Source organism: Pelophylax lessonae (assembly GCF_965119305.1).
Source record: "Pelophylax lessonae genome assembly, chromosome: 5".
Classification (NCBI taxonomy): domain Eukaryota; kingdom Metazoa; phylum Chordata; class Amphibia; order Anura; family Ranidae; genus Pelophylax; species Pelophylax lessonae.
In genome coordinates this window covers 547,567,223-547,639,311 of record NC_138772.1, presented here as the reverse complement: position 1 = coordinate 547,639,311, position 72,089 = coordinate 547,567,223, and the positions used below count along the sequence as shown (strand labels likewise).

At 44.6% G+C, this 72,089-nt stretch overlaps 1 protein-coding gene across 1 annotated transcript; it reads right to left on the bottom strand.

Annotated features, from left to right (window-relative positions):
- Positions 1-35,758: 35,758 nt before the first annotated feature.
- On the bottom strand, positions 35,759-70,963 carry LOC309556589 (uncharacterized protein; the record flags this gene model as incomplete). The annotated part of the gene is made up of 2 exons (XM_082259029.1): positions 35,759-35,770; positions 70,379-70,963. The coding sequence occupies 2 exons, from the start codon at positions 70,961-70,963 to the stop codon at positions 35,759-35,761; spliced, it is 597 nt and encodes a 198-aa protein (XP_082115155.1).
- Positions 70,964-72,089: the final 1,126 nt, after the last annotated feature.

Sequence of the window (72,089 nt, the reverse complement as noted above, 5' to 3'; positions counted from 1 at the left end):
GGAATACTAGTCAGTACCAGTGTGCAAAAGTGTATTTGCTTTGGAAGAATAAATCACCTCCAACGTTGGGTGTCCTATGTGTGGATGTTGGTGCCTTATGTAAAGCCATTAGAATAGTTTTTTACATTTTATAATAGGGTGCCTCGAGACCATCATTTTAGAGGGTGCCTTCAATTGCCTATAATTACATTGCCTATAATTTTAAGAGTGCATTGACTGAAAAAAGGCTGAGAAACACAGATCTATAACATCATTCAAACATAAGGAGATTGGGGGGCCCATGTGCGGAGTGGACCTAGATGGTGGGGTTCTAGACCAGACCAGCTCCGCTCTAGCCACAGCTATTCTCATCATAACCCCTCAACATCTTTACCCCTATACACCTCAACCCTCAGGGTTGAGACATGGGGCAAACCGACAAATCCAAGTCAAGCTGTAGCAGGACCAAAAGTTTTAACACAGGACCAAGATGGCAACAGCTCCACCCATTGGTGAGACTACAAGACACTTGCAGGGTGAGTTCAAAGACGCCTCCTTTCCCCAGGGCTCTACAAACATGAGGAAATTATATTAGCTTAACCACTTAAGCCCCGGAGGATTTGGCTGCTCAAAGACCAGGGCCTATTTTGCGATTCGGCACTGCGTGACTTTAAGGGACAATTGCGCGGTCGTGCGACGCTGTACCCAAATTAAATTGACATCCTTTTTTCCCCACAAACAGAGCTTTCTTTTGGTGGTATTTGATCACCTGTGCGATTTTTACTTTTTGCGCTATAAACAAAAAAAGAGCGACAATTTAGAAAAAATAACAATATTTTTCAAATTTTTTTATATGAAATTCCCCAAAAAAAATGTAAAATTGTAAATTTTTTAACATTTTAGGCCAATTTGTTTTCTGCTACATATTTTTGGTGAAAAAAATCGCAATAAGCGTATTTTGATTGGTTTACGCAAAAGTTATTGCGTTTACTAACAACGGGAAAGATTTATGTCATTTTTATTTTTTTTAAACTAGTAATGGCGGCGATCTGTGTTTTTTTTCTTGCGGGACTGCAAATTTTGCGGCGCACAGATCGGACCCTTGACTTCCATTTTTGACACTTTTGGGGGTACCAGTGACATTACTACAGTAATCAGTGCTATACATATGCACTGTGACTGTAAAAATGACACTGGCAGGGAAGGGGTTAACTTTATTAGTGATCAAGGGGTTAAGTGTGTCCCTAGGGGCGTGCTTCTAACTGTCAAGGGGCGTGGCTTTTGATGTAACCACAGAGACATACGATCCTACATAGCAGGATTGCATAGTCTCTGCAGTTACATCAGGGAGAATGACAGGCGGCTTTGTTTACATCAGCCGCCTGCCTTTCTCCCTCTACAGCGGGAGATCACGAGTGGCCGGCGGACATCGGAGCCGCCGGTCACTCGCGCGGTGATGGCAGTGAACAGGCGTGGGCGGGAGCGCGCCTACGGTGGCGCGCGCTCGCCCCCTATTGGCTCGCGGGCAAGTGACGTACCGATACGTCACTTTGCCCAGGAGGGGCTGACCGCCGCAGAATATGTACTTGCGGCGGTCGGTAAGTGGTTAAAGCAGCTAGAGTGCCCAAGACCCCAGTGCTTCAAGATCGAAGCGCTATTCACTTAAAGTGGAATTAAACTGTATGTGAACACCACAAGCCAAAAACACAATTAAATTAAATTATTATTCAAAGCAAACTCCCCCATCCATCCATGTCTCCATGCTTTATTTTACTGAGAAATCACTACAAATAACACCCCCCCCCCCCCCCAGCATTTCTAGCTGCTGCCATCTTGAGTAGGGGCAGATGATTCATGTAACATTTCCTTCCTTGAATCCATCTGCCCTTAGCTCAGGCATGTAGGCAGGAAGGTGAACTTAGCTAAGAAAAACCCCTCCTCGCCTCCTTCCATGAATGGAGTTAAAAACTGCCAATTAGGAAGCACTATGCCTGTAACCAGCTCTAAATGGCCTCCGAAAAAACTTTCAGAGGATCAGTAAAGACTGTCGCCCATGCGAATGAGCACTTAATCTGCAGCTTTAATTAAAATATTTGCTCTGTAGGTGCAGTGTGGTGTGGCAGGCAGTAAAAACACAGAGTCCCTGTTTCCAAAAATGTTGTTTTGAAACAGAAGGAAGCTCACCCATCCAGGGCCACATAGCGAAATGACAGCGGTCAGAAGACCCAGGGATGCCGACAGCATCTTCCACGAGGAGTCAAGTGATGCCCAGCCGGTCCGACCCAAATGGGAAGCTTCCTGAAGAGGGTAGATGTAGTCCCTGCTCTCTCCCTACTACATCGGAACCTTTCCCTATAACTATCATTGTCCCTGGCAGAAGGGGGTCCTGTCCCAGGGGTGTAACTACAGGGGTTGCAGGGGTTGCAATTGCAACCGGGCCCCATGCTCCAGGGGGCCTGTGCAGCTCCCCTGTACACGTAGATAGGAGGGGCGGCGGGGGCAGCATGTAGAGAAATCACTGTCCCCCTTTTTCCTCCTGTAGCTGCAGGAGGAAAATGGAGGAGATTGGTTCCTCTGTATGCTGCCCCCGCCACTCCTGCTATCCAGTTCCCTTGTGTTCTGCTGTCTCTGGGCCCCTGTGTTCTCCCCTTGCCCACCCCCCCCCCCCACTGTGCCCCCTCCCCTCTCCTGCCGGCTGCTGCAGGGGATGTGTCACAATAGAAAACCAGGAAGGGGTCAGTAGCTCCTTCCTTTTCTGAATGGACAGAGTCATAGTCAGTGACATTGTAAAAAAATAAAATAAAATGATAAAAAATATACAATTAAAATACCAAAAAATAAAAACTGCTGACACCAGTGGGTGAACTTCCAGGATCGCAAAGGTCACACTTGCAACCGGGCCCTGGCATTCCACCAACATGGGGAGGCCCCAAGATGGCAGGAAGGGGGCCCACTGCAGAACTTGTGAAAGGGTCCCGCTGCGGGACCGTAATAAAGGGCCCTGGAACGAGAGTAAATAGCCCCAGGATCAGTGGGAAGAGCCCCAGGCTTGAAGGGAAGGGCCTCGGCCAGGAGTCCGGAGGGGGCCCTTTATGGTTTCTTGCACTTGGGTCCGGAAGGTTCTAGTTACGCCTCTGTCCTGTCCCTAACCTGTCCAGCACCCAAAACTCAGGGGTCAGAGTCTTATCTCCTTGGTGACCATATAACTTATATATAAGGTGACAAGGTGACACTGCTGCACTGGTACATGATCTGACATTGCCGGGTAGGGGTTGCCCCCGTCGGCCCGCTCCCAGTGTGAATATACACAGCAGTTGCTGATCTGTGGGTACTGTGGACTCAATGTCCGCCCATACCTGCTAATCATTCAGTACAGAAGCAGAACGGTGGACTGCTTATATAAACAAGGCAGATTGTCTGTTCTGTCAGCAGGGAAGGCATGGGTCCTGTGTTCCTGCAAAGCAATGGCACTGAAATGCACAAAAATAAAATGAATAAAAAATAAATAAAACATTTCAAAAACTGTGTTGATATACACAGAGCCAACTAAATGTCACCCAGGTAGGGTTGACCTCTACATCTGAACAGGCTCATATAGAAATGGGCTGAATGTTTCCTCCAGCCTCAGACACATTTACCTTCCATCCTATTCCTGTGCTTTGACAAAGAGTCTTCGTTTTGTCATTCTACCCAAGGACATTTGCCGTGTTCCTCTGCCAAGTGTTGGTCAACCTCTCCGCTGTCTGAGGATTACACATCAGCCAAAAATACCACAAGCTGCATCTGGGCCCTGAGGTTGGATGTTCCGGCCAGAGTCTTAGAGGAGACATCTGCTTCTATCTGACGTATTTCTGGTGCCCAGCAAGATGGGCTGGCCAGACATCAGTGTATGCCATGTCCTCTCTGTGCTGGCTGCTGCATACAGACTCAGCGAGGAGTGCAGACAGACCCCACAAAAACACAGAAGCCCATTCACAAAAATAATTTTTCCTTTCTGAACATGGCATATATCAGTGGTTCTCAGTGCCGGGACAAGGTCAAACTGCACCCACCTTCCCTTAGGGTTAGAGTCAAGGCGCCCCCCCCATCCCTGCAATAAACCATTGTGCCCAGGGCAAACGTCCCTCCTGCCCACCCCTTGTCCCAACCCTGGTGGTTCTCAACCGATGGGGCGTAGCCCACTGCCAGGCCATGGCATCAATTCCCCCAGGTCTCCAGCCAGCTGCAGATCCCTTAACTTCCTACAGTGCCTCCCAGGTCCTATAGTCACCCTCAACCTCCCTTAGTGCCCCACAGTGCCCACCAGTGGGCTCTTAGTCTTCACAGTTTCCCCAATCTGCTGCAGAGGCTCCAGCCCTCCATAGTGTCCCCAACCGCCAACAGTATCCCACAGGGTCCTCCAACCTCCTAAAATTCCTCCCAGCTCCCATAGTGGCCCTCAACCAACCTTAGTGGCCCACAGTGCCCTCAGCCTTCACTGTTTCCCCCAACCTGCTGCAAAGTCTCCAGCCCTTTATAGTGCCACCAACCTCCAACAGTGTCCCACAGTGTCCTCCAACATCCCACACTGCTCCCCAGCTCCTATAGTACCCCTCAACCTTGTTTAGTGGCCCACAATGCTCAAGGGATCCCTCAGCCTTCACCCCCCCCCCTCCCATCCTGCTGCAGATCCTCTAGCCCCACCATAGTGCCCCCAACCTCCAACAGTGTTCCACAATGTCCTCCAACCTCCCGCAGTACTTCCCAGCTCCCAATGAGCCCCTCAATCCCCATTAGTAGCCATAAGTGCCACCAGAGAGCCCTTAGCCTCCACAAAGCCCCCAAACCTGCTAAAGATCCTCAGGTCCTCCATTGTGCCTCCAACCTCCAATAGTGTCCCACAGTATCCTCCAACATTCCACAGTGCTCCCCAGCTCCCATAGTGCCCTTCAACTTCGCTTAGTGGCCCAGAGTGCCCCAGAGAACCCTCATCCTTCATAGTCTCCTCTCCCCTATCCTTCTGCATATTTTTCAGCCCCTTTATAGTGCCCCAACCTACAACAGTGTCTCACATGGTCCTCCAACCTCCCACAGCCCCCCCCCCCCCATTTCCTATAGTGGCACCCAACCTCCTAACCTACAGTGCCCCAGAGAGACCTTAGTCTCCACAGTTCCCCCTAACCAGCTGCAGGGCCTCCAGCCCTCTATAGTGCCCCTTATTGTCCTCCAACCTCCAACAGTGCCCCCCCTGCCCTCTCCAGAAACCTCATACCCAAAACAGTGACACTCTGCCTCATCCAGAGTCTTCCTGCATTTCAGTACATGTTTTGCATCCCCATGATTGTGAGTATAAACTTTTTTTTTCTACTGTTAGGGCACGGAGGGTGTAGGAAGAATTTACCATGCCCTGGTCTCAAAAATGTTAAGAACCCCTGCTATACATGATTATTGTGATCCATGCCGTTTCTTTATTTTTGTTGTAGGCTTTATCTCCCCCACTACTGCTGAAGCTGGCACCATCTTTGTTGTCTTTTAGTTTTTCCTTCCCATACTCCTGCTTCTATCCCCAAAGTGTGTAATTTAGAAAACTCGTGCATGCGCAGACCAAAGCATTTCAAAGCGCAGATCAAAGGTTTCAGGAAGAGGAGAAATGTGGGATTGAGCGCCTTGCTGAGGATGGAGGGTGACATAAATACAGCAAAGCGCTCTGCAGATGGTGGCATGGCCAAATGCCGGGAATGAGCCTTTAAGTGCGCTCATGTTGATGACATCACAAAAATCGAATTTCAGCGATAGCTCTGCAATGAGAAGGATGTGATTGGTCAGGATGCAATCTAGCTGTAATACCAGCTTGTTAATTATATTAGGGTAAAAATTAGATTTTTATTTCTTTAAATACACTAAATACACTATTTTATTTTAAACAATTACTTTATTTAAAAACATTTTTTTTTAAAATATATTTAACCACTTAAGCCCCGGAGGATTTGGCTGCTAAACGACCAGGGGGTATTTTGCGATTCGGCACTGCGTGACTTTAACGGACAATTGCGCGGTCGTGCGACGCTGTACCTAAACGAATTTGGCGTCCTTTTTTTCCCACAAACAGAGCTTTCTTTTGGTGGTATTTGATCACCTGTGCGATTTTTTGATCACGCGCTATAAACAAAAAAAGAGCGTAAATTTTGCAAAAATAACAATATTTTTCCCTTTTTTTTATATGAAATTCCCCCCAAAAAAAATTTAAAAATCAAAATTTTTAACATTTTCGGCCAATTTGTTTTATGCTACCTATGTTTGGTAAAAAAAATCGCAAAAAGCGTATTTTGATTGGTTTGCGCAAAAGTTATTGCGTTTACTAACTAAGGGAAAGATTTTTGTCATTTTTGTTGGTTTTTTTTTTAACGCGTAATGGCGGCGATCTGCGATTTTTTTTGCGGGACTGCGACATTGCGGCGGACAGATCGGACCCTTGACTGACATTTTTGACACTTTTGGGGTTACCAGTGACATTTCTACAGTAATCAGTGCTATATATATGCACTGTTACTGTAAAAATACACTGGTAGTGAAGGGGTTAACTTTATTTGAGAGGGAGGGGCTGTGTGTGTCCCTAGGGGCGTGATTCTAACTGTGATTGGCTGTGGCTTCAGCTGTATGCAGAGTGATCAACGGATCTACATAGTAGATCCATATGATCATCTCTCATAAAGAGGGGAGAATGACAGGCAGCTTGTTTACACAAGCTGCCTGACTTTCTCCCTCTCCCCCGCCGATCGCAGAGTGGCCGGCGGACATCGGGTCCGCCGGTCACACGCGCGGGGGGGTCCGTGACCACGCGGGAGCGCGCCTCCGGCGGCGCGCGCTCGCTCCCTAGACCCTCACAAGCTAGTGAGGGGCTGACCGCCGCCGTAGATAGTCGTGCGGCGGTCGGCAAGTGGTTAACCAGCTCCCGCCTACCGTATAGACAAATGACGATGGTCGGGATGCTCTCTTATTCTGGGACGATGTCATATTGCGCTGTCCCACTCTCACCACGATTGCGCGCCCTAGGACACTGCGCATCCCTGATCTCGGTAAAGAGCCAATGATTGGACGCAGCTGATCATGTGATCAGCAGCGTCCAATCACATGTAAAGAAGGAAATACAGATTTTTGGCTTTCCTCTTTTCACAATGAAAGAGTGTGAGGAGAGGAGAGCCGATCAGCGGCATTTCCTCATGGGGAGACCTGCACAGATAATCAGTGCAGCCCCAACAGTGCCCAGCAGAGATGCCAATCAGTGCCCATCAGTGCCGCCCATTAGTACTCATCAGTGCCATCTATCAGTGCTGCCAATCAGTGCCCATCAGTGCCACCTATCCGTGTCACCTATCAGTGCCCATCAGTTCTGCATATCAGTTCCTCATCAGTGCCACCTCATCAGTGCTCTTCAGAGCCCTCTCATAAGTGCCCATCAATGCAGCCTCTTCAGTGCCCTATCAGTGCAGCCTATCAGTGCCCATCAGTGCCGCCTATCAGTGCTGCTAATCAGTGCCACCTATCAGTGCCCTTAAGTGCTGCCTATCAGTGACCATCAGTTCTGCATATTAGTGCTTCATCAGTGCCACCTCATCAGTGTTCTTCAAAGCCGTCTCATAAGTGCCCATCAATGCAGCTGCATCAGTGCCCATCAATGCAGCCGCATCAGTGCCCATCAGCGTAGCCCATTAGTGCTCATCAGTGCCACCTATAAGTGCTGCCAATCAGTACCACCTATCAGTGCCCCCTATCAGTGCCCATCAGCAGAGTTGTATAAAGTACTCGAAACTCATACTTGAGTAGAAGTGGAAGTGCTCAATCAAAAAGTGACTTGAGTAGAAGTACTAAAGTATTCAACATTTTTTGTACTTAAGTATTGCAAGTCGTTTTTTTTTTAAACTTTGCTACTCAAGTACTGAAAGTAAAAGTACAAGTACTGTGTTATGTAGTTATTAAAGAAAGAAGTCAAAAGTTTGAACATCATTTTTTTTTTTTATTATTTCAAATGATTAACCTAAAGGACAATCACAATTTGTTTGCTTCATATTTTCTTTTTAGTGGAAAAGATTTGGTATAGCAGCTTTTATTTATACATACAGTAGCATTTATTTTGGTATGCGCTGATAATACACATGTTTTGAGCTTCATGAAACTTCCATCTACTGTTCTTGTTCTGTCTCAGCATCGATTGTACCTGTGACCCTCTTGTAGATACCCAGTCTGTAAGTGTGTGCAGCAGGTTGAATGATGGCTTTAACAGATAGTTTACTCAATGAATAAAGACTCCAGAGGTGTTCTCCAATGCTTCTTTATGCTTCAAGTTAGCAAAGGCATAAACATAGAGGCTTTTCCATAGGTAAATTTACAATGAAGTTACACAGCTTCCACACTCTGCAGTCTCCTCATAACAACTAAACAAAATGGCAGTTACAGCAGGAAAATGGAGATGGGAGAAACCATCTAGCCAGAAACAGCAGGGGTGCTAGGAAGATACCAATATCATAGCATAACGTAACATGTAATAACAACTGCTAGACAGTTAAAGCTGCGTGGCAGCACACTCCCCGCCTGGTATCGTGAGATACCACTACACAATTATTTTCCATAAACATACAATTAACATTGCATACAGTAGAATGCTATGTAGCCCTCTCCTCTAAGCTAACTATGCTAGAGATCTAAGTGACTCCTTCACATAACACTGAATCAGAATTTTTGGAAACAGGCATAATTAGGACTGTCTCAGTGACTGGTCTCAGGAAGGTTTTTGGGCTCCCGTCCTTTACAATCCTGACTTCCACACTTCGGACCTTTCCATCATCACTAGCAATGGCCTTTGAAATAACTCCAACTGGCCACTGGATCCGATTGGTTTGCTTTTCTTTTAGAAGAACCAGGTCTCCTTCCTTTAAGTTAGGCTTCTGGGTATGCAACTTTTTATGTCCTTGAAGAAGTGTGAGGTATTCCCTCCTCCATCTGTCCCAGAAACAATCTGCAAGGTATTTAGCATATCTCCATTGACGTTTATATATGTCCTTTTCCTCAAAGATGCTCTTTGGCGCTGGGATCTGTCCAATTTTCCAGCTCAATAATGCAGCTGGAGTTAAAACAGTTGGACATTCTGGGTCTGTGGATACAGCTGTCAGCGGTCTTGAGTTGATTATTGCTGCGACCTCAGCAAGGAATGTAGTAAGTACTTCATGGGTAAGACGTGAAGAACTCACATCAAGCAACATAGAATCCAGTATGCGCCTTGCCATCCCAATCATACGTTCCCATGCTCCGCCCATGTGTGAAGCGTGTGGTGGGTTGAATTTCCACTGGTTTGCAGTGGCGGAGAAGGTGGCCCTTGGAGGTGGCTCTGTCTGAGAAGCTCGCTCCCGCAGGGGTTTGTTAATGCTCTGGGACGCTCTCTCGCTATAATTGAACTGGTTGGTCAGTTTTCTCTCCTTCTTGTTCCTGGATGGTATTTCCTCACCTTTTGTCCATTCTTCACTAGCCTGAGCGTCAGACTTCCCATCTGTATCTTTGTCTCCTGGCTCTGTGGAGTCGTTGGTCTGAGTCTCTTCAATGACACCCAACTTCGCCATCTGTCGCCGCGCTTTATCAGAGTCTTCGTTTAACATGTTTCCATCCAGGGAGAAGTGTACGGCCAGCTGGTCCACGATGCTAATGGGTTTGTAGGCCAGTTCCTTAAAATTGTACCTCACAATGTTCTGGGGGGCATGAGGGTTGTTTGCAGTCAGGATACGAGTGAATTCCTCCTTAAGTTCAGCCTCGCTGAGTTCCAGCTGGTCCGGAGGCTTAACCAGAGTCTTGGCCTGCATCCATTCATCAGCTCCATTCCCCATAACTGTGGAGTCATCTTCATCCTCCAAATTTCTTCTTGAGCAGATGTTGGAACTCAATGCTACAACTTCAGGCCGGATTTCCGGATCAGTATCTGGATCCTCCAGGTGGAAATCGATATCTTCTTCTGAGTTTGTAGAAGACTGGTCCATTAAAAACTTGGGTTCTGAAAACCAAATGGTTTGTGTAAGGACAAATGCTGGCACTAAAATCTTCTGCATGAATGCTAGAAAGTGCTCTCGCTTCTCAGGTTTGTTACGGAGAGTTTTCTTCAGTGCAGCAAATCTGGTTAAAGCTTGTTCTCGATTGTTAGGGAGAGTAAGCCTTGGTACTCGGAAGGGTACTGGAGCTACCCAATTGTTGGAATTGTCCTTGAAGAACTCTTCATCCGTAATCTTAATGAGCTCCTTGTCTTCGACTGAAGGAGCAATCTTGTTGTCATCACAAGTAGTCTGGTACACTGAATCACCAAAGTCCTTTTGAGAAGTGAGCTTGCAGTTAATGCTTTGGAGTGCTTGATATGGAACTTCGTTCTTAAAATCAAGTCTTTCCTTCACATAATAGTGCGATGGACATTTCATCAATTGACAGGTAACATTAGTTTTGTAGGAAGCTACATCCAAGAGCTTGTGAGATTGGTCTAAGCAGACTTCTCCTATTATCACCCATCCAAGATCGAGTTTCTGGGCCTGAGGAGCATCATCTGGACCGTTACATAACTCTCTTATTTTATGAACTCTAGGAATGTCTCTCCCTAGTAGAATCAAAATCTTAACATCCTTGTTAAGTGGTGGAATGTAGTTAGCAATGTGACTCAAATGAGGGTGATGAAGTGCAACCTCTGGTGTGGGGATTTCTTCTCTGTTGTTCGGTAGCTGATCACATTCGATTAGAGTTGGAAGAGGAAACTCTGTGTCCTCATATTCTGATGCAACTACGAAGCCATGGGCTCTTCTTCCAGAAGTATTGACCTTTCCTGCACATGTCTGCAAGGTATAGGACCAGGTCTCTCCTTGAATGTTGAATAGGTCAAAGAATTCTGTACTGGCCAATGAGCGATTGCTCTGATCATCGAGTATGGCATACATTTTTATGGATTTTTGTGGACATCCTTCAGGAAAAACTCTTACAAGACATATCTTGCTACAAGACTTGCTATGAAGCCCTTCTCCACATACCTCTGTACACCTTGTGGTTACGGGGTCGGCATATTGCTCAGTTCTCTCCCCGCCATCATCTGATGTAGTCTTGGGGTTTCTGCCGAGTGAAGGTTTCCTTTTGAACAGATCTGAATGAAGAGCGTCCACATGTTTGTCACTGTTGCAGAGAGAACATCTGATGGCGATCTTACAGTCTCTAGCTAAATGATCGGAGGATGCACAACACTTAAAACAGATATTATGCTCTTTGAGAAATGACTTGCGTTCTTCAATAGGCTTGTCCTTAAATGCACGACATTTGGAGAGAGAGTGTGGCGCATTATGAATAGGACACTGTTGATTAAGATTGCTAGCTTTGATGTCTGTAGCTAAGACGTTGGATGCTATCGCGGTCTTCCCCACTGCAATAGGATGCCTTAAATCCTTGAATTTACTGTTGGTGGCAATACCCCTTGAAGTACTTAAAGGAATGGTGGTTGTATCTGGATAGAAGAAGCTTGGGTCATTCTTGGATCTTGCAACCTTCCGCACGAACTCTGAAAAATAAGAAAAGGGAGGGAAGGAAACACGATGCTCATACTTATACTTTGATCCTACACTAGTCCACTTTCCCTGAAGATAACTAGGCAACTTTGCTACAATAGGATTTACGCCCTGAGCAGTGTCTAAATAGCTAAGACCTGGTAAACTAGGATCTAACTTAGCAATTTCAAGTTCTTGAAGGAGGTCACCTAACTCTCTAAGCTTATGATTGTCCTTAACAGAGATTTTAGGAAAGTTGTTTAGTCTCTGGAATAAGGCAGATTCAATGACTTCGGGGCTCCCATAGTCTTGTTCTAGACGTTCCCAGGCAGCATCAAGGCCTGCTTTAAAGTTATAAATGTAGACAGATTTAAGTCTCTTTACTTGTTCTGAAGATTGACGCCCCAACCACTTTATTAGTAAGTCAAGTTCTGCTTGAGGATCAATGTCCAAGTTCTTGGTTACCGCCTTAAATGTAGATCTCCAACTCCTGTAGTTCTCTGGGCGGTCATCAAATCCAGACAGTCCAGTTGTAATCAACTCTCGTCGAATCATATACTTGCTGAACTCTGCAATGTCAGTGCTTTCAGTTTTTATAGCCACAGGGTCTACTGATGATGTGCCGTCTTGGACCATGGTTGGTATCTGATGTTGGCTGGTAGGTAGAGAGAAAGGTGTTGCAGATGGGTTTAATTTAGGTAAATGTCTGTCGACTGAAGGTCTCTGAGCATTTGAAGTCAAAGAGAGCTGTATCAAAGGGGGTATAGAGTTCATTCTGTAGTCTTCTGCTGTGCCCTTGTAATCTCTATGCACATAGGGTTGTGGTGGCACATGAGCTGCGTAGGTTGATTCACTTGATTTTGTGACGTGCGGTAGTTGTGGAGGGTCTCTGTTAGTAGGTGTGTCTAGTTGACCAGCTTGCTTTGGCGACACATTGCCTTCTGATCCACTTGCTTGATGATTATGAGAAGAATCTCCAACTGTAGGTGGGACTGTATTGTCGTGGTTCTGAGTTAAGACAAACTGTAGGGTCCTTTCCACAGGGTCTTGAAAAGCAGCCAAGCTGGTACAATCTGCTCCTTCTTCTTCCAATAGGGCTTGTTCCAAGACAGATAACTCTACTAAAGCTACTTCCTTTTCTCTATTCTTCTGAAGAATTTCTAGCTGAGCCTCTGTTTCTGCTTGTATTCTTGCCTGAATGCGTTTAGCTTCTGCTTCCTTGCATTTAGCTTCTGCTTCCTTGCATTTAGCTTCTTCTTCCTTGCATTTAGCTTCTGCCTTGATGGCTGCTTCTTTTTCAGAGCAGGCGGCTTGAATCTTGAAAACTGCAACCTTTTGGCGAGCTTTGAGTATTTGGTCGCTCAGTATTGACCTTATAGAGCAGGACCGCAATGACTTAGAAGAAGATTTATGATATGAGCGGGCAGACCTAGAAGATTTTCCTGAGTGTCTTGAAGAAGCAGAGTTACAGGATGTAGTCTCATATAGCTGTGCCAATCTCCCTTCTATCTGTGCCTTTGCTTCAAGATATGTACTATGCCTCTGCTGGTCATTAGAAGTAAAGTCCTTTAATTCCAATGCAGCTTCCTCTATGTTGGAATGTGACAATAGGGAATAGTACTTCTCAGAAAGTCTTTTATAATTCTCAAATGCCTTCTTAACCCTTGAGAGAGCAGTGTTCAATTGCTCAGAATTGTTGCTAGTTACATTAGTGGCTGTTATACAACTTAAAGTCTTTTCCCATAATGCAGTCAGGTTACTAGAGGTTTCTTCCTTACTTGCTTCATAAACCTCCCTTGCCTTCAAGGATGGATGAGGGGCTCTGACAGGACGAGAAGAATGAAGTAAGGAGTCTGCTTTATCTTGACTAAATGCAGGTAACTCTGTGAGATCTCTGTCAGACATAATAAGTACTGTATTTCTGGTGTCTTGTTAGAAATCTGCCAGAGCTCAGCTCTGTAAGTAGTAACTTCTGTTAGTAAGCAGGCTGGCTGAGGTATTTGTTGTTACAATAGTGGCTAGTGCTGGAACTAGTTCAAACTGGATCACCTCAGAAGGCTGTAACAGTAATGAAGCAGTAATAGGTGGCTGGTTTCATATGCAGAGTAATGCTTCTGGTGACACACAGGCAAGTGTGGTACTTACAGTTCTGAAGCTGTATATTACCATGGACATTTACTTCAAGTACTTTTTGGAACTGTACTCTCTGAAGCTGTGTATTCCTGTAAATTTACTTTTTGAAGCTGTGTACTCCTGTAAATTTACTGTTCTGTCTCAGCATCGATTGTACCTGTGACCCTCTTGTAGATACCCAGTCTGTAAGTGTGTGCAGCAGGTTGAATGATGGCTTTAACAGATAGTTTACTCAATGAATAAAGACTCCAGAGGTGTTCTCCAATGCTTCTTTATGCTTCAAGTTAGCAAAGGCATAAACATAGAGGCTTTTCCATAGGTAAATTTACAATGAAGTTACACAGCTTCCACACTCTGCAGTCTCCTCATAACAACTAAACAAAATGGCAGTTACAGCAGGAAAATGGAGATGGGAGAAACCATCTAGCCAGAAACAGCAGGGGTGCTAGGAAGATACCAATATCATAGCATAACGTAACATGTAATAACAACTGCTAGACAGTTAAAGCTGCGTGGCAGCACAGTTCTGGCAGTGGTAATTTTTATAATAGTAACGAGTAACTATGCAGCACAAAAAAAAATATCGGAGTAGAAGTATTGAAATCATTGAAAAAATGTAGTGAAGTAAAAGTGGAAGTAGGAGAAAAAAATTCTACTCCAGGAAAGTACAGATACCGCCTTTCAGTACTTAAGTACAGTAGTGAAGTAGTTCTACTTAGTTACTATACATCTCTGTCAGTTCTGCATATTAGTCCCTCATCAGTGCTCTTCAGAGCCGTCTCATAAGTGCCCATCAATGCAGCCGCATCAGTGCCCATCAGTGTAGCCTATCAGTGCCCATCAATGCAGCCTCATCAGTGCCCATCAGTGCAGCCTATCAGTGCCAATCAATGCAGCCTCATCAGTGCCCATCAGTGCAGCCTCATTAGTGCACATTAGTAAGGAGGAAAAATTACTTATTTACAACATTTTCTAATTGAAACTTAGAAAACTTTTTTTTCAACATTTTTAGTTTTTAAGCAAAAAAATCTACATTTGTTTGTTTTTTAGCAAAAAATAAAAAAAAAAAATGTGGTAATTAAATACCACCAAAAAAAAGCTCTATTTGTCTACAAAAAGAAAATGATACAAATTTCATTTGGGTACAGCTTTGCATGACCACGCAATTGTCATTCAAAGTGCAACGGCGCTGAAAGCTGAAAATTGGCCTGGGCAGGAAGGGGGTGAAAGTGCCCGGTATTGAAGTAGTTAAATAAACTTATGGATGTATTTATAATAAATTCACATAATTTAGGCAACGCTAAAAAAATTTTCTTTTTTTTTTTTTTTTTCTTTTTCTTCTCTTTTATTTATTTAAATGGATTACTAATTAAAATACTTGGATTTCGTATTTCTGTTTTCGGAAGAAAATATTAACTGCATTCGAAAGTTAGTAGAGCATAAGCTTTATAAATGTGCTGTCTGTATTTCTGACCTAAAATGTCACAGATTAATTGTTTGTTTTTGAGTTTTTCTTTTCCTTTTCTTCAATAAATAAAAAATATATTAAACAAAAAAAATAAAATAAATAAATTCACATAGCTATTCATTCCTCAATAAATGTTCAAAAATCAAATGTTCTCAGATTATATTCTCTACATATCAAATGTGTGAATGAGGAAAATACTGGATGGTGGCCACTAGATGGTGCCTACTATGATAGGAAATACAGTAAGTATTGTACTCAGCTCCATCTAATGGCCACAATGCGGAGAATTATTCCAATTCACACATTCGATCTGCAGAGAATATAGCTGGAAAACATTGGATTTTGCATAGAATTAATCTATATGCAGATGGCTTAGGAAATAGAACGGTTTAGCATAGATATACCCCTTAGTAAAAGCCCCTGATCTGTTTTAAAAAAATAATAATAATACATAAATAAAAAATAAATAAATAAATAAAAAATAAATAAATAAATAAAACAAGAAAAAAAAAATAAATAAATAAATAAAAGCCCCTGATCTATGATAATTCAGCAAATATTTGATAAAACCCATGCTACTGAACATATATATATATATATATTTTTTTTTGGGGTAATTAAATAACCACTATCGTGAACAATATTATATTCTGTATGTAATAATACGATTCTGTATATTAATCGCTTTTTTTTTTTTTGTTTTTAGTGTTGCCTAAATTATATTTTTCTACACTTTTAACTTCAGAGCAAGCTGTCCAGCAAAAGCAACTGAACTCGGGAGAAACTAAAACACTGCCTGGGGGGAAATGACCTTTAGGGCTGAGCCAAATTTAAAGTTCTCATTTCCATGAAATACTGGCAAAAATCAAGAGATTTCTTAAAAAAAAATTTTTTTTTTCATTTATGAAGTCAATGTGAAAGGTGAATTTAATGTGTTTTTGGTGGTTTTTAAATGGGAAAAATGGCTCCCTGCAGGTTAAAGGAGATCATTTCAACTATCCTAGACCTGATCTTCTGCAAAAAAAGTTTCATCAGCTTCATTGCTTTATGCTTTTTTTCACATAAAAAAAAAAAAAAACAGACAGTAAAAGTTGAACAAAAATCAAGATGAAATACTCAAAAAAGGAAAATGACGTATACACATACAAAGAACAGCCATCTGAAATAAACATAACTAACTTAAAGTGGCTTTCCAGCCTCACCCCCCCCCCCCCCCCTCCAAAAATTAAAAGTCAGCAGCTACATACACTGTACACATACTGTAGCTGCTGACTTTTAATATTAGGACACTTACCTGTCCTGGAGTCCAGCGATGTAGGCACCACAGCCGATGTTTCCATCGGCTGTCGGTTGCTGCTGCTGCCATTGCTGGTGAGGGAACCCAGCAGTGAAGCCTTGCGGCTTCACGGACGGGTCCCTAATGCGCATGTGCGTAGCAAAAATTCGATTTTTTTTTTTTTATTGGCTGCGTTATATAGCAGAAAGAAAAAATAATATATATATATATATATATATATATATATATATATACATATATATATATATATATATATACACATATATATATACATATATATATATATATATATATATATATACTGTATATAAATTAATATATATAGATATATTTTTTTTTAATCAAAATTGAGGCTGTTTTCTGTTTATAGCTCAACAAAAAAAAAAAAAAATCGCAGAGGTGATCAAATACCGCCAAAAGAAAACTCTATTTATGGGGGAAAGACATACCTGAAGGATTCCTGGTGATGAGAAGTAAAAAGTCCCCACCGCTAACCTACTGAGTGCAGGTTAAAGACAAGGACAGATCGCAGGCCTCCCCCAGCATGGATGGTGTAAACTGTGTCCGAGCAGAAGCCAGTTCCATGCCCCCACTGGAGACTCTCCTCCCCCTGGCCAGCCCCGACCAAGCTGTTCCAGATCCCCCCAACCGCCCCCTGCTGGCCAGGTTGGCAACCTGGATTCGGCCAGTGCGTAGAGAGTACCTGGAGCAGAGCTTCAGCCTGGAAAGGGGAGGCAGTAGGAGGCCAGGAAAAGGGAGAGTGGGAGGGGGCAGAGTTGCTGGATTATGGGCCTCTGGTTTGTACTTGAACCCTGGGCCAAAAGTTACCAGTCAGCCCCTGCTTACCACCCATATTTGATTGTTTGCTTCAGCTGCACTATCAGAGACTGAAATGCTCCAGGAAAGCTCTTTTCATACTGAGCTAATCAAAATGATCACAGCTGAAAATCAAATGGCTTTTTGTGCCATTGATAAGGTGATTGGCTTCACCTGATTGAGTTTACAAGTCATTTTCAGGAAGGGGGGGGGGGGGGTAATCCTTTTTCCAACCCAGTGATTCTGTTTTTTAATTAAAAAAAAGAATATAAAAAGAAACTCTGACATGTTGGTGTTATAAGTGGCACTGCGTAAATACAGCTGGATAAAACAAAAACAGTATCTGTCTTCATTTCTGGCAAATGTGATTATTTTAAAGGGGGGGGGGTCCTTTTCTATACCTGCTGTAATTTACCATAAAATACAATACGATAGAATGACAGGAAAAAGGGTATTCTGTATTAGGAGCTGTCACCCATAAAAAAAGAAAAAAAAAAAAGATAAATGTCAATAATATTTAAAAATAAAAATATAAAATCAATAGCAGCCCATTGAAAAGTTGCACATCACATTTCTGTTGTGGTTATTATTATTATTATTATCTTCATCAATAATTGCATTCAGACTGGAATGGTTCTCTTTGTGTTTATGAGGACGATGAGCCCTCGCTCGCTTTTCTTATGATGATTTTGTTTCGGTCCGCACTTACAAAATAGCAAATCACACAAAGCCGTTTTCAAAATGCAATACAAAAAAAGCATTGCTGGAGATAAATGTCTGCGAGGAAGATTTGTATTCATATGATCCGAAATTGAATTGGGGAAAAACTTGTAATACTTTATCTCTCAATACAAACGTAAAGCGATTGGAAACGATCGCCTTGGAATACAACCCATTCAATTTATAATCAGCCACTTCTGGACCGGAAGATTTTTCCCCTTAACCGCTTTACCCCTGCTCACATTGGTGCTACTGCAGCAATGGGGTTCGTTATCGTCCAGCGACGTAGACCTACGTCGCTGGACTCCGCCCCTTGTGGGCGGCGCGCGCGCGCCGCCGGAGGCTCGCTCCCGTAGTGTTCAGTCACAGCGGGAGTCGGGCTAGGGGAGGAGCGGCGGCGATCGCCGCTGCTCTTCCCCGATCGTCGGGGAATCTAGTTTGGAGATCCGCCCGCTTGTGTAAACAGAGCGGGCGGATCTCCTAAGTGACAAGGAGTGACAGATTGCAGAACATCCGATCTGTCCCTGTGTCACTCAGTCACCTCCCCCCACACACGTCAGTAAGCACCAGGCCTACATTAACCCCTCCCTCTCCAATAAAATTAACCCCTTCCCTGCCAGTGTCATCTTTACAGTAACAGTGCATATATATAGCACTGATTACTGTAGTAATGTCACTGGTACCCCCAAAAGTGTCAAAAATGTCAGTCAAGGGTCCGATCTGTCCGCCGCAATGTCGCAGTCCCGCTAAAAATCGCAGATCACCGCCATTACTAGTAAAAAAAATAAACAATAAAAATGACAAAAATCTTTCCCGTAGTTTGTAGACGCGATAACTTTTGCGCAAACCAATCAAAATACGTTTATTGCAATTTTTTTATCAAAAATATGTAGCAGAAAACAAATTGGCCAAAAATGTAAAAAAATCTAGATTTTTACATTTTTTTGGGGGGAATTTCATATAAAAAAATGTTAAAAATATTGTTATTTTTTCAAAATTGTCGCTCTTTTTTTGTTTATAGCGCAAAAAGTAAAAATCGCACAGATGATCAAATACCACCAAAAGAAAGCTCTGTTTGTGGGAAGAAAAGGACGTAAATTTCGTTTGGGTACGGCGTCGCACGACAGCGCAATTGTCAGTTAAAGTCGCACAGCGCCGAATCGCAAAAAGTGGCCCAGACGTAAGACAGCAAAATCCTCCGGTGGTAAAGTGGTTAATGACCAGGCCATTTTATGCGATTTGGCACTGCGTTACTTTGTGCGATGATGCATCTAAATAAAATTTACGTCCTTTTTTTCCCACAAACAGAGCTTTCTTTTGGTGGTATTTGATCACCTGTGCAATTTTTATTTTTTGCGCTATAAACAAAAAAAGAGCGACAATTCTGAAAATAATAACAATATTTTTCACTTTCTGCTATATAACATTCCCAATAAAAAAAAAATAAAAAATCTAATTTTTTCATAATTTTAGGCCAATATGTATTCTGCTATATATATTTGTTAAAAAAAAATCCCAATAATTCCATATTGATTGGTTTGCACAAAAGTTATCGCGTCTACAAACTATGAAATATTTTTTAGGAATTTTTATTTATTTATTTTTTTTTTACTAGTGATGGCGGGATCAGCGATTTTTAGCAAGACTGCGACATTGCGGCAGACAGATCGGACATCTCGTGCGACGCTGTACCCAAATAAAATTGATGTCCTTTTTTTCCCCCACAAATAGAGCTTTCTTTTGGTGGTATTTGTGGGGTGCGATTTTTTTTTTTTTTTTGCACTATAAACGAAAAAAGAGCAACAATTCCGAAAAAAAAAAAACAATATTTTTCACATTCTGCTATATAATATTCCCAATAAAAAATAAAAAAATCTAATTTTTTCATAATTTTAGGCCAATTTGTATTCTGCTACATATTTTTGTTAAAAAAAAAAAAAAACGCAATAAGCATATTTTGATTGGTTTGCGCAAAAGTCATCGCATCTACAAATTAGGGGAAAGATTTATGTCATTTTATTTATTTATTTATTTATTTTTACTAGTAATGGCGGCGATCTGCGATTTTTAGCAGGACTGCGACATTATTTGCGTACAGATCGGACACCTAACTGACATTTTCGACACTTTGGGGGGGGGGGGGGACCAGTGACATTACTACAGTAATCAGTGCTAAAAAAAAAGCACTGTCACTGTACTAATGACACTGGCAGGGAAGGGGTTAACACCAGGGGGGATCAAGGGTTAAGTGTGAGCCTAGGGGGGTGTTTTCTAACTGTGAGGGGGAGGGGCTTGTAATATGAACACAGAGACCCGTGTCCCTAAATAGAAGGCTCACAGGAGCTCTGTGTTGATTCCTGAGAGAACAACGGTCTGCTGTGTTTACAATGTCAGACCGCCATTCTCTCTTCATGGGGAGCGATCGCAGGTGCCCGCGCCTTGGCTTTCCAGCTGTTGGGCGGGCATGGAGGCGCGTCTTCAGGCGGCGTGCACTTTCATGAGCGCCCCCGCGAACCACCGTACAGATACGCCATCTGCGGGAACCTGCTGACCTGCTGCCGGCGGCTGGTCGGCAAGTTGTTAACTGCTGACAAAGTCACGAGGGTTGATTTATTAAAGACAAATAGACTGCACCTTGCAAAGTGCAGTTGCTCCAGAGCTTAGTAAATGAGGGGAAGCTCAGCTGACTTCCATCATCCAATCATGTGCAAGCAAAAATGCCGTTTTTTTTTTTTTTTTTGGGAAATGGGTATTATTTGCAATGTGAAGCTTCACCTCATTTACTAAGCTCTGGAGCAACCGATCTTGCAGAGTGCGCAGTCGATTGGTCTTTAGTAAATCCCCTTGACCCGTGTATTGGAAATTGTTCGATCAGCACAACAAATGGCGTCCTCTGATTTTACGCACTGTATGCCCATTTGTACGACCGGCCATCCAGGACTGGGATGGCGTTTCTGGCAGGCGTTCCCCTATCACCCTCTTGTTTGCCTGTCGCCTTCACAGCTGTTTAGAGTGTCAGTGTTTGTGTGTCAGACGCTCTCTCCCCCCCACGCGGGGTTAATCAGGGAACGCAGCACGGTGAGCGCACAACCTTATTTTCCTCGCATCACCTATATCACCTTCCTGTCACTGTTGCTTGGCAACTTGCGATGTGGCTGCCTCGTCGCAGCACCAAATTACCAGGTGTCAACATAAACATGCAGACATCTGACCCCCCGGGGGAGGGGGGGGGACACCCAGCGCTGGAATACATAGTGGAACTCCACTGCCACTATGGGGCTGATTTACTAAAGGCAAATACACTGTGCACTCTGCAAAGGGCAGTTGCACGCTGCAAGGGCAGTTGCTCCAGAGCTTAGTAAATGAAGGGGAGCTCTGCTGACTTTTATCAGCCAATCACATGCAAGCAAAAATGCTGTTTTTTTAAAAAAAATTTTCCTTGCACATGATTGGATATTCTTTGCAAAGTGAAGCTTAGGGGTGGATTTAGTAAAGGTAACTAGACTGTGCACTTTGCAAAGGGCAGTTGGAGCTTAGCAAATGAAGGGGAGCTCTGCTGACTTTTATCAGCCAATAACATGCAAGCAAAAAATGCTGTTTTTTTTTATTTTTCTTGCACATGATTGGATAGTTTTTTTGCAAAGTGCATGTGAAAAATAAATCAGCGCAGGTTTGCACTCCCCTAATGGATGAGAGATACTCTCTTAGGGGTTGATTTACTAAAGGCAAAGGGCAGTTGCCCCAGAGCTTAGTAAATGAAGGGGAGCTCTGCTGACTTCCATCATCCAATCACATGCAAGCAAAAATGCTGTTTTTTAATGTTTTCTTGCACATGATTGGATATTCTTTGCAAAGTGCAAGTGAAAAATAAATCAGCGCAGGTTTGCCTTCCCCTAATTGATGGGAGATACTCTCTTAGGGGCCGATTTACTAAAGGCAAATAGACTGTGCACTTTGCAAAGGGCAGTTGCTCCAGAGCTTAGTAAATGAATGGGAGCTCTGCTGACTTCCATCATCCAATCACACACAAGCAAAAATGCTGTTTTTTTTTTTTTTCTTTTCCTTGCACATGATTGGATATTCTTTGCAAAGTGAAGCTTTACCTTATTTACTAAGCTCTGGAGCAACCGCACTTGCAAAGTGCAAGTGGAAAAATAGATTAGCGCAGATTTGCACCCCTCCCAATTGATGAGAGATACTCTCTTAGGGGCCGATTTACTAAAGACAAATAGACTGTGCACTTTGCAAAGGGCAGTTGAACGCTGCAAGGCTAGTTGCTCCAGAGCTTAGTAAATGAAGAGGAGCTCTGCTGACTTAGATCATCCAATCACATGCAAGCAAAAATGCTGTTTTTTGTTTATTTTCCCTGCACATGATTTGATATTCTTTACAAAGTAAAGCTTTACCTTATTTACTAAGCTCTGGAGCAACTGTAAAGTGCACAGTCTATTTGTCTTTAGTAAATCAATGCCTATGTGTATGTCGGAGGATCAGGAAAGTGACGATCCTTCCCAGGGGAGAAGTAACAATTTTTCCTGATTACAAAATGCCAAAATATCTCCCTCGTCCACTCCTGGAAATATCCATTCCTCCGGATTTATGTCATTTATTTTTATTTATTTATTTCAGGTTCTTATATAGCGCTGTCAATTTACGCAGCGCTTTACATATACATTGTACATTCACATCAGTCCCTGCCCACAAGGAGCTTACAATCTAAGGTCCCTAACCCATATTGATACATACACATGCCAGGGCCAATTTAGAGAGGAGCCGATTAACCTACCAGCATGTCTTTGGAGTGTGGGAGGAAACCAGAGTACCCGGAGGAAACCCACACAGGCACAGGGAGAACATGCAAAGTCCAGGCAGGTAGTGCCGTGGTTTGGATTCAAACCAGTGGCCCTTTTTGCTGCTAGGCGAATGTGGTGACCACTACACCACTGTGCCGCCCTGTAATGGGAGGAAAGCGAAGAGGCCCGCAGGAAGGGGGGGCGTGTTGAGGCTTTGTAGATGTTTTATTTTTGTAGGACTATAAAATTAAAATTTTAAAAACTTAGTTTTTTTTTTTAACCACTTGCCGACTTCGTAACGTACATTTACTGGGGCAGGTTGGCTCTATTGTGCAAAATCACATACCTGTACGTCATTTCATGCAATAGCCACTAGGTGGCGCGCGCATGCCGCCAGAGACCCGATCGCAACGCTGATTGGAGAGAAGGGGAGCCAATCAGCGGGTCCAGCAGACCCGATATTCGCTGTCTACGCGGGATCGTTCCCAAGAGAGTCAGAATAGGGGTCTGCCTATGTAAACAAGGTAGATCGCCATTCTGACAGGGGAGAAGATGGAGATCGTGTGTTCCTGCTAAGCAGGAACACGGATATTTGTCTTCTCCCAGTCAGAGCAACCCTCCCTCACACAGTCAGAAAGCACCTCCTAGGGACACATTTAACCCTTTGATCGTCCCTGATGTTCACCCATTCCTTGCCAGTGTCATTAGTACAGTGACAGTGCATTTTTTTTTTTGCACTGATCACTGTATTGGTGTCACTATTCCCCAAAAAAGTGTCAGTTAGGTGTCGGATTTATCCACCGCAATGTCACAGTCCCGCTAGAAGTCGCTGATCGCCGCCAGTACTAGTAATAAAAAAAAATAAATAAAAAAATCCATAAAAATTGACCATAGCTTGTAGACACAATAACTTTTGTGCAAATCAATCAATGTACGCTTATTAGGTTTTTCTTTTTTTTTTTTTACCAAAAATATGTATGAAGAATACATATTGGCGTAAACTGATGAAGAAATTAGATTTTTTATATTTTTTTATTGGATGTTTTATAGCAGAAAGTAAAACATATTGTTTTGTTTTTTGTTTTTTTCAAAATTGTTGGTCTATTTTGGTTTATAGCACAAAAAAGGCAGAGAGAGGTAAAAATGGCACAAGTAAATGGAGTCCTTTGGCAGAAATGACGGATAGATATGGACAGTGGTTAAGGAATGACACCAAGACTATTATAGGTTGGACTAAAAACAGACCAGATCCAATCTCAAAAGAAGGAGTTTATGATGTAGCAACTTGGATCAGAGTTGCTACATCATAACTGACAGAGTTAGACAAGGGAATTAAATGTGTACAATTTTGGAAAGCATGAAACGTGATGGAATTCTGACTACTAATGAGCCTGTGAGGAGTTTTCTAACACATATTACTGATGGGCCCAGTAAGAAAGATTTAGACAAGGCAATGCAAGTGTTATCTAAATGTTTAATAAATTGAAAGATAAGTGAACAAAATCTGTCAGGTTGTTAAAGCGGAGTTCCGGCCTCGGGGGTCAATTTTAGCTAAAAATACCCCTTGGGACAGTCAGGGCTAGTACATTCCACAATGGATAGCCTCTGAACTGTCCCGGGTCGCACTTACCTGTAAGAAGAAATGCTTACCTTGAAAAGTTCTTCTCCAGCGCTGCCATCTCAGGTGTGGGCAGCTGACGCCGCAGCTTCCCTCTTCGTGTCCTCTTCCGTGACGTCGGAGTCCCACAATGCACTGCACCGGCCCCACTCGTCACTTCCGGTGCAGGCGCGGCATCCCTGCACAGCTTCCGGGCATGCCCAGAAGCTGTATAGCAGCGAATGCCGCGGTTGCACCGGAAGTGACGAGCGGGGCCGGTGCAGGCGCATTGACTCCTAGGAGCGATGACGTTCAGCTCCCAGAAGTCATCGCAAACCGGAACTGAAGGCGCGGGCCGCGGCCACAGACGGAGGAAGTGGAAGGAAGGTGAGTATATTTTCTTCTATAATAAGGTAAGTGACCAGAAAAAAAAAATCGGCATATCCATTTTTTTTTCAGGTGGCACTCAGCAAGCGGATGGCCCAAAATCAATTTTTTTCGATTTTGAGGCCGGAACTCCGCTTTAAGTTACAATTATCCGAGGACAATGTAAGTTATAGGCAGAGTAAAAAGGGCAAAAAGAAAAAAAGAAGAGAATGAGACAGGTAAAGTAGAGATAGGGGCTAGCGAGGATGAGCCAAAATGAGATAAAGACCCCTCCTCCATCTAAAAGGTTATCCCTAGTCTGCCCCTCCATATTCATGCCTCCTACAGCACCTTTTCACCCAGATCCACATCCTCGTCCTCCTACAAGTTATCAGACACACCAAGAACCTCCATACAGGGAAGTTATATGAGACTTAGAGAGTATAGCTGCCCTGGATGAAAATGAAGCTGTACTTAGGGATGAGCTTCGAGTCCGAGTCGAGGCTAAGTTCGACTCGAACATCGGTCGTTCGCTCGATTGTTGAATGAAAAACAAATGTGCTTCTTCACGGGAAATTCGAGTTTCCCATAATGCGCTGCACGTGCGCCACGTGTGCAGCGCATTATGTGATTGGCTAAAGCATGCACCCTGACCTCATGCTTTGGCCAATCAAATGATCTCTGTCATGATTGGACTAAAGGCAGGCTGCTTTTATCCAATCATGGCTCAGGGGCCAAGTACGCGCCCCACACTACATAAAAGGGCTGCTCGCACAGCCACAGCGTGTAGTGTCATTGTGCGGGCGTTCAGACAGGGACAGGCATGTGATTGAGGCAGGGACCGAGTCGTTTTTTTGAAGTCAGACAGTGCAGAGAGACATTTCTAGCAGTGTAGGGAGGGCCAAGGTTCCTGTGTGAGAGATAGATTGATTTCTTTACATCAGATACCAGTACCAGTATTGTTTGCCAGTTTCTGCAACATTCTAAAATCTTTATAGACATCACTACAAATATCAGCCACAGTAACCTTTGCGCTCAGTTGTGTTTTTTTCTATAGGGGTCACGTAGCTGTGGGAATAAGGATCACTGCAGAGATCAGCCACAGTAACCTTTGCGCTCAGTTGTGGTTTTTTTAATAGGGGTTTCAAATTTGCATGGAATTCTCACCAGCAGGTCCCATTCCTGCACCAAGCAAAAGTAACTGTGAGGGGTTACGGTGTTCATGCACCACATACAGCAAAGGCCCAATTTTTGGCACTTGTATAGCACATGTGTAGCACCCTTGTCTTAATGCAAGGTTGCTGTTAAATTTAGTTTGCTGAGCCTTAACTAGCTTGGCTGTAATTATTCTGTGGTCATTGAGCTTCCCTTCTTAATCTAGGTTTGACTGCGTTTCTCCCTTCCGTCAGCAGGTGGCACTGTAGCCTCTGACACTAGTGTGAGAATTACAGTTAAACAAACTGTTAATGTCCATGTGTCTCTTAGCCAATCACAGTGTCACTACGGCATTGTGGGAGATCTTATTTAAGAGGGGAGAGGTCCAATAATCGCTCTCTTCCCGCCCGGACCCCCTTGGGGGAGGGTGTGTGCTGCTGTGTGCTGCTGACTAGGCCTGAAGCCTGAGGCCTGGTCAGATACCTGGGATTCTGCTGAGGAGAGCCAGCGACCCACATGGGAAAGATCATCCACAGACATCCAGTAACCTGTGTGAGTAACCTGCTTGTTTCTTATGGAGGACAGCTGTCCAGACAGTACAGACCACAGAAAGGGATTGTGTCTAGTGGAGAGAAGATGTCTCCCAGATCAATCTGAAGCTCATGGATACCTAATGATTCTCAAGGTCTGCTATCCTGTACTGCTGTCTGAAAACCTGTCTTTTGCAATGGGAGTCTGCCTAATAGACTGTTCTTAAAGGGTGTCCTGGACCCTACCCCTCTCTCCCCCAGTTTATTCTTGTCCTGTTGAGAAGAAATAAACTATTCATTTACTTCAGCATAAAAGTGACTGGCGCCCAGCATTTATTTTACCTGCATTACCCACCATGCCTGACAATCCACACCCACAGGAGGTATGTAGCCCCTCTCTGCCTCTGAAGGTCATCACTAGGCCCTAGGGGGTTCTGGGGGTCCGCTACCAGGGCCGGCCCTACCATGGGTCCCGGTGGGACCATGGGACCCAGGCGGCACTTAGAGAGGGGCGGCCCCGGCCGCCTCTTCTCTTCGGCTACTGTATTGCTAAAAAAAAAAAAAAAAGGTCCGCGGCTGGCCTGACATGCACACTGCGCATGTGCCGCCGGCCGCCGCCGCTCGGAAAAGCCCATAAAAGTTCGGCTATTTCCGGGAATAGCCGAACATGTACGGACTTTACCGAGCAGCGGCGGCGGGTGGCACATGCGCAGTGTACATGTCAGGCCAGCCGCGGACCTTGTGCCGACATTCGTTTCCCCAGGCACTCGGCTCTGATCAGAACTCCGCCTCCCCAGCACACATTGATTCCGCCCCTTCAGCTTCCACCAGCCTACTGAACTCCAGCTCCGCCTCCCTAGCACACATGGATTCCGCCCCTCCAGCTTCCTCCAGCCTTCTGAACTCCAGCTCCGCCTCCCCAGCCAATTTTAAAATCCTAAGGCGCCCTTTAGGAACAGGTAAGTGAGACTGCTCCATACACAGCCACACTACCTGCCATTATGTGGGGCTGCATGCATGCTACAGAAGATGCAGTGCTGCGTTCATGGTACATGCCCACAGCACTGCATCTCCTGTAGTATGCCCGCAGACCCGCATTCTCCTGCACCATGCCCGAACCCTGCATTCTCCTGCACCATGCCCGCAGCCCCGCATTCTCCTGCACCATGCCCGCACCCCGCATTCTCCTGCACCATGCCCGCATTCTCCTGCACCATGCCCGCAGCCCCGCATTCTCCTGCACCATGCCCGCAGCCTCGCATTCTCCTGCACCATGCCTGCAGCCCCGCATTCTCCTGTACCATGCCCGCAGTCCCGCATTCTCCTGTACCATGCCCGCAGTCCCGCATTCTCCTGCACCATGCCCGCAGCCCTGCATTCTCCTGCACCATGCCCGCAGCCCCGCATTCTCTTGTACCATGCCCGCAGCCCCGCATTCTCCTGCACCATGCCGGCAGCCCCGCATTCTCCTGTACCATGCCCGCAGTCCCGCATTCTCCTGTACCATGCCCGCAGCCCCGCATTCTCCTGTACCATGTCCTAGGCCCTGCATTGTCCTGTACCATTCCCGCAGCCCTGCAGGGCACTGTGGCATTATAGACAGTAGAAAGCCTGGTGCGCTCATCTGCCTAGTGTCAACTGCTCTGTCCTGCTCCTGCTGTCACTCCGTACACACTCACACACCTCTGACTGCTTTCATAGTCCTATAGAATGTGGGGGCCTCTTGGAGGGCGTGAATTTTTTTTGGGGGGGGGGGGCAGCATTTCATTCTCGGACCCAGGCAGCACAATGTCTTGGGCCAGCCCTGTCCGCTACACATGCGATTTCAAATTTGTATGGAATTCTTACCAGCAGGTCCCATTCCTGCACCCAGCAAGAGTAACTGTGAGGGGCTGGTTACGGTGTTCAGGCACCAGCAACACCAAAGGCCCAATTTTTGGCACCTGTATGATAATAACATGCAATTTCATATTTGTATGGATTTTTTACCAGCAGGGCCCGTTTCTGCACCCAGCAAGAGTAACTGTTTACGGTGTTCAGGCACCACCAACAAGCAAGGCCCAATTTTTCTGCACCCGTATGACAAGTACATGTGATTTGAAACTTGTATGTATATTTGTATATGACATTTTTTGCTTTAGAAATGTCAGTATAGCTGCAGCAGGCTACATACATCGTAGAGATGCGATACTTTACAGTCACATTAAAGGGGGCCCCCCAGGCACGATATATGAAGGAGTTTTTCATTTTTATAGTTTCACTATAAGCCTCATTACAATCAGTAAATCACTGCTCCTTTAAAAACGATTGTTTTAAAAAAAATTTTTTTTCATTGCTACATGTTCCCAAGGTCAGTACCCGGACCCCCATACACTTTTTTGGGGCAATAACTTGCATTTAAGCCTTCAAAATTAGGCCGTTTGATTTTTGAGGTTCGAGTCCCATAGACTTCAATGGGGTTAGTTTGCTCGAACAAACTTTTCCTCTGTTCGCGGTGTTCTGTGCGAACCGAACCGGGGGGTGATCGGCTCATCACTAGCTGTACTTGGCTTAAAGTGGAGTTCCACCCTATTTTTATACTTACCTCCATCTTCTCGCTCCGGGTCACCCGAAAAAGAAATGGATAATCGCATATTTTTTTCTTTTTTACTTACCTCGTAGCGAAGAAAATATACTTACCTTACTTCCTTCTTCCTCCTTCCTCGGCCGCGGCCCGTCGTCACTTCCTGGCTCTGCAATGATTCCTGGGAGCTGGACATCATAGCTCCCAGGAATCATTGCGCCTGCACCGGCCCCGACGTCAGTTCCGGGTCGCGCGCGTCATCCCCTTCTAAACAGCTTCTGGGCATGCCCAGAAGCTGTGGAGGGATGACGCGCGCGACCCGGAAGTGACGTCAGGGCCGGCGCAGAGCATCGTGGGACCAAAGAAGGCGGAAGAAGACGCCGAAGAGGACGCGCTGGCTTCAAGCTGCCCACATCTGAGATGGCAGCGCTGGACAAGACGTTTGCAAGGTAAGTATTTGTCCTAACAGGTAAGTGCAACCCGGGACAGATCAGAGGCTAGCCATTGTGGAATGCACTAGCCCTGACTGTCCCGGGGGTATTAAAAAAAAAAAAAAAAATCCAGGGTGGAACTCCGCTTTAAGATACAATGCATATCCTGTTCGTGTAATTAGCAATAGAAGACAAGGACTAGATGATGGGCAACCAATAGTTACAACAAGTACCAGTTACCAGCCCTTTTCCCCAGGAGAAATGCACGCACTTACAAAGGATATCCCACATCCTTCAAAAGACAAAGCTGTCTTTATGCAGGAAATTAACAAAATAACCACTTAAAGATCGAGCCCATTCTTGACACATATTGTTCACAAGTTAAAATCAGTATTTTTTGCTATAAAACTACTTAGAACCCCCAAACATTTTATATATATATATTTTTTTTTTTAGCAAAGACTCTGGAGAATAAAATGGCGGATCATTGCAATATTTTTTGTCACTCGGTATTTGCGCTGCGGTCTTTCAAACGCCAATTTTTAGGGAAAAATTATGAAAAATTAAATTTCACTGCATTTAAAAAAAAATTAAACAGTAAAGTTAGCCCGTTTTTTTTTTTTTTTTTGTATATTGCGAAAGATGAGGTCACGTCGAGTAAATAGATACCCAACATGTTACAGTTTAAAATTGCGACAAACTACGGTCAATAAAAATCTCCATAGGCGACATTTTAAAAAATGTTAACAGTTACCAGTTTAGAGTTACAGAGTAGCTCTTTTTTTTAAATGATTGCTCTCACTCTGGTGATCGCAGCGATACCTCACATGTGTGGTTTGAACAGCGATTTCATTTGCGGGCGCGACTTCCGTATATGTTTTCTTTCGTGCGCAAGCTCACGGCGACAGGGTGCGGCTAAAATTGTTTTGTTTTTTTTTCCTATTTATTTTATTTATTTATTTTAATTTTAGCACAGGTTTAAAAAAAAAAAAAAATCTGATCACTTTTATTGCTGTCACAAGCAATGTAAACATCCCTTGTGACAGCAATAGGCAGTGACAGGTACTCTTTATGGAGGGAGCGAGGGTCTAAAAGACACCAAACTCCCTCCACTGTACTTCAATGTATTCAAAATGCCAAAAACATAATTTTTGAATACAGTCACTTTTTAAATTCTGCGCCTTTAGCAGCCAAGTAACCCGGACGTGACGTCATGGACGCCGCCTCCGGGTTACCTCATCGGAGACCCGATCAAAGCCGCATCCGGCTTTGATCTAGACTCCAACCAGCCGGCGGACGCACTGGCTGGTTGCTCGGGTCTCCCAGTGGGACGGGAGACCTGGACAGAGCCACGGAAGGCGGCGGGAGGGGTGGGGGGGCGTCCCCTCTCACTCGATGGGGTGACGATCGAGTGGCTCCCGAGCCGCATCGGTCACTACCACCGGAAAGCCGACTGCCGGCTCTAAAAAAACGGTTCCCGGGGTGATGACTCTAGCTGCAGGCATCACCCCGGCACAATCACTTAAATGCAGCCGACATAGACGTACGTCGGTTTGCGTTAAGTGGTTAAAAGAAACTCAGGATCTATGTTGGGCGGACATGGCTCAATTGCTGAGAATAGTCCTTGGATCCGCTGATCTAAACAAGGTCGCACAGAAGAGTGCAGACGACAATGCTAATTTCACAATGTGCCCTACAGGCAGGGGAAACTTCCCATTTCGAGCTGAAGATAAGACAACAGGAGAGTTAGAGAGAAAGTGGACAGAATTTGTTAGAATTATAAATAATTGGCCCTTGCAGAACAAATCAGGTGGCTTGCTAGATGTCAGACAAGAAAAGTCTGAGGATGTTTTTTGATTATTTTAAACGTGTCTAGACCATGGTTGAAACAGTGGGGGTGGATGTGACTGATACTGTACTAACATCACTGCCAGGGGAGGACTGGGCCAGGGGGCAGGGGGGCATTTAGCCCCTGGGCCGCTCTGATGTCCTGGAAAAAGGCTGCACCACTTCTGCCACAGACATGCCTAAAGGATTCCTGGTTAAGAGAAGGAAAAAGTCCCCACCGCTAACCTACTGAGTGCGGGATAAAGACAAGGACAGAGCGCAGACTTCCCTCCCCAGCATGGATGGTGTAAACTGTGTCTGAGCAGAGGCCGGTTCCATGCCCCACTGGAGACTCTCCTCCCCTGGCCAGCCCCGAACCAAGCAGTCCCCCCTCCCCCCAACCGTCCCCTGCTGCCCAGGTTGGGAACCCGGATTCAGTCTGGGGGTGAGTAGAGAGTACCTGGAGCAGGGCTTCAGCCTGGACTGGGGGTCAGGAGGAGGATGGGAAGAGGGAGAGTGGGAGGGGGCCGAGTCGCTGCACCATGGGCCTCTGGTTTGTACTTGCCCCCTGGGATGAAAGTTGCCAGTCTGCCCCGGATCACTGTCATACGTTTATTAAGAATGCTATTGTGATGGGACCTAAAAAGTTAACAAGAAAATGGTTAATGGCCACAAAACCAGAGTGGAAGGGATATGAATGGGCTTTGCTGAGGGAAGTGTGCATCAGTACTGAGGCCATAGTTGCCAACATTTGAAAAAAATTTCCAGGGACACTTTGCAGCACAGCTATCAATTACTTACCACACCCACTTCCCTGAAGCTCTGCCCACTCTGCATAATTAATCTCCGCCTACTTATCAGATTATAGGGTCTACTTCATAAAGAGAGAATTACAGGAATTTGAAAAGGGAATTGAAAACTTGAGGCCAAAGTAGCAGAGTTGGAAATATTCTCCCATTCAGCTGCTCTACTTCTGCCTAAAGTTTAAAATTCTCTTCACAATTCCCTGCAATTCTAAAGTGTCAGCTTGTCGGAAGGTGCTCTTCCTCCCTCTGCTGGTGGATTTCGGAAAGTGCACCATGCTGACACCCTGCCTCCGGTGACACGTTAAATTTGCGACAGGCGGGAAGAGTGAGCGGGCACACAGAGAGAGACAACCTGCTGCCAGAACTACAACACATAGCTGGGGTGAGAGCGACACTGTGTGGCACAAAATTTAATTTAATTTTTGTGATTTACATTGTCCCTGATTAACAGGGACAATATAAATTACCCGGGACAGGCTCCTATTTGCCAGGATTGTCCCGGGAAAAATGGGACAGTTGGCAGGTATGACTGAGGCCCAAGAAGAAGAAAGAAAAGTGAAGAGGTTTAATGCTTTTGTGGCCCAAGATCAGGCTCAAGGAGCTACAAATTCCCAAAGAGAAACCAGGAAGTGCTTTAGTTTTGGCAGGATTGGGCGTCTTGCTAGAAGGTGTAGACTGCCTGATACACGTAAGCAGAAGAAAGAGGGGGAAGGTGTCTAATGACTATGACACCGTCAATGGTTAACATGTGCATTTCTGAGAGAGGTAAAGACGCTTTTGTAACATTACGTTTTCCACAATTAAAGAGGAAGTAAACCCTCCTCTGTAACTTGTACCTATAGGTAAGCCTATGATAAGGCTTACCTATAGGTACTGTAAATATCTCCTAAACATGTACCGTTTAGGAGATATTTACCTTACATGCAGCCAGTGACGTCACTGGCGCATGCTCTCTGAAGGAACGGCTGCTGGTGCCGTTTCTTTAGAGACCCGTGCCATGACTGTCGGCTCCCACGCGCGTGCGCGGGAGTGACGTCACCACGGCTCCGGCCAATCAGATGGCCGGATGCCGTGATCCTGGAAGACGGGCGACTGGACATGTCGCCCGTCATACAGGTAAGCGGGCGGCACGGCGGGGGCTCGTTCTAAGGTAAGTATTTAATAATGAGCTAGTATGCGTGCATACTAGCTCATTATATGTTTCTCTTTCAGGTTGCAAAAAGAAAAAAACATTTTTTTTCTGGTTTACAACCTCTTTAACAGACCAGGAAATGTCATGCTTAGTTGATTCTGGCTCCGCCCGGACTATAATTCATAAGGCCTGCCTACCAAAGGACATCCCCCTTACATCTGGGCCACTAGCAATTGGAGTGGAAGGAAAGTCCACCCCTCCAAAGGAAACGCCCCCCATACAAATAGGGATTGGAAACCACAACATGTTTCATAAACTGCTTGTCTCTGACACTGTACCATGTAATCCACTGGGAAGAGACTTACTAAATCGTTTACAAGCCTGCATGCAGTATACACCTAACGGAGTAGAAGTACATGTTGGAAAATTAGATGAGGAAATGATATGTGGATTGACAGCAATGCAACTAGAGGTAGAGATTGAAGGCAATATTCCACCTGAAATTGTTGCCCAAATACCTTATACTCTCTGGGCCAAGGGAAAGCATGATGTGGGGCTTCTACAAGTCCCTCCAGTAAAAGTTAAAATAAAAGCAGAAGCCCTAATCCCACACATACCACAATACCCACTATCAGTAGATCAAATCACCGGTATACAAATAGAAATAAAATAACTACTTGAAGCAGATGTTATAAAGAAAACAGAGAGCAGAGCACAAACGTCATTGTTTCCTGTAAAGAAAATGGTCAAAAAGGGAGAGAAGCCAGTATATCGAATGGTACATGATTTTAGGGCCATCAATCAGATCATCGAGGAAGACACTCCTGTTGTCCCAAATCCTAGTACTTTGCTCAATAATATACCTACAGGAACAAGGGTGTACACCGTAATAGACTTGGCCAATGCTTTCCTTAGTGTTGCCTTGGATGAAAAAAGCCAAAAACTCTTTGCTTTCCAGTTTGAGGGAGAAATGTACACCCGGACAAGAATTCCACAAGGAATGGTTTCCTCCCAAAGTGAATTCTCAAAATCCATGATGACAATCCTGAACGGATGGAAACCAGCCCATGAAGGCACAGTGATTAAAGTGTACATTGATGACATCTTTCTATGTGCAAACACAAAAGAACATTGTGAACAAGACTCTTTTTCCGTTGAAATATCTCAGTGAGCAGAATTGCAGGGTGTCAAAGGAAAAGGTACAATGGTGTAGGTCTCATGTAAAATTCCTCGGTCACTGTCTAGGCCAGGGGTGGGGAACCTACGTCCCGGGGGCCGTATGCGGCCCTCTAAGTCATTTGGTCCGGCCCCCCGTGCTGCTGAGTCTGTGTCTCTCAGCTGATCTGTCAGAATGGAGCCAATGCTTCCTGTATAGTTCCGGCTCCGTTCTGACAGTCTGAGTGAGTCACAGGCGGAGTGATATCAAATGCACTACAGCACAGTACCAGCATGAATCAGCAATACCCACAGCAGTACCAGCCTGAGCCAGCAGTACCAGCCAGCAGTACCCACAGCACAGTACCAGCCTGAGCCAGCAGTACCTACAGCAGTACCAGCCAGCTATACCCACCAGCATTACCTGCCAGCAGTTCTTTTCAAAACTTACCACCACAAAGTCGACTGCCCTCCAGACTGACCGACGAAAACCTGGAAAACCAGTGAGTTAATAAAATGTTTGACCAAATATAACAGGCACGTTTTTAAGTTGATCATTTTGTACGGACCCCGAATGATTTTATAAATACCCAAATGGCCCTTGGCAGAAAAAAGGTTCCCCACCCCTGGTCTAGGCCCTGGAACCAAACACATTGACATTGAAAGAAAATGGACAATAATTAAAATGTCTCAGCCACAAGCATCTCAGGAAATTCATCATGATGGTGTCATATGTGAGACAATGGATCCCAGATGCTAACACCAAGTTGAAACCCTTGTATGCTGCCCTAACTACAGTAAACCCCCGCTCCATCGCGGTTCAGTTTTTGCGGTCCCGGTATATTGCGTTTTTTTTTGTAATGTTATTTTACTATATAAGTCATTAAAAATGAAATATTTTTGTGTTTTCCATAGCTCTTGCTCTGTCTCTCAGTATCTTTTATGTGTTTAAATTAGTTTCTATTGTTTTAAAAGTGTGTTTAAAGACCTTAAAATGCTTTTACACGTACAGTGACAGTAAAATAAACATGCCTACAATGCATTTTAATAGGGTTTTTCTATTTAGCGGATTTTCACTTTTCACGGCTGGGTCCGGAACGTAACCCCCGCAATGGAGGGGGGTTTACTGTATACCCTTTGAATGGACAAAGGAATTGGAGGATGCCTTCAACCAGTTGAAAGCTGATATCCAGATTGCGCCCATTCTCAAATTGCCTGACCAAAACAAGCCCTTCCAATTATATTGTTCTGTCAAGGATGCCACAGGCAATGGAGTCCTTATTTAGAGGTCACTATCAGGAACACACATAGTGTAGTGGCCTATGAAAGCGTACAACTGGACCCAATCCTTCAAGGAACACCAACCTGTGTAAGAGCAGTTCCAGCTGCTGCATTACTAGTTGAGAATGTTGCCATTGTAAGGATGAATCAGCCTCTGACAGTCTACACATTACATGCACTAAATTAAATCCTGAAAAGAGCAAAGACCAAACATCTGTCATCAGCAAGGCTGAGCATATATGGAGCAATCCTGCTTGAATCAGGAGAGATAGAAGTGAGAAGATATACTACAATCAACCCTGCCAGCTTTCTCCCAGAGAGGAAAGAAGACCTTGAAGAGGAGGGTGATCACAATTGCTTGGAACTCATGGAAGAACAAATGCAGCAAATCTCCCCAGTAAAAGACACTCCTCTTGAAAATCCTGGTCTGTTTGTAGACGTTTCACGCCTATACAAGGATGGATTTTCAAGAACGGCATATGCGGTTAGAAGTATTAAAATAGCATCCGCGCAAATGTACGTCTAATGGCAGCTAGCAAAAGGAAAGACACGGTTACTTAATAGACAGATAAAAGAAAAATTGCAGCGCCTAAATATAAATCACTTAGCTTATAAAATAGTCTGAACCAAGAAAAAGTCCTTCAAAAAGTGCAGTTGCAGCTTAGTCCAGTGAAAAACAATTGGGTTTAGTAATCCTCCAAAGGTCCCTCAGAAGTGGAACATGTAAATAAACATAAAAAGATCCAACAAAGTGTGACTCTGTATAGATGAACACAGATAGCCAGTAAATAAACATAAAAAGATCCAACATGTGCGGTGACAACCCTGGAGGAAGTGGTTGGGACCCAATTACTCCCTGCAACACTCTCGGCGCAGGTTGCCGAATTGGTAGCATTCAGTAGGGCTTGTGAGACCGCAAAGGATCAATCAGATAACATCTAGGTATGTTCTAGGTGTAGTTCACGGTTATGGACCTACAGTGCCTTGCGAAAGTATTCGGCCCCCTTGAACTTTGTGACCTTTTGCCACATTTCAGGCTTCAAACATAAAGATATAAAACTGTAATTTTTTGTGAAGAATCAACAACAAGTGGGACACAATCATGAAGTGGAACGAAATTTATTGGATATTTCAAACTTTGTTAACAAAAAAAAAACTGAAACATTGGGCGTGCAAAATTATTCAGCCCCTTTACTTTCAGTGCAGCAAACTCTCTCCTGAAGTTCAGTGAGGATCTCTGAATGATCCAATGTTGACCTAAATGACTAATGATGATAAATAGAATGCAAGTAAAAACAAAACCTCCTGCGCTCAAGTGCTGTCTGATGGAGTAGAAAGAGGTGCACTACAAACTCAGATGTAGAGAGAGTTGTTTGGTCTTGCTGCCCCCTTCAGGATCAAGGGTATCCAGAACCACTGGTAGAAAGGACAAAAAAGAAAAAGAGGGGCGCACCGACCTAGTGCATTACCATAAAAACATTTATTAAAATATTAAAAAGTGTACAAAGTACTCACAAAACTGGTGTGATACAACACACATCGAGAATAGCATATACAGTCTCCAAGGTAGCCAGGTCCCGATTGTGACGAATTGGCATGCAGATGGTCACATGGGGCTGCTATGGCTAGGCTGACGCGTTTCAGGGGCGAACCCCCTTCCTCAGAGCCAGATGATGTGCTGCTAGCCCCTGAAATGCGTCAGCCTAGCCATAGCAGCCCCATGCGACCATCTGCATGCCAATTCGTCACAATCGGGACCTGGCTACCTTGGAGACTGTATATGCTATTCTCGATGTGTGTTGTATCACACCAGTTTTGTGAGTACTTTGTACACTTTTTAATATTTTAATAAATGTTTTTATGGTAATGCACTAGGTCGGTGCGCCCCTCTTTTTCTTTTTTGTCCTTTCTACCGATAAATAGAATGCACCTGTGTGTAATCAAGTCTCTGTATAAATGCACCTGCACTGTGATAGTCTCAGAGGTCAGTTTAAAGCGCAGAGAGCATCATGAAGAACAAGGAACACACCAGGCAGGTCCGAGATACTGTTGTGGAGAAGTTTAAAGCCGGATTTGGATACAAAAAGATTTCCCAAGCTTTAAACATCCCAAGAAGCACTGTGCAAGCGATAATATTGAAATGGAAGGAGTATCAGACCACTGCAAATCTACGAAGACCTGGCCGTCCCTCTAAACTTTCAGCTCATACAAGGAGAAGACTGATCAGAGATGCAGCCAAGAGGCCCATGATCACTCTGGATGAACTGCAGAGATCTACAGCTGAGGTGGGAGACTCTGTCCATAGGACAACAATCAGTCGTATACTGCACAAATCTGGCCTTTATGGAAGAGTGGCAAGAAGAAAGCCATTTCTTAAAGATATCCATAAAAAGTGTTGTTTTTGTTTTAAGTTTGCCACAAGCCACCTGGGAGACACCAAACATGTGGAAGAAGGGGCTCTGGTCAGATGAAACCAAAATCAAACTTTTTGGCAACAATGCAAAACGTTATGTTTGGCGTAAAAGCAACACAGCTCATCACCCTGAACACACCATCCCCACTGTCAACCATGGTGGCGGCAGCATCATGGTTTGGGTCTGCTTTTCTTCAGCATGGACAGGGAAGATGGTTAAAATTGATGGGAAGATGGATGGAGCCAAATACAGGACCATTCTGGAAGAAATCCTGATGGAGTCTGCAAAAGACCTGAGACTGGGAAGGAGATTTGTCTTCCAACAAGACAATGATCCAAAACATAAAGCAAAATCTACAATGGAATGGTTCACAAATAAACATATCCAGGTGTTAGAATGGCCAAGTCAAAGTCCAGACCTGAATCCAATCGAGAATCTGTGGAAAGAACAGAAAACTGCTGTTCACAAACGCTCTCCATCCAACCTCACTGAGCTCGAGCTGTTTTGCAAGGAGGAATGGGCAAAAATTTCAGTCTCTCATTGTGCAAAACTGATAGAGACATACCCCAAGCGACTTACAGCTGTAATCGCAGCAAAAGGTGGCGCTACAAAGTATTAACTTAAGGGGGCTGAATAATTTTGCACGCCCAATTTTTCAGTTTTTTATTTGTTAAAAAAGTTTGAAATATCCAATAAATTTCGTTCCACTTCATGATTGTGTCCCACTTGTTGTTGATTCTTCACAAAAAAATTACAGTTTTATATCTTTATGTTTGAAGCCTGAAATGTGGCAAAAGATCGCAAAGTTCAAGGGGGCCGAAAAATTTGGCAAGGCACTGTATATATATATACTGTTACTTCTGCATTTTCACTGTCATTTGATTTTAAGAGCTAATGTACACTTTTCTGTTATCTGTAGGAAACACATTTGAGCCTGTGATGACACTCACCACCTGATGACAACCAACCACCTACCTTCCTGTTTGATCAAAGAATAGACATTTGTGGTCAGAACCAGTTTGAACCCAACAACTGTCATGCTTATGCATATTCACTACTATAAATTAGCCCAATGCTTGTTAGCTGGACGATATACTTCTGCTCAGGGCCGGTGCTAGACTATTTTATGCCCTAGGCAAGACCTGCTACTTGCGCCCCCCCCCAAAAAAAAAAAAAAGGGGGTTAAAAACTCCTCTATGTCATACCCAGTGACCCTGATCCGATGGTTCCTTCATGTTATGCTTTCATACCCAGTGACCCCCATATTCCTCCATGTCACACCCAGGGACCCTAATGTCCCTCCGTGTCACACCCAGGGACTTTGATGTTTTTCCATGTCACACCCTTGGACCCCAATATTCCTCCATGTCATGCTGTCATACCCACTGACCCTGATGTTCCTCCATGTCACACCCAGGGACCCCCGTGTTCCTCCATGTCATGCTGTCATACTCAGTGACCCCAATGTTCCTCTATGTCAGACCCTGATGTTTTTCCATGTCACAGTTGGGGACCCTGATGTTCCTCCATGTCACACTTGGGAACCCCAATCCCCCATGGAACACCCAGGGACCCCAATTCCTCATGGCACACCTGGTGACCCCGAACTCCTGTTACACCTGGTGACCCTAATCCTCCATGTCACACCTGGTGACTCTGATTCCCCATGGCACACCTGGTGACCCTGATTCCCTTTCATACCAGGGATGCCCCATGTAAAACTCAGGGACCCCAATCCCCTGTTCTGGGGACACTAACTGGGCGGTATGAAGAGAGTGGCCCCACTCTGCCCTCCTTCACAGTGATCCTGCTGATTCCTTCTCCCAGGACGCTCCTCTCCTGGACCACAGTGCTCACCACAGCTCCAACCGGCTCCTGTTGGAGGGAAAGCAGCAGTCAGAGAGCTCCGCATGTCCTTCATCACCAACCTCCTCAGACCATTCCGGTGGCTCGTCGCTTCTGCCCCAGTAAAGGTTCCGCCCTCCAGTGCCGAGCTCCGGCTCAGGTTCAGCTCTCCTCCGCTCCCTGCTTAATACCAACCCAGGGAAATGAATGGCTGCCTACCAGCTCAGTGCAGAGAGTCACTTCCTGCCTGGGGTTAAGGCCGTTCAGCTCCAGCTGAAGAGGATCTTCATGCAGGCAGCACTCTGGTGGGCTCCATTCCTGCCTCTTGGGGCCCCTCCAACAGTGGTGGAAAGCCAGGGCCTGATAGTTCCGCCACTGCCCAAGACACCTGGCATCTTTCTCTGTCCCTTCTTCCTCCCCTACTGCCACCTCTCCCCTCCGCTCACAATAATCATTCATGATGTTGAGAGAGTGCCGGCTGCTGGCTGCGCCCCTAGGTGGCAATGCGCCCTAGGCGGCTGCCTAGTTTGCCTAGTGGAAGCACCGGCCCTGCTTCTGCTTTTGCCCAGTTCACTTCAAACTGAGCTTCTGTAACACTGTATCCTCCCACTGCAGTGAATAAATGCATCTTTTCTTTCATCAATTTGAACTCGCTATCTCATCTTAAATGTCTCGTTTGAAGACTCCCAAATAGAAAGTAACAATCCATATCAAAATATACCCATATTAAAGTTTAAAGATGGGTGAAATCAAATAGACAATAGCAGGTGTAACATATGTGACAATAAAAAAACAATAACAGGTTAAATAAACGTGACACAGAACTCCAGTGCTGCAAAATATGATTCACAGTACTGCCATGTATTATAAGTGATGAAATTATCAATATATAAAAACTATATATCAATACAGTCTCATGTCCTTATATAATCTTCCTTCTTATAATTGTAACCATGAAATCAGTGCTGCAAAAATCACTGCCAATAAACATGAATACACCCAGCACCACGTGCTTCAGGTGGACTCTCACCTTAGGGAAGACCTTAGTAGATCATATCACCCATTCCCCAATTTTGGGGTCTCAGATTTGGCTCCCGGGCACAACTTTCCGTTTAAAGGTCATCAATCAGGTACTGCCACTTTAAGAACCCTGATTCTCCAATAAATGCAGTCTGGGTAGTCAGGATCAGAAATTGCCAGCCGAAGTGTAGAAGGATCAGGACAAATATTTATTGAATATAAAACTCTATGCACTTACATCTAATCAAAGCAAACAAGCATGAAACAGGAGGGTATGATGACAAACCAGGATCACGTCCTACTACCGACATCCAGCTCCAGATGACGTCACCATAAAAACACCGCCCTTACGTGTTACGCCACGCCCCATGTGGCTTCATCAGAGGATCATGATCTGCACAAATTGCACTGCAACTTCTGTATCATGCAATCTGGTGAAGGCAAACGCACCATGTTCAGCGATGTCCGGGGCTCTCCCTCCTGATTAGCTGAGACACAGCCGCAGTGCCATTGGCTCCTGAGGCTGTCAATCAAACTCAGTTAGCCAAACAGGGGAGGGGAGGCTGAACTGCAGATCAGCTCGGGTGCCCCCATAGCAAGCTGCTTGCTTTGGGGGCACTTGACAGGAGGGAGAGACCAGGAGCAGCAAAAAGGGACCAAAAAGAGGAGGATCCTGTGCTAAACCAACTGCACAGAGGAGGTAAGTATAACATGTTTGTAGTTTAAAAAAAAAAATAAATAAATTCAATTACTTTAAAATACCATAATACTATTGAGGGAGAGGTGTCTTGTTGCTGGCTGCTGGAGGGTCTATTGATGTTGCTGCTTGGGGGGAAGGTTGCCACCCGTCCAGAGATGTATAGTAACGAAGTAGAACTACTTAAGTACTGTACTTAAAGAGGAAGTAAACCCTCCTCAGGAAGTTGTACCTATAGGTAAGCCTATGATAAGGCTTACCTATAGGTACTGTAAATATCTCCTAAACATGTACCGTTTAGGAGATATTTACCTTTAATGCAGCCAGTGACGTCACTGGCGCATGCGCTCTGAAGGAACGGCTGATCGTGCCGTTCCTTCAGAGCCCCGTGCCGTGACCGTCGGCTCCCGCGCGCGTGCGCGGGAGTGACGTCACCGCGGCTCCGGCCAATCAGATGACCGGATGCCGCGATCCCGGAAGACGAGCGACATGTCATGTCGCCCGTCATACAGGTAAGAGAGCGGCACGGCGGGGGCTCGTTCTAAGGTAAGTATTTCATAATGAGCTAGTATGCGATGCATACTAGCTCATTATGTCTTTCTCTTGCAGGTTTTAAAAAAAAAAAAAAATTTTAAACAAGTTTACAACCTCTTTAAGTACCGAAATGCGGTATCTGTACTTTCCTAGAGTAGAATTTTTTTCTCCTACTTCTACTTTTACTTCACTACATTTTTTCGATGATTTCGATACTTCTACTCAAGTATTTTTTTTTTGTGCTGCATAGTTACTCGTTACTTTTAAAAAAAATTACCACTGCCAGAACAGTAGATGGCAGGTTTCATAAAGCTCAAAACACGTGTATTATCAGCGCATACGAAAATAAAGGCTGTGTATAATAAAAGCTGCTATACCAAATCTTTCCAATAAAAAGAAAATATGAAACAAACAAATAAATTGTGCTACAGCGCTTAAAGTGCATCAAGAAACTACTAACAAACACAACTTGGCTGTGCGAATAAAGTGCCTGTGCAATCAATATAATATCATCGTTGACCCCAGTGTCCTGCCCACACTCCACACAGTATCAAAAATAAAGTGACATGAATGTGCTAAAGCCTAAATGCAGTGAAAATAATTATTCCCACAATGTAACAGTAAATTCAATTCATATAAAATATGACAATAAATCCCAATAAAATAAGTTATGAAATAAGTTAGGTCAGGTGCGTGCAACAAGTTGAAGTGTGTAAACCTATCTATAACGAAAAGTCCATAAATGAATTCCAGTGTGCAAATCTAAAGTGTCACTTCACTTGTCAGATGCTTCCACCTCCTTCAGTGCTCGAGTGACCGACCAACACACTTAATGGTGGTGGCACTGGTGGATAGCGTCTGGGTGGCACTGTGGCACTGACTGCCCTGGCTCAAAAAGCCATATATATTTAATTATTTAAATTCTCAATCTCATAGGTCCTCTCCTCATAAGATATTAATAACTTAATATTAGGTGATGAACTTCTTGGCGGCCCTGGCAGGATGACGGGGACACCCGCCACTTCTGGAGCCGAGCCGCTGTGATTCCCCAACATGTGACAAAGTGACAGCCAGGAGATCTAGTGGCTAGTAGTGCTCAACAATACCGCTTTTATATATAAAAATTAAATAAAATATACTGACTCACAATTTAGTAGTAGGTAGCGTGTAGCAGTAGGCAGCACAACTCAATTCAATCAATCCCACAGCCTCACTCGCGCCGCGGCCTGCGGAATCACTGTCATGATCATCAAGTTAAGACCGCACTGGAGGAGCCATGCTGCCGTCTTCCCACTCGAGGTCTCTGCCTCTAGACGTGTTGTGTGTCACTCAGACTCCACCCCTTAGGGCCCTTACTGAGAGGAGTTGTGACACGGGCGGCGGGACTCGGAGCATTTTCTTCGTCATCTCATCTTCTTCTCTATGAGGTGAGTGAGGTGGACCGTGGAGAGGGCCTAATCCTTGCCATGGCAAATGTGCCATTTGAGAATCAAATAATCAATATAAAATATTAATATATTATATACACACGGGTCATGGGTGGCTTTTTTGAACCAAGAAGAGTGAGACTGATGGCTATGATGATTATCCGACCATCCATGGTCCATGGACCATAAGTGTTGTGTTGTGGTGGTGCCTGTGCTTCCTGCGGCCTGCCTCTGCCTGTGCTTCCTGCGGCCTGCCTCTGCCTGTGCTTCCTGCGGCCTGCCTCTGCCTGTGCGACTGTGCCTGCACTGCAGTGGCCACTGGCAGTGGCACTTGACTTGAGCAAAGCAAATAAGCACTACTAGTGTGAAGGACAGGTGGTGGAAGCATGTTCTGACAAGTTCTTATAATGAAAATAATATAGACAGCTTTTTGAACCAGTGCAGTGCCAGTGCTACTAAGGTGAGAGGCAGAGAGAGAGGCTATCCAGTCCACCACTTTACTGGAGCAGATCACAGAAGAAAGGTGGAAGCATCTGCCAGCAAGTGACAGCACTTCTTAGATTGCACACTGGAATTCAGTTATGGACATTTCGTTATAAAGTTTAGTTTACACACTTAAACTTGCACCTAACTTATTCACAATCACAACTTATTTTATTGTGGTATTGTCATATATATTTTATATGAATTAAATTTACATTGTGGGAATAATTTGCACTGCATTTAGCACAGACATGTCACTTTATTTTTGATACTGTGGGCGATGATTTTGAATACAAGAAGAATATATATATATATAATTGCAGGAACTTTATTAGCATTTTTAGCACAGCCACTTTGTTAGTAGTTTTTGATGCATTTTTCACTTTAAGCGTTGTAGGTTTGATGAAGCTGGCCTGGCACATCATCATCAATTGAGCAAATCAAATCAAACTGCGATTAAGAAGACTGCGCATGCTCCTGTTCTGCCTTTTGATCAGCTGAAAAGATGGACGAACCAAAAACACCACCTTCCACCCCTGGCCCTTCAACTTCAAGTGATCTGCCTGCCTGTGAGAGTGACGAAGCTCAGGAAGGAGACCACCCCTGGCTTTAAAAGGTGGATGTTTTAAAAGGGGAAGGGAGGGACATACTTTATCTGTTTTTTGTTTACAAAAAGTTACAGCCTAAGGAATTGTGATTGTCCTTTAGGTTAATCATTTGAATAAATCATTTGAAATAATAAAAAACAATATGATGTTCAAACTTTTGACTTCTTTCTTTAATAACTACATAACACAGTACTTGTACTTCTACTTTCAGTACTTGAGTAGAAATTTTTTTTCAAAACTACTGGTACTTTTTACTTTTAGTACTTAAGTAGCAAATTTTTTGAAAAAACTACTTGCAATACTTAAGTAAAAAAAATGTTGAATACTTTAGTACTTCTACTTAAGTAACTTTTTCTGCGAGCACTTCCACTTCTACTTAAGTCACTTTTTGATCGAGCACTTGTACTTTTACTCAAGTAGAAATTTTGAATACTTTATACAAGTCTGCACCCGTCCGGAATTCACCTGGACAGTCCGGGTTTTGAATCGTGTGTCCAGGTTACAGACCATCTGAAACCCGGAAACAATACTCATAATGGACTGTGGCTCCCCAAGTAACGAAGTACCACAAATGCAGAGTGCATAGGTGGCCCCACCCCTATACAGGGACAGGAAAGGATAGAGGGCTTGATCTGCTCCTCTTCCTCTGGCCCCTACCCCTCTGTCTGCCCACCCACACTCCAATCCCCAGTGTTCTGTGCCTCAGGAAAGGGATGTGTAGGCTCAAAGATTGGAGCCAGCTCATATACATTGTGGATAAAAGGCACCGATGCCTAAGCCTCCATCCTCGGGTGAGTGAGCTCACCATCCACTGTCTGTGACTGAAATCTCCCCCCTCCCTCCCTTCTCTCTCCTGTCTCCAAGCTAGTGAGTACACTAAGGTTAGGGGGACTCAGATGTAAAGGGGGCTTCAAGGACCCTTATTTAAGGGGGAATGCTGAGAACTGAGATGTAAGTGGGAGGTTTGTTGAGCAGAAATTCCCTTGCATCAGAGTTCCACTTAACACCAGAGTCCACAGTGTTCCCCCTTAAAAAAAAATTGCCATGCACCGCTAAAGTGATCGGGTTTTGGGTAGCAACCCTACTTGGGGGTCTAATGTTGCCAGAGTGGATCTTTTGTTGCTGGGGGTGGTATTTTGTTGTGTGTGGTCCATTGTTGCTGTGTGTGAATTTGTATGTGTGTGTGTGTGTGTGTATGTCTGCAATTAATATATATGCATAATTGCCCACAATATCAAAAATAAAGTGACATGATATTGTGGGCAATCATGCCTATATATTAATTGCAGGAACTTTATTAGCACAGCCACTTTTCATTTAAGTATTTGATGCACTTTTCACTTTAGCGCTGTACCCCTATTGTTTGTTTTACTATCTAATTTTCAGTGAAAAAAGATTTGGTATAGCTGCTTATATTTATATTTGTTTAATTTTTGTATGCGCTGATTCATTCTTTATACACTTGTGTGTGTGTGTGTGTGTGTGTGTGTGGGGGGGGGGGGGGGGTATATTGTTGTGTGGGGGGACTATTGTTGCTTGGGAGACCTATTGTTATTAGGGTGGGGTCCATTGTTGCTGAGGGAGTTTATTGTTGTGTGAGAGATCTATTGTTGCAGGTGGGATCTATTGTTCCCATCTCCAGGGGATCGTTTTTACAGTTTTTCTTGTTATTAGACAAGAATACATTCCATACAAATTATTTAGCAGCACAAAATGATACTTGGGGCATTACTGGGAGTTGGAACCAAGGGACGGTGCTTGGAGGTGGGTAGGAAGTGGAACAAAGGGACGGTTCTTGGAGGTGGGTAGGAGGTAGAACCAAGGGACAGTGCTTGGAGGTGGGTAGGTGGTGGAACCAAGGGACAGTGCTTGGAGGTGGGTAGGAGGTGGAACCAAGCGATGGTGCTTGGATTTGGGTAGGAGGTGGAACCAAGGGACAGTGCTTGGAGGTGGGTAGGAGGTGGAACCAAGCGATGGTGCTTGGATTTGGGTAGGAGGTGGAACCAAGGGACGGTGCTTGGAGGTGGGTAGAAGGTAGAAACAAGGGATTATGCTGAGGTGGGTAGGAGGTGGAACCAAAGGAAAGTGCTTGGGGGAGGGTGGGAGGTGGAACCAAGGGATGGTGCTTGGAGGTGGGTAGTAGGTGGAACAAAGGGACTGTGCTTGGAGGTGGGTAGGAGGTGAAACCAAGCGATGGTGCTTGGATTTGGGTAGGAGGTGGAACCAAGGGACGGTGCTTGGAGGTGGGTAGAAGGTAGAAACAAGGGATTATGCTGAGGTGGGTAGGAGGTGGAACCAAAGGAAAGTGCTTGGGGGAGGGTGGGAGGTGAAACCAAGGGACAGTGCTTAGAGATGGGTAGGAGGTGGAACCAAGGACAGTGCTTGGAGGTGGGTAGGAGGTGGAACCAAGGGACAGTGCTTGGAGGTGAGTAGGGGCGGAGAGAAGAGGGGACTCAGAAGAGGGGAGCTCCTGCACATATTCTCTGAGAAAAAAAAGCCCTGGGTATAACTAATGTGTATCCTGGTTTAAAGGGATGAGGTGACAACCCTAATATGTATAGGTGATCCTGCAGTCGGGCAGTCGGCAAGCGGTTACCAGATATAATAAATTAGGTGTTTTTATAATCTTGTCTTCTCCATGATGTACCTCTAAAAGTCTGACCTTATGAGGAACATTTTTGTTTCTCTGTTATGGTTGGTATATGTGAAGGATGTGGTGCAGCGGATGCCTAAGTCTACTCTAGGCATTATTTCACATTTATCTGAATAAAAAGCAATAAAAAAAAATTGGTGTTTTTATTATTATTATTAAAGTAAAAAAAACACACAAATAAAAAAAAAAAATAGAATATTCCCTCCCGCCAGGAGATGATTCAGGTGAATAATTTATTAGCAGGATACAAAGACTGAACAGCAACAAGCGGTAACTTATGGAGATTCAATTAGAGGAAGTCCCAGGGAGCTGCGCTCCTTCTCAGGATTCAGAATCCTTCGCACAACCAGCGTCACAGCACACCCTGTATTCATTGTTTATGGGTAAAGAATTCATATAAATAGTTAAATATGATCGATAAAAATAACCAAAAACACAAAAAAAAACACTGCGCTAGAGTAAAGTACGCACTCCCAACTAATAATATACAGCGCTAAAACTTAACTACTTGCCGTCCGTCCGTTGCATATACTGCGGCAGGCTGCGCGAACCGCCGTACCTGTACGGCGGCTCACAGGAGCACTCCTAGGGGCGCGCGCGCGCAGCGGGAACCACATGCCTGCCCCCATTAGGAAGCGGGAAAGCCGATCCATTGGGACAGCAGCCGCGATTGCCACTGGGCACCCTAGATCGTTTCCCACTGAGAGAGAACGACGGTCAGCTGTTGTAAACACAGCCAACAGTTCTTCTCCCTGGAATGATCACAGAGCTCCTGTGATCCTCCTATTTAGGAACACAGGTCTCTGTGTTGATTCCACAAGTCCCTCCCCCATACAGTTAGAAAACACTCTCCTAGGCTCACACTTAACCCTTTTGATCGCCCTGGGTTAACCCCTTCCCTGCCAGTGTCATTATTACAGTAACTGCAGCAAGCCCATCACCCCCCAACAGTTAGAAAGCACCCCCTAGGGACACATTAAACCTTTTGATCACCACTGAGTTAACCCCTTCCCTGCAAGTGTCATTAGTACAGTAACTGCAGCATGCCCCCCCCACAGTTAGAAAGCACACCCTAGGCTCACACTTAACCCTTTGATCACCCCTGGGTTAACCCCTTCCCTGCCAATGTTATTAGTACAGTGACAGTGCATATTTTTAGCACTGATTACTGTAGTAATGTCACTGGTCCCCCCAAAAGTGAAAAAAATGTCAGTTAGGGGTCCAATCTGTCTGCCATAATGTCGCAGTCCTGTTAAAAATTGCAGATGGCCGCCTTTACTAGTAAAAAATTAATTAATTAATTAAAATGACATAAATCTTTCCCCTAGTTTGTAGACGCGATAACTTTTGCGAAAACCGATCAAAATACGCTTATTGGGATTTTGTTTTTTTTACCAAAAATATGTAGCAGAATACAAATTGGCCTAAAAGGATGAAAAAAAATTGATTTTTACATTTTTTTATATTGGGAATGTTATATAGCGGAAAGTAAAAAAATTGTTTGTTTTTTTTTCACTTTTATGGGTGGCGGGAGAGGTGATTCCCCCCACCCCCCCTCCTCCCGCTGCTTCCCGATCCTTTTCCTTGCTTACCTGAGCCACCGGTAGCGGGGAAAACGATCCGATCCTTTTTGGTCCGGGGCAGGAAGTCAACTGAGGGCAAGATGGCCCCCACCCCACTCTATGCTCCATGGCCTTAAAGGACTTTTTTTTTTTTTTTTCTATTTATTTATTTTGCTTTTAAGTGTAGATGTGAGATCCGAGGTCTTTTTGACCCAGATCTCACATTAAAGAGGACCTGTTCTGCTTATTTCTATTACAAGGGATGTTTACATTTCTCGTAATAGGAATAAAAGTCATCAAAAACATTTTTTTAAAGGGACAGTGTAAAAATAAAAAGTAAAATAAATAGATGGGTAGGGGGTGGAACCAAGGGGGGGGGGGGATGTCCCGAGAACGCATACGCAAGTCACGCCCACATATGCAAACATAAATAAATAAAAATGACATAAATCTTTCCCTAGTTTGTAGACGCGATAACTTTTGCGCAAACCAATCAATATATACGCTTATTGGGATTTTTTTACATTCCTTGTAATAGGAATAAAAGTAATAAACAAAAAATAATTTTTTAAAGGGATTTAAAGGTGTAAAAATAAAAAATAAAATGTAAAATGAATAGGAAAAAAAAATTGAAGCAATAATTCTAGCACTGGACCTCCTCTGTACCTCTAAACTTGTAACCTGTAGAAATGTTTAAAGTGTCGCCTATGGAGATTTTGAGGTACCAAAGTTTGTCGCCATTCCACGAGCGTGCGCAATTTCCAACCATGACATGTTGGGTATCTATTTACTCGCTGTAAAATTATCAGCTGATCGGCTTCTGCTGAGAATATTCACACCGGAAGTGGCGCGTGCCCCCTGCAGACAGAAATGCCTAATCATGCATATATTTGTAATCCAGCGCACAGATGCCACCCTGGAACAGTAAAACTGCTATAGGACGGTCAGCAGGTTGTCAAATACAAGGCCTGCGAGCAGAATCCGGCCCTCCGGGCCTTATCATGTGACCATCGCACCCAGTTTTGCAGCCGGAACTCTATTGCCACCTCTGGTGCTTACCCTCCGCTCCCTGCTGTCACTTACAAACACAGAAGCCTTCAGGGTTTACAAGGGAATGCTTTGCTCTCAGCAGCTCCTGCACACACTCCCAGCAGGGACAGATCTCCAGAAGAGAGAATAATCTCCCTGCAAGGTGAGGCAGAGCCGCCTACACATGGAGTTACTACAGCTAAATTCACGGGTAGTAGAGTCGCCTACACATGGAGGTACTAGAGCTAAATTCACGGGTAGTAGAGTCGCCTACACATGGAGTTACTACAGCTAAATTTCACGGGTAGTAGAGTTGCCTACACATGGAGGTACTAGAGCTAAATTCACGGGTAGTAGAGTCGCCTACACATGTAGGTACTAGAGCTAAATTCACGGGTAGTAGAGTTGCCTACACATGGAGGTACTAGAGCTAAATTCACGGGTAGTAGAGTCGCCTACACATGTAGGTACTAGAGCTAAATTCACGGGTAGTAGAGTCGCTTACACATGGAGGTACTAGAGCTAAATTCATGGGTAGTAGAGTCGCCTACACATGGAGGTACTAGAGCTAAATTCACGGGTAGTATAGCCGCCTACACATGGAGGTACTAGAGCCACATACACGGGTATTAGAGCCGCCTACATAGGGAGGTACTAGAGCCACATACACATAAACGTTGGAAGCATAGCGCACCCCTGAACTCTGTACTCTGTATGTAGCGCACTCCTGAACTCCACACTTTGTATGTAGTGTTCTCCTGAACTCCACACTCTGTATGTAGTGTTCTCCTGAACTCTGCACTCTGTGCACAACGCACCCCTGAACTCTGTACTCTGTATGTAGCGTACTCCTGAACTCTGTACTCTGTATGTAGCGGACTCCTGAACTCTGTACTCTGTATGTAGCGCACTCCTGAACACTGCGCTCTGTATGTAGCATACTCCTGAACTCTGTATGTAGCGTACTCCTGAACTCTGTATGTAGCGTACTCCTGAACTCTGTACTCTGTATGTAGCGTACTCCTGAACTCTGTACTCTGTATGTAGCGTACTTCTGAACTCTGCACTCTGTATGTAGCATACTCCTGAACTCTGTATGTAGCGTACTTCTGAACTCTGTACTCTGTATGTAGCGTACTCCTGAACTCTGCACTATGTATGTAGTATACTCCTGAACTCTGTACTCTGTATGTAGCATACCCCTGAACTCTGTACTCTGTATGTAGCATACTTTTGAACTCTGTACTCTGTATGTAGCATACTCCTGAACTCTGCGCTCTGTATGTAGCATACACCTGAACTCTGTACTCTGTATCTAGCGTACTCCTGAACTCTGTACTCAATATATAGCGTGCTCCTGAACTCTGTACTCTGTATGTAGCATACTCCTGAACTCTAGAGTCGCTTACACATGGAGGTACTAGAGCTAAATTCACGGGTAGTAGAACCGCCTACACATGGAGGTACTAGAGCCACATACACGGGTATTAGAGCCGCCTACATAGGGAGGTACTAGAGCAACATACACATAAACTTTGGAAGCATAGCGCACCCCTGAACTCTGTAAACTGTATGTAGCGTACTCCTGAACTCCACACTCTGTATGTAGTGTTCTCCTGAACTCCACACTCTGTATGTAGTGTTCTCCTGAACTCTGCACTCTGTGCACAACGCACCCCTGAACTCTGTACTCTGTATGTAGCGTACTCCTGAACTCTGTACTCTGTATGTAGCGGACTCCTGAACTCTGTACTCTGTATGTAGCGCACTCCTGAACACTGCGCTCTGTATGTAGCATACTCCTGAACTCTGTATGTAGCGTACTCCTGAACTCTGTACTCTGTATGTAGCGTACTCCTGAACTCTGCGCTCTGTATGTACGCTGACACCGCTCACAAGCGGTACACAATAGAACTTCCGGTTACGGTCGTGAACGCGGAAGTGACGTCACCCGGCTCCTCCTCAAGGGATAGGAACTCCTGAACTCTGCGCTCTGTATGTAGCATACTCCTGAACTCTGTACTCTGTATCTAGCATACTCCTAAACTCTGTACTCTGTATGTAGCATACTCCTGAACTCTGTACTCTGTATGTAGCATACTCCTGAACTCTGTACTCTGTATGTAGTATACTCCTGAACTCTGTACAACGCACCCCTGAACTCTGTACTCTGTATGTAGCATAATCCTGAACTCCACACTCTGTATGTAGCGCACTCCTGAACACTGCGCTCTGTATGTAGCATACTCCTGAACTCTGTATGTAGCGTACTCCTGAACTCTGTATGTAGCGTACTCCTGAACTCTGTACTCTGTATGTAGCATACTCCTGAACTCTGTACTCTGTATGTAGCGTACTTCTGAACTCTGCACTCTGTATGTAGCATACTCCTGAACTCTGTACTCTGTATGTAGCGTACTTCTGAACTCTGTACTCTGTATGTAGCGTACTCCTGAACTCTGCACTATGTATGTAGTATACTCCTGAACTCTGTACTCTGTATGTAGCGTACCCCTGAACTCTGTACTCTGTATGTAGCATACTCCTGAACTCTGTACTCTGTATGTAGCATACTCCTGAACTCTGCGCTCTGTATGTAGCATACACCTGAACTCTGTACTCTGTATCTAGCATACTCCTGAACTCTGTACTCAATATATACCGTACTCCTGAACTCTGTACTCTGTATGTAGCATACTCCTGAACTCTAGAGTCGCTTACACATGGAGGTACTAGAGCAAAATTCATGGGTAGTAGAGTCGCCTACACATGGAGGTACTAGAGCTTAATTCACGGGTAGTAAAGCCGCCTACACATGGAGGTACTAGAGCCACATACACGGGTATTAGAGCCGCCTACATAGGGAGGTACTAGAGCCACATACACATAAACTTTGGAAGCATAGCGCACCCCTGAACTCTGTACTCTGTATGTAGCGTACTCCTGAACTCCACACTCTGTATGTAGTGTTCTCCTGAACTCCACACTCTGTATGTAGTGTTCTCCTGAACTCTGCACTCTGTGCACAACGCACCCCTGAACTCTGTACTCTGTATTTAGCGTACTCCTTAACTCTGTATGTAGCGTACTCCTGAACTCTGTACTCTGTATGTAGCGTACTCCTGAACTCTGCGCTCTGTGGGTAGCGTACTTCTGAACTCTGCACTCTGTATGTAGCATACTCCTAAACTCTGTACTCTGTATGTAGCGTACTTCTGAACTCTGTACTCTGTATGTAGCGTACTCCTGAACTCTGCACTATGTATGTAGTATACTCCTGAACTCTGTACTCTGTATGTAGCGTACCCCTGAACTCTGTACTCTGTATGTAGCATACTCCTGAACTCTGTACTCTGTATGTAGCATACTCCTGAACTCTGCGCTCTGTATGTAGCATACACCTGAACTCTGTACTCTGTATCTAGCGTACTCCTGAACTCTGTACTCAATATATAGCGTACTCCTGAACTCTGTACTCTGTATGTAGCATACTCCTGAACTCTAGAGTCGCTTACACATGGAGGTACTAGAGCTAAATTCATGGGTAGTAGAGTCGCCTGAACATGGAGGTACTAGAACTAAATTCACGGGTAGTAGAGCCGCCTACACATGGAGGTACTAGAGCCACATACACGGGTATTAGAGCCGCCTACATAGGGAGGTACTAGAGCCACATACACATAAACCTTGGAAGCATAGCGCACCCCTGAACTCTGTACTCTGTATGTAGCGTACTCCTGAACTCCACACTCTGTATGTAGTGTTCTCCTGAACTCCACACTCTGTATGTAGTGTTCTCCTGAACTCAGCACTCTGTGCACAACGCACCCCTGAACTCTGTACTCTGTATGTAGCGTACTCCTGAACTCTGTACTCTGTATGTAGCGGACTCCTGAACACTGCGCTCTGTATGTAGCATACTCCTGAACTCTGTATGTAGCGTACTCCTGAACTCTGTACTCTGTATGTAGCGTACTCCTGAACTCTGCGCTCTGTATGTACGCTGACACACAAGCGGCTCACAAGCGGTACACAATAGAACTTCCGGTTACGGCCGTGAACGCGGAAGTGACGTCACCCGGCTCCTCCTCAAGGGATAGGAACTCCTGAACTCTGCGCTCTGTATGTAGCATACTCCTGAACTCTGTACTCTGTATCTATCGTACTCCTAAACTCTGTACTCTGTATGTAGCATACTCCTGAACTCTGTACTCTGTATGTAGCATACTCCTGAACTCTGTACTCTGTATGTAGTATACTCCTGAACTCTGTACAACGCACCCCTGAACTCTGTACTCTGTATGTAGCATAATCCTGAACTCCACACTCTGTATGTAACGCACTCCTGAACACTGCGCTCTGTATGTAGCATACTCCTGAACTCTGTATGTAGCGTACTCCTGAACTCTGTACTCTGTATGTAGCGTGCTCCTGAACTCTGTACTCTGTATGTAGTATACTCCTGAACTCTGTACTCTGTATGTAGCGTACTCCTGAACTCTGTACTCTGTATGTAGCGTACTTCTGAACTCTGTACTCTGTATGTAGCGTACTCCTGAACTCTGCACTATGTATGTAGTATACTCCTGAACTCTGTACTCTGTATGTAGCGTACCCCTGAACTCTGTACTCTGTATGTAGCATACTCCTGAACTCTGTACTCTGTATGTAGCATACTCCTGAACTCTGCGCTCTGTATGTAGCATACACCTGAACTCTGTACTCTGTATCTAGCATACTCCTGAACTCTGTACTCAATATATAGCGTACTCCTGAACTCTGTACTCTGTATGTAGCACACTCCTGAACTCTGCACTCTGTATGTAGCGTACTCCTGAACTCTGCACTATGTATGTAGCATACTCCTGAACTCTGTACTCTGTATGTAGCGTACTCCTGAACTCTGCACTCTGTATGTAGCGTACTTCAGAATTCTGTAATCTGTATGTAGCATACCCCTGAACTCTGTTCTCTGTATGTAGCATACTCCTGAACTCTGTACTCTGTATGTAGCCTACTTCTGAACTCTGCACTCTGTGCACAGCACACTCCTGAACTCTGTACTCTGTATATAGCGTACTCCTGAACTCTGTATTTTGTATGTACCGTACTCCTGAACTCTGTATTCTGTATGTAGTATACTCCTGAACTCTGTACTCTGTATGTAGTCTACTCCTGAACTCTGTACTCTGTATGTAGCGTACTCCTGAACTCTGTACTCTGTATGTAGCGTACTCCTGAACTATGTACTCTGTATGTAGTATACTCCTGGACTCTGTACTCTGTATGTAGCGTACTTCTGAACTCTGCACTCTGTATGTAGCATACTCCTGAACTCTGTACTCTGTATGTAGCGTACTCCTGAACTCTGTACTCTGTATGTAGCGTACTCCTGAACTCTGTACTCTGTATGTAGCGTACCCCTGAACTCTGTACTCTGTATGTAGCGTACTCCTGAACTCTGCACTCTGTATGTAGCGCACTCCTGAACACTGCGCTCTGTATGTAGTGTTCTCCTGAACTCCACACTCTGTATGTAGTGTTCTCCTGAACTCTGCACTCTGTGCACAACGCACCCCTGAACTCTGTACTCTGTATGTAGCGTACTCCTGAACTCTGTACTCTGTATGTAGCGTACTCCTGAACTCTGTACTCTGTATGTAGCGCACTCCTGAACACTGCGCTCTGTATGTAGCATACTCCTGAACTCTGTATGTAGCGTACTCCTGAACTCTGTACTCTGTATGTAGCGTACTCCTGAACTCTGCGCTCTGTATGTACGCTGACACACAAGCGGCTCACAAGCGGTACACAATAGAACTTCCGGTTACGGCCGTGAACGCGGAAGTGACGTCACCCGGCTCCTCCTCAAGGGATAGGAACTCCTGAACTCTGCGCTCTGTATGTAGCATACTCCTGAACTCTGTACTCTGTATCTATCGTACTCCTAAACTCTGTACTCTGTATGTAGCGTACTCCTGAACTATGTACTCTGTATGTAGTATACTCCTGGACTCTGTACTCTGTATGTAGCGTACTTCTGAACTCTGCACTCTGTATGTAGCGTACTCCTGAACTCTGTACTCTGTATGTAGCGTACTCCTGAACTCTGTACTCTGTATGTAGCGTACTCCTGAACTCTGTACTCTGTATGTAGCGTACCCCTGAACTCTGTACTCTGTATGTAGCGTACTCCTGAACTCTGCACTCTGTATGTAGCGCACTCCTGAACACTGCGCTTTGTATGTAGTGTTCTCCTGAACTCCACACTCTGTATGTAGTGTTCTCCTGAACTCTGCACTCTGTGCACAACGCACCCCTGAACTCTGTACTCTGTATGTAGCGTACTCCTGAACTCTGTACTCTGTATGTAGCGGACTCCTGAACTCTGTACTCTGTATGTAGCGCACTCCTGAACACTGCGCTTTGTATGTAGCATACTCCTGAACTCTGTATGTAGCGTACTCCTGAACTCTGTACTCTGTATGTAGCGTACTCCTGAACTCTGCGCTCTGTATGTACGCTGACACACAAGCGGCTCACAAGCGGTACACAATAGAACTTCCGGTTACGGCCGTGAACGCGGAAGTGACGTCACCCGGCTCCTCCTCAAGGGATAGGAACTCCTGAACTCTGCGCTCTGTATGTAGCATACTCCTGAACTCTGTACTCTGTATCTATCGTACTCCTAAACTCTGTACTCTGTATGTAGCATACTCCTGAACTCTGTACTCTGTATGTAGCATACTCCTGAACTCTGTACTCTGTATGTAGTATACTCCTGAACTCTGTACAACGCACCCCTGAACTCTGTACTCTGTATGTAGCATAATCCTGAACTCCACACTCTGTATGTAACGCACTCCTGAACACTGCGCTCTGTATGTAGCATACTCCTGAACTCTGTATGTAGCGTACTCCTGAACTCTGTAGGTAGCGTACTCCTGAACTCTGTACTCTGTATGTAGCGTGCTCCTGAACTCTGTACTCTGTATGTAGTATACTCCTGAACTCTGTACTCTGTATGTAGCGTACTCCTGAACTCTGTACTCTGTATGTAGCGTACTTCTGAACTCTGCACTCTGTATGTAGCATACTCCTGAACTCTGTACTCTGTATGTAGCGTACTTCTGAACTCTGTACTCTGTATGTAGCGTACTCCTGAACTCTGCACTATGTATGTAGTATACTCCTGAACTCTGTACTCTGTATGTAGCGTACCCCTGAACTCTGTACTCTGTATGTAGCATACTCCTGAACTCTGTACTCTGTATGTAGCATACTCCTGAACTCTGCGCTCTGTATGTAGCATACACCTGAACTCTGTACTCTGTATCTAGCATACTCCTGAACTCTGTACTCAATATATAGCGTACTCCTGAACTCTGTACTCTGTATGTAGCATACTCCTGAACTCTGCACTCTGTATGTAGCGTACTCCTGAACTCTGCACTATGTATGTAGCATACTCCTGAACTCTGTACTCTGTATGTAGCGTACTCCTGAACTCTGCACTCTGTATGTAGCGTACTTCAGATTTCTGTAATCTGTATGTAGCGTACCCCTGAACTCTGTTCTCTGTATGTAGCATACTCCTGAACTCTGTACTCTGTATGTAGCATACTTCTGAACTCTGCACTCTGTGCACAGCACACTCCTGAACTCTGTACTCTGTATATAGCGTACTCCTGAACTCTGTATTTTGTATGTACCGTACTCCTGAACTCTGTACTCTGTATCTAGCGTACTCCTGAACTCTGTACTCTGTATGTAGCGTACTCCTGAACTCTGTACTCTGTACGTAGCCTACTCCTGAACTATGTACTCTGTATGTACTATACTCCTGAACTCTGTACTCTGTATGTAGCGTACTTCTGAACTCTGCACTCTGTATGTAGCGTACTCCTGAACTCTGTACTCTGTATGTAGCGTACTCCTGAACTCTGTACTCTGTATGTAGCGTACCCCTGAACTCTGTACTCTGTATGTAGCGTACTCCTGAACTCTGCACTCTGTATCTAGCGTACTCCTGAACTCTGTACTCTGTATGTAGCGTACTCCTGAACTCTGTACTCTGTATGTAGCGTACTCCTGAACTCTGCACTCTGTATGTAGTATACTCCTAAACTCTGTACTCTGTATGTAGTGTACCCCTGAACTCTGTACTCTGTATGTAGCATACTCCTGAACTCTGTACTCTGTATGTAGCGTACTCTTGAACTCTGTACTCTGTATGTAGCATACTCCTGAATTCTGTACTCTGTATGTAGCGTACTCTTGAACTCTGTACTCTGTATGTAGCGTACTCCTGAACTCTGTACTCTGTATGTAGCGTACCCCTGAACTCTGTACTCTGTATGTAGCATACTCCTGAACTCTGTACTCTGTATGTAGCGTACTCTTGAACTCTGTACTTTGTATGTAGCCTACTTCTGAACTCTGCACTCTGTGCACAGCACACTCCTGAACTCTGTACTCTGTATATAGCGTACTTCTAAACTCTGTACTCTATATGTAGCGTACTCCTGAACTCTGTATTTTGTATGTACCGTACTCCTGAACTCTGTACTCTATATCTAGCGTACTCCTGAACTCTGTACTCTGTATGTAGCCTACTCCTGAACTCTGTACTCTGTATGTAGCGTACTCCTGAACTCTTTACTCTGTATGTAGCATACTCCTGAACTCTGTACTCTGTATGTAGCGTACTCCTGAACTCTGTATGTAGCGTACTCCTGAACTCTGTACTCTGTATGTAGCGTGCTCCTGAACTCTGTACTCTGTATGTAGTATACTCCTGAACTCTGTACTCTGTATGTAGCGTACTCCTGAACTCTGTACTCTGTATGTAGCGTACTTCTGAACTCTGCACTATGTATGTAGTATACTCCTGAACTCTGTACTCTGTATGTAGCGTACCCCTGAACTCTGTACTCTATATGTAGCATACTCCTGAACTCTGTAATCTGTATGTAGCATACTCCTGAACTCTGCGCTCTGTATGTAGCATACACCTGAACTCTGTACTCTGTATCTAGCGTACTCCTGAACTCTGTACTCAATATATAGCATACTCCTGAACTCTGTACTCTTTATGTAGCCTACTCCTGAACTCTGCACTCTGTATGTAGCGTACTCCTGAACTCTGCACTATGTATGTAGCATACTCCTGAACTCTGTACTCTGTATGTAGCGTACTTCTGAACTCTGTACTCTGTATGTAGCGTACTCCTGAACTCTGTACTATGTATGTAGTATACTCCTGAACTCTGTACTCTGTATGTAGCGTACCCCTGAACTCTGTACTCTGTATGTAGCATACTCCTGAACTCTGCGCTCTGTATGTAGCATACACCTGAACTCTGTACTCTGTATCTAGCATACTCCTGAACTCTGTACTCAATATATAGCGTACTCCTGAACTCTGTACTCTGTATGTAGCATACTCCTGAACTCTGCACTCTGTATGTAGCGTACTCCTGAACTCTGCACTATGTATGTAGCATACTCCTGAACTCTGTACTCTGTATGTAGCGTACTCCTGAACTCTGCACTCTGTATGTAGCGTACTTCAGAATTCTGTAATCTGTATGTAGCGTACCCCTGAACTCTGTTCTCTGTATGTAGCATACTCCTGAACTCTGTACTCTGTATGTAGCCTACTTCTGAACTCTGCACTCTGTGCACAGCACACTCCTGAACTCTGTACTCTGTATATAGCGTACTCCTGAACTCTGTATTTTGTATGTACCGTACTCCTGAACTCTGTACTCTGTATCTAGCGTACTCCTGAACTCTGTACTCTGTATGTAGTCTACTCCTGAACTCTGTACTCTGTATGTAGCGTACTCCTGAACTCTGTACTCTGTATGTAGCCTACTCCTGAACTATGTACTCTGTATGTAGTATACTCCTGAACTCTGTACTCTGTATGTAGCGTACTTCTGAACTCTGCACTCTGTATGTAGCGTACTCCTGAACTCTGTACTCTGTATGTAGCGTACTCCTGAACTCTGTACTCTGTATGTAGCGTACCCCTGAACTCTGTACTCTGTATGTAGCGTACTCCTGAACTCTGCACTCTGTATCTAGCGTACTCCTGAACTCTGTACTCTGTATGTAGCGTACTCCTGAACTCTGTACTCTGTATGTAGCGTACTCCTGAACTCTGCACTCTGTATGTAGTATACTCCTAAACTCTGTACTCTGTATGTAGTGTACCCCTGAACTCTGTACTCTGTATGTAGCATACTCCTGATCTCTGTACTCTGTATGTAGCGTACTCTTGAACTCTGTACTCTGTATGTAGCATACTCCTGAATTCTGTACTCTGTATGTAGCCTACTCTTGAACTCTGTACTCTGTATGTAGCGTACTCTTGAACTCTGTACTCTGTATGTAGCGTACTCCTGAACTCTGTACTCTGTATGTAGCATACTCCTGAACTCTGCACTATGTATGTAGTATACTCCTGAACTCTGTACTCTGTATGTAGCGTACCCCTGAACTCTGTACTCTGTATGTAGCATACTCCTGAACTCTGTACTCTGTATGTAGCGTACTCTTGAACTCTGTACTTTGTATGTAGCCTACTTCTGAACTCTGCACTCTGTGCACAGCACACTCCTGAACTCTGTACTCTGTATATAGCGTACTTCTAAACTCTGTACTCTATATGTAGCGTACTCCTGAACTCTGTATTTTGTATGTACCGTACTCCTGAACTCTGTACTCTGTATCTAGCGTACTCCTGAACTCTGTACTCTGTATGTAGCCTACTCCTGAACTCTGTACTCTGTATGTAGCGTACTCCTGAACTCTTTACTCTGTATGTAGCATACTCCTGAACTCTGTACTCTGTATGTAGCGTACTCCTGAACTCTGTATGTAGCGTACTCCTGAACTCTGTACTCTGTATGTAGCGTGCTCCTGAACTCTGTACTCTGTATGTAGTATACTCCTGAACTCTGTACTCTGTATGTAGCGTACTCCTGAACTCTGTACTCTGTATGTAGCGTACTTCTGAACTCTGCACTATGTATGTAGTATACTCCTGAACTCTGTACTCTGTATGTAGCGTACCCCTGAACTCTGTACTCTGTATGTAGCATACTCCTGAACTCTGTACTCTGTATGTAGCATACTCCTGAACTCTGCGCTCTGTATGTAGCATACACCTGAACTCTGTACTCTGTATCTAGCGTACTCCTGAACTCTGTACTCAATATATAGCATACTCCTGAACTCTGTACTCTGTATGTAGCATACTCCTGAACTCTGCACTCTGTATGTAGCGTACTCCTGAACTCTGCACTATGTATGTAGCATACTCCTGAACTCTGTACTCTGTATGTAGCGTACTCCTGAACTCTGCACTCTGTATGTAGCGTACTTCAGAATTCTGTAATCTGTATGTAGCGTACCCCTGAACTCTGTACTCTGTATGTAGCCTACTTCTGAACTCTGCACTCTGTGCACAGCACACTCCTGAACTCTGTACTCTGTATATAGCGTACTCCTGAACTCTGTATTTTGTATGTACCGTACTCCTGAACTCTGTACTCTGTATCTAGAGTACTCCTGAACTCTGTACTCTGTATATAGTCTACTCCTGAACTCTGTACTCTGTATGTAGCGTACTCCTGAACTCTGTACTCTGTATGTAGCGTACTCCTGAACTATGTACTCTGTATGTAGTATACTCCTGAACTCTGTATGTAGCGTACTTCTGAACTCTGCACTCTGTATGTAGCGTACTCCTGAACTCTGTACTCTGTATGTAGCGTACTCCTGAACTCTGTACTCTGTATGTAGCGTACTCCGGAACTCTGTACTCTGTATGTAGCGTACCCCTGAACTCTGTACTCTGTATGTAGCGTACTCCTGAACTCTGTACTCTGTATGTAGTGTACTTCTGAACTCTGCACTCTGTATGTAAAATACTCCTGAACTCTGTACTCTGTATGTAGCGTACTCCTGAACTCTGTACTCTGTATGTAGCGTACTCCTGAACTCTGCACTATGTATGTAGTATACTCCTGAACTCTGTACTCTGTATGTAGCGTACCCCTGAACTCTGTACTCTGTATCTAGCATACTCCTGAACTCTGTACTCAATATATAGCGTACTCCTGAACTCTGTACTCTGTATGTAGCATACTCCTGAACTCTGCACTCTGTATGTAGCGTACTCCTGAACTCTGCACTATGTATGTAGCATACTCCTGAACTCTGTACTCTGTATGTAGCGTACTCCTGAACTCTGCACTCTGTATGTAGCGTACTTCAGAATTCTGTAATCTGTATGTAGCGTACCCCTGAACTCTGTTCTCTGTATGTAGCATACTCCTGAACTCTGTACTCTGTATGTAGCCTACTTCTGAACTCTGCACTCTGTGCACAGCACACTCCTGAACTCTGTACTCTGTATATAGCGTACTCCTGAACTCTGTATTTTGTATGTACCGTACTCCTGAACTCTGTACTCTGTATCTAGCGTACTCCTGAACTCTGTACTCTGTATGTAGTCTACTCCTGAACTCTGTACTCTGTATGTAGCGTACTCCTGAACTCTGTACTCTGTATGTAGCCTACTCCTGAACTATGTACTCTGTATGTAGTATACTCCTGAACTCTGTACTCTGTATGTAGCGTACTTCTGAACTCTGCACTCTGTATGTAGCGTACTCCTGAACTCTGTACTCTGTATGTAGCGTACTCCTGAACTCTGTACTCTGTATGTAGCGTACCCCTGAACTCTGTACTCTGTATGTAGCGTACTCCTGAACTCTGCACTCTGTATCTAGCGTACTCCTGAACTCTGTACTCTGTATGTAGCGTACTCCTGAACTCTGTACTCTGTATGTAGCGTACTCCTGAACTCTGCACTCTGTATGTAGTATACTCCTAAACTCTGTACTCTGTATGTAGTGTACCCCTGAACTCTGTACTCTGTATGTAGCATACTCCTGAACTCTGTACTCTGTATGTAGCGTACTCTTGAACTCTGTACTCTGTATGTAGCATACTCCTGAATTCTGTACTCTGTATGTAGCGTACTCTTGAACTCTGTACTCTGTATGTAGCGTACTCCTGAACTCTGTACTCTGTATGTAGCATACTCCTGAACTCTGCACTATGTATGTAGTATACTCCTGAACTCTGTACTCTGTATGTAGCGTACCCCTGAACTCTGTACTCTGTATGTAGCATACTCCTGAACTCTGTACTCTGTATGTAGCGTACTCTTGAACTCTGTACTTTGTATGTAGCCTACTTCTGAACTCTGCACTCTGTGCACAGCACACTCCTGAACTCTGTACTCTGTATATAGCGTACTTCTAAACTCTGTACTCTATATGTAGCGTACTCCTGAACTCTGTATTTTGTATGTACCGTACTCCTGAACTCTGTACTCTGTATCTAGCGTACTCCTGAACTCTGTACTCTGTATGTAGCCTACTCCTGAACTCTGTACTCTGTATGTAGCGTACTCCTGAACTCTTTACTCTGTATGTAGCATACTCCTGAACTCTGTACTCTGTATGTAGCGTACTCCTGAACTCTGTATGTAGCGTACTCCTGAACTCTGTACTCTGTATGTAGCGTGCTCCTGAACTCTGTACTCTGTATGTAGTATACTCCTGAACTCTGTACTCTGTATGTAGCATACTCCTGAACTCTGCGCTCTGTATGTAGCATACACCTGAACTCTGTACTCTGTATCTAGCGTACTCCTGAACTCTGTACTCTGTATGTAGCGTACTTCTGAACTCTGCACTATGTATGTAGTATACTCCTGAACTCTGTACTCTGTATGTAGCGTACCCCTGAACTCTGTACTCTGTATGTAGCATACTCCTGAACTCTGTACTCTGTAAGTAGCATACTCCTGAACTCTGCGCTCTGTATGTAGCATACACCTGAACTCTGTACTCTGTATCTAGCGTACTCCTTAACTCTGTACTCAATATATAGCATACTCCTGAACTCTGTACTCTGTATGTAGCATACTCCTGAACTCTGCACTCTGTATGTAGCGTACTCCTGAACTCTGCACTATGTATGTAGCATACTCCTGAACTCTGTACTCTGTATGTAGCGTACTCCTGAACTCTGCACTCTGTATGTAGCGTACTTCAGAATTCTGTAATCTGTATGTAGCGTACCCCTGAACTCTGTACTCTGTATGTAGCCTACTTCTGAACTCTGCACTCTGTGCACAGCACACTCCTGAACTCTGTACTCTGTATATAGCGTACTCCTGAACTCTGTATTTTGTATGTACCGTACTCCTGAACTCTGTACTCTGTATCTAGCGTACTCCTGAACTCTGTACTCTGTATATAGTCTACTCCTGAACTCTGTACTCTGTATGTAGCGTACTCCTGAACTCTGTACTCTGTATGTAGCGTACTCCTGAACTATGTACTCTGTATGTAGTATACTCCTGAACTCTGTATGTAGCGTACTCCTGAACTCTGTACTCTGTATGTAGCGTACTCCTGAACTCTGTACTCTGTATCTAGCGTACTCCTGAACTCTGTACTCTGTATGTAGCGTACTCCTTAACTCTGTACTCTGTATGTAGCGTACTCCTGAACTATGTACTCTGTATGTAGTATACTCCTGAACTCTGTATGTAGCGTACTCCTGAACTCTGTACTCTGTATGTAGCGTACTCCTGAACTCTGTACTCTGTATCTAGCGTACTCCTGAACTCTGTACTCTGTATGTAGCGTACTCCTTAACTCTGTACTCTGTATGTAGCGTACTCCTGAACTCTGCACTCTGTATGTAGTATACTCCTGAACTCTGTACTCTGTATGTAGCGTACCCCTGAACTCTGTACTCTGTATGTAGCATACTCCTGAACTCTGTACTCTGTATGTAGCGTACTCCTGAACTCTGTACTCTGTATGTAGTGTACTTCTGAACTCTGCACTCTGTATGTAAAATACTCCTGAACTCTGTACTCTGTATGTAGCGTACTCCTGAACTCTGTACTCTGTATGTAGCGTACTCCTGAACTCTGCACTATGTATGTAGTATACTCCTGAACTCTGTACTCTGTATGTAGCGTACCCCTGAACTCTGTACTCTGTATGTAGCATACTCCTGAACGCTGTACTCTGTATGTAGGATACTCCTGAACTCTGCGCTCTGTATGTAGCGTACTCCTGAACTCTGTACTCTGTATCTAGCATACTCCTGAACTCTGTACTCTGTATGTAGCGTACTCCTGAACTCTGTACTCTGTATGTAGCATACTCCTGAACTCTGCACTATGTATGTAGTATACTCGTGAACTCTGTACTCTGTATGTAGCATACTCCTGAACTCTGTACTCTGTATGTAGCGTACTCTTGAACTCTGTACTCTGTATGTAGCCTACTTCTGAACTCTGCACTCTGTGCACAGCACACTCCTGAACTCTGTACTCTGTATGTAGTGTACTTCTGAACTCTGCACTCTGTATGTAAAATACTCCTGAACTCTGTACTCTGTATGTAGCGTACTCCTGAACTCTGTACTCTGTATGTAGCGTACTCCTGAACTCTGCACTATGTATGTAGTATACTCCTGAACTCTGTACTCTGTATGTAGCGTACCCCTGAACTCTGTACTCTGTATGTAGCATACTCCTGAACTCTGTACTCTGTATGTAGCATACTCCTGAACTCTGCGCTCTGTATGTAGCGTACTCTTGAACTCTGTACTCTGTATCTAGCGTACTCCTGAACTCTGTACTCTGTATGTAGCGTACTCCTGAACTCTGTACTCTGTATGTAGCATACTCCTGAACTCTGCACTATGTATGTAGTATACTCCTGAACTCTGTACTCTGTATGTAGCATACTCCTGAACTCTGTACTCTCTATGTAGCGTACTCTTGAACTCTGTACTCTGTATGTAGCCTACTTCTGAACTCTGCACTCTGTGCACAGCACACTCCTGAACTCTGTACTCTGTATATAGCGTACTTCGAAACTCTGTACTCTATATGTAGCGTACTCCTGAACTCTGTATTTTGTATGTACCGTACTCCTGAACTCTGTACTCTGTATCTAGCGTACTCCTGAACTCTGTACTCTGTATGTAGCCTACTCCTGAACTCTGTATTCTGTATGTAGCATACTCCTGAACTATGTACTCTGTATGTAGCGTACTCCTGAACTATGTACTCTGTATGTAGTATACTCCTGAACTCTGTACTCTGTATGTAGCGTACTTCTGAACTCTGCACTCTGTATGTAGCGTACTCCTGAACTCTGCACTCTGTATGTAGCGTACTCCTGAACTCTGTACTCTGTATGTAGCGTACTCCTGAACTCTGTACTCTGTATGTAGCGTACCCCTGAACTCTGTACTCTGTATGTAGCGTACTCCTGAACTCTGCACTCTGTTTGTAGCATACTCCTGAACTCTGTACTCTGTATCTAGCGTACTCCTGAACTCTGTACTCTGTATGTAGCGTACTCCTGAACTCTGTACTCTGTATGTAGCGTACTCCTGAACTCTGCACTCTGTATGTAGTATACTCCTGAAGTCTGTACTCTGTATGTAGCGTACCCCTGAACTCTGTACTCTGTATGTAGCATACTCCTGAACTCTGTACTCTGTATGTAGCGTACTCCTGAACTCTGTACTCTGTATGTAGTGTACTTCTGAACTCTGCACTCTGTATGTAAAATACTCCTGAACTCTGTACTCTGTATGTAGCGTACTCCTGAACTCTGTACTCTGTATGTAGCGTACTCCTGAACTCTGCACTATGTATGTAGTATACTCCTGAACTCTGTACTCTGTATGTAGCGTACCCCTGAACTCTGTACTCTGTATGTAGCATACTCCTGAACTCTGTACTCTGTATGTAGCCTACTCCTGAACTCTGCGCTCTGTATGTAGCATACTCCTGAACTCTGAACTCTGTATCTAGTGTACTCCTGAACTCTGTACTCTGTATGTAGTGTACTCCTGAACTCTGTACTCTGTATGTAGCATACTCCTGAACTCTGCACTATGTATGTAGTATACTCCTAAACTCTGTACTCTGTATGTAGCGTACCCCTGAACTCTGTACTCTGTATGTAGCATATTCCTGAACTCTGTACTCTGTATGTAGCGTACTCTTGAACTCTGTACTCTGTATGTAGCGTACTCCTGAACTCTGTACTCTGTATGAAGCATACTCCTGAACTCTGCACTATGTATGTAGTATACTCCTGAACTCTGTACTCTGTATGTAGCGTACCCCTGAACTCTGTACTCTGTATGTAGCATACTCCTGAACTCTGTACTCTGTATGTAGCGTACTCTTGAACTCTGTACTCTGTATGTAGCCTACTTCTGAACTCTGCACTCTGTGCACAGCACACTCCTGAACTCTGTACTCTGTATATAGCGTACTTCTAAACTCTGTACTCTATATGTAGCGTACTCCTGAACTCTGTGCTCTGTATGTAGCATACTCCTGAACTCTGTACTCTGTATGTAGCGTACCCCTGAACTCTGTACTCTGTATGTAGCGTACTCCTGAACTCTGCGCTCTGTATGTAGCATACTCCTGAACTCTGCACGTAGCATACTCCTGAGCTCTGTACTCTGTATGTAGCGTACACCTGAACTCTGTACTCTGTATGTAGCGTACTCCTGAACTCTGTACTCTGTATGTAGCATACTCCTGAACTCTGCACTCTGTATGTAGCATACTCCTGAACTCTGTACTCTGTATGTAGCGTACTCCTAAACTCTGTATTCTGTATGTAGCATACTCCTGAACTCTGTACTCTGTATGTAGCGTACTCCTGAAGTCTGTACTCTGTATGTAGCGTACTCCTGAACATTGCACTCTGTATGTAGCGTACTTCTGAACTCTGCACTCTGTATGCAGCATACTCCTGAACTCTGTACACTGTATGTAGCGTACTCCTGAACTCTGCACTCTGTATGTAGCGTACTCCTGAACTCTGCACTCTGTATGTAGCGTATTCCTGAACTCTGTACTCTGTATGTAGCATACTTCAGAACTCTGCACTCTGTGCAAAGCACACTCCTGAACTCTGTACTCTGTATGTAGCGTACTTCTGAACTCTGTACTCTATATGTAGCGTACTCCTGAACTCTGTACTGTATATGTAGCGTACACCTGAACTTTTTACTCTGTATGTAGCGTACTTTTGAACTCTGTACTCTATATGTAGCATACTACTGAACTCTGCACTCTGTATGTAGCGTACTCCTGAACTCTGCACTCTGTATGTAGCGTATTCCTGAACTCTGTACTCTGTATGTAGCATACTTCTGAACTCTGCACTCTGTGCAAAGCACACTCCTGAACTCTGTACTCTGTATGTAGCGTACTTCTGAACTCTGTACTCTATATGTAGCGTACTCCTGAACTCTGTACTCTATATGTAGCGTACTCCTGAACTTTTTACTCTGTATGTAGCGTACTTTTGAACTCTGTACTCTATATGTAGCATACTACTGAACTCTGCACTCTGTATGTAGCGCACTCTGGAACTCTGTACTCTGTATGTTGCATACTCCTGAACTCTGTACTCTATATGTAGCATACTTCTGAACTCTGCACTCTGTATGTAGCGTATTCCTGAACTCTGTACTCTGTATGTAGCGTACTCCTGAACTCTGTACTCTGTATGTAGTGTACTCCTGAATTCGGCACTCTGTATGTAGGCTTCTCCTGATTCCTGAACTCTGAACTCTGTATGTAGCGTACTCTGGAACTCTGTACTCTGTATATAGCGTACTCCTGAACTCTGTACTCTATATGTAGCATACTCCTGAACTCTGTACTCTGTATGTAGTGTACTCCTGAACTCGGCACTCTGTATGTAGGCTTCTCCTGATTCCTGAACTCTGAACTCTGTATGTAGAGTACTCCTGAACTCTGCACTCTTTACGTTGCGTACGCCTGAACTCTGTATGTAGCACACCTCTAGACCCTGCAATCCGTATGTAGTTCACTCCTAAACACTGCACTCTGTACAAATCGCACTCCTGAACTCTGCACTCTGTATATAATGTACTTCTAAACTTTACACCATCTACGCAACTAACTCCTGGGTACTCCTATGCAGGGCTTTTTTTCAGCTGGAACTTGGTGGAACTCAGTTCCACCACCTTTGGCTCAGCCTTTCTGCTCATCAATATCACTTGTAAACTTGTAAGGTCTGGCTTCCTGTGTTTTCCAAGTGCAGTATGGGGACAAAGGAGATGCTGGTGCCTGGGGTGCAGTGCGAATGCTGACACCCCCACTGGATGATCTCCCTGCAAGTGAGAGAGGCAAAGCCATCAACAGTGTGAGGGGAGGTACTAGAGAAGAACAGGGGTAAGTGCCGGTTCACACTGATGCGCTTGTACTGCGAATGCGTTGCGTTCTAAAAAGTCTCCAATCGCATGCACTTAAAAAATACATTGCATTCGTGACGGTCGTTCACATCTATGCGTTGCGATCTAGATGCGAATGTGATGCGATGAAAAAAAGGGTCTTGTGCGAGTTTACAGTGCTGCGTTGCGAATTTAGTCTCCATAGACATCAATGTAAATCGCTCTGAACTCGCATGTACAGTTCAGATATGTGCGAATATGTGTATAGTTTGTCCCGACAGCTACACCCCCCTATTTCCTGTCCCGAGCCTGCATGTGACATCCACACACATCTTCATCAACAAACATGGCACCCAAACGTGTTGGGATCGACAATGAGGAGCTGATCAGGCTTGTCCGTTCCAGGCCATATATATGGGACAGCCGTACTGCAGAGTACAAAAACAACGCTATGAAGAAAATAGGGTGGGAAGAAATTTGTGCAAGCCTGTATGAGGACTGGAGTGGATTCACAACTCAAGAGCGCAAAAAGAAAGGTATGTGTATATATTCTCCTATGGGGGGGCCATGTTTTAAGGGGATCTATGTGAGGGGGCCAAGTTTTAAATGGGGATCTATGTGGGGGGGCCAAGTTTTAAATGGGGATCTATGTGGGGGGGCCAAGTTTTAAATGGGGATCTATGTGGGGGGGCCATGTTTTAAGGGGATCTATGGGGGGGGCCAAGTTTTAAGGGGATCTTTGGGGGGGGGCAAGTTTTAAATGGGGATCTATGTGGGGGGGCCAAGTTTTAAATGGGGATCTATGTGGGGGGGCCAAGTTTTAAATGGGGATCTATGGGGGGGCCAAGTTTTAAATGGGGATCTATGGGGGGCCCTGTGGAAGACAATGCATGCTCAGTATGTAACCACAGACGAAAAGAAATGCATTACGCAATGTTGAACATTTGAACAATAGTTTATTTATTGAAACAAAGTACAGTAAAAATTAATTACTACTCTTTATTGTATGGAATCAAGCTGCCATGGCACTTGACCAGCAGGACTCATAAAGTAGTCAGTGAAATTCTCCCTGATGTTGGCCCCTCTGTAGTTTCCCCTGGTGTGGATCCACTCTGCGCCTTCCATATCATCCATCAGGGAGTCCTCGAAGAGGTATCCATCTCGCGATCTTACAAAGTTGTGGAGTACACAGGCAGCTTTGACGGCAATTATGGCGTTATCCGTGGTTAGAGTCAGTGGCGTGTGTAGAAAGCGCCACTTATTTGCCAGAATACCAAAACTGCACTCCACAACTCTGCGCGCTCTTGTGAGCCTGTAGTTAAACACTCTCTTTTCAACAGTCAGTGAGCGATTAGCATACGGGCGAAGCAGGTGTTCCGAAAGTGCAAAAGCCTCATCACCAACAAAAACAAATGGGAGGCTTTGCTGAGATGTTCCAGGCAGTGGTCTTTCATGTGGGAGGTCCAGGCTTTTTTCACGCAGCATTTTTCCAAAACTGGAGTGGGAAAAAATACTGGAGTCGGAACTGCTCCCATATGAACCAACATCTATGTAGATGAATGAGTAGTTTGCATCCGCCACTGCCAGCAAAACCAAAGAAAAATATTTTTTGTAATTGAAATATTTGGTGCCGCTACCAACTGGTCTCACAATCCTAATGTGCTTGCCATCTATAGCACCGACACAATTAGGGAAGTTGCAGCGTTGCCAAAAAAGATCAGCTACAGAGATCCACTCCTCTTTGGTTGGTTTTCTCATCACCACATCTCTTAGGACCTCCCAGATGGCAATACAGGTATCACGAACAATTGTGCTCACAGTAGATTTCCCCAATTTGAACTCGTAATGCAGGCTTGCAAAAGAATTACCAGTTCCAAGGTACCTGAAATAAAAAACAGAAAGTTATTATTAGTCATGTTTTTCTCTTACAGAATTACTAATACGAACAAGATGGCGTAGCCTCAAGGATACCCTGCAAAGGTACAAGAGACTAGAACGTGAGGCGAGAAGTGGATCCGGTGCCCCCCCTAAGCGTCCCTATGCCTTTGCCAGATGTCTGGATTTTCTGCTACCGGTTCTAGAAATGCGGAAGTAAGTTTATTGTCAAATTCTCTTTCACTATTAACCCATCCTTCCTTCCCCCTCCCTCTTCACCCCACCCCCAACCCCCTCACCTTCCAATCCCCACCTATCATTCAAATTATATATTGGAGCGGATGATGAAAAGTTGTTTCATGTTTGTCATTGCAGCACACAAGCAAGTTGGGAGGAGGTGGAGAATGTGCAGGAGGAAGGGGAGGAGGAGGAGCATGCAGCTCAAGTTGATGAGGAAGAAGGCGTCGCATTTGCATGTTCGAATAGTAGTTCAAATATTCCTAACGAGTCTCAGAGTTTGGATGAGTCAGGATCCGCTCAAGAACCAGAACAGGAGTTTGAGGAAACTGACGTTTCCACGCCTTCCACCAGGCCTCAAAGTCGAGGCTCTACATCCCACAGGAGGAGAGTCAGCAGGGCAACTGCTGAGGCGGAAGACGAGCAGACAAAGCACTTAGTGGACATTATGTCAGGCATCAGCCAGCAACTAGATGCACATAAATGTCCTCACACACTATTTGCTCATAGCTTGGTGCCTCTTCTCAAAGAGGTCCCGTCTGAAAGGTATTTCGACATGAGAATGGCGGTACAAAACTGCATACATTCATTCTCTGTACCACGACATTTACCGCAAGACACTCCATGGTCCCCTCATTTCACACCCAGTCATTCTGCCATTCCAACAAACCCTTATCCGTCAAGTTTTGACCAATATCGGAGCATCCATGAGACCCCTAGATCCCAAATCCCATATCCTATTCCTTCCCCAATTCCCTCTGTAATCCCCCCC